The sequence below is a fragment of the Clinocottus analis genome, unplaced genomic scaffold (assembly GCF_023055335.1).
Source record: "Clinocottus analis isolate CAN_PGR_092001 unplaced genomic scaffold, fCliAna1.0.p SCAF_7, whole genome shotgun sequence".
Classification (NCBI taxonomy): Eukaryota; Metazoa; Chordata; class Actinopteri; order Perciformes; family Cottidae; genus Clinocottus; species Clinocottus analis.
In genome coordinates this window covers 3157464-3229552 of record NW_027176229.1, presented here as the reverse complement: position 1 = coordinate 3229552, position 72089 = coordinate 3157464, and the positions used below count along the sequence as shown (strand labels likewise).

The window sequence follows — 72089 nt, the reverse complement described above, 5'->3', positions numbered from 1 at the left end:
GTTGCATGCAAAGTGTCTTTTCAAAATAAGGAAAGTACCATGTGAGCAAAAGTACCGTGTTAACAGGAATGGTACAGATTCCCCTTGTTGCATCCAGTCAAAACAAACAGATTTTTTGGGTTTTACTGAACAACAAAAGGACTTGATTGGGTCAAGGAACACATTGCGGGTTGTGTTAGAATAAGCACGTTTGTTGTGTGAAAGCCACGAAGGAACTTTCATTGTGTGTTGTCTGGTTGGTCCAAAGGTACCGTCATCAATACACAATGAAAGTTCCTTCATGGTTGTGATTCCAAGCACCAGATTTCCTTTAGAAAACCTCTAAACCTCTTTCCGCAGCAGGCGCAGTCCTGGTCCTGGTTCTCCTGTTCCTTCCTTTCCCTCTTAAAAAACTGCTACTCATAAATCGCAATTTCATAAACCTTCTAAGCAATAAAGATACAATCTTCACAAGCCCTAAAAGAAGTGCAATGGTGTAGGAGTGAATTGTACTTGCAGCCTCACGACAGCTTACACATGTCCTAATTAGTTGGTTGGCAGTTATTACATTTGGAATTAAAGAGTGCTGCTATCAGATCTGCCAATACACACTTTGGGTCTTGGAATGTTGATCAGAAGAAAAAAAGTGGCATTTTTGCCGCCCTCGTGACTTACATTGAAATCACATACAAAAAGTAAATCCAATGAACTGAAAGTGACCATCTGTAGAACTCATTCCAGCCACTCGGCAGTCAGAAACTGTCCGCTCCATCAGAGTTATTTGGGTGAACTCCTTAAAGTAAGGCTTGTCCAGGAACTGACCGACATGCTGATGTCGAGCCGTTCAGCGGACCAGCCATTCAGCTAATGGCTCTCGGGCTCCTTGAGGACCCACGTTATTCATTTGTCTCCCTGGAAAGGACTGACCCTGAAAGTGCTGAGCGAGCTGAACGCCAAAGCGAACGTGACTGACTGAAGGCGTCCCGTAATGGAGATATATATATATATGTATATATAACAAGTGTAAGGGAGGGCAAAGATGGAGTCCGGCCAATCACGAAGGTTGTACCATGCAGACGACGAACCCACCTCCCCCAACCCCCAGCGGGCGGCAGTAGCTCAGGGGGATGAGTGGTCGTCCCGTAACCTCAAGGTAGCTGGTGAGATCCCTGGTCTCCCCGTAGGTCACATGTTGAAGTGCGCGCCTCACGGGGCAGCCCACTGCTCCTTAATCAAGGATGGGTCAAATGCAGGGACAATTTCCCCAAGGAGATTAATAAGACAGGATACATTATCATTATTACAAGAGCTTCATCAGTATTCTGGGAGCTCTCCTTCTGCTCTCAGTAGGTGTAAACGGGGTTGTACATTACGCTGCTTTTCAGTAACTGGAGTGCCGTGACTGAGGATTTACTGTCGCGCCAATAGCGGTGGGCTAAAGATGGATCGGGGCCGGCAGATTGTTGTTTGGCCTCGGTGACAGAGCCGTTTGTTATCCGCTGACCACTCGCCGAAGATGGCTCGATGCCGCCGCGAGGACCTCAGCAGCGGAAATGTGAGCTAGCAGTGATAAAGTGCGGAAGGGCGGATTATAAAGTGGCTGCAGGAGGAAGAAGATGGCCTGGAGAACGAGCGCGACAACGACAACTGAAAGGGTTTGTGGGCTTGTGGATGCTCACAAACACCATAAAATAACCCAAAATGCCGCTGACTTAAGGCGTAAATAAAGGTGGAGTCTGACTCTTCAGTAAAAGAGGGTGACTGTGGCTCAGTGGTGAACAGGATCATCTTTCAATCAGAGGATCGGCGGTTCGATCTCTAGCGCCGCTAGCCCATGTCGATGTGTCCTTGAGCAAGACACTTAACCCTTAATTGCTCCTGTAGCTGCGTCTACGGAGTATGAATGGTTAATAATCCTTCCACAAAATGATTCAATATATGAATCTATGAAATCATGAAGGAGGCGGCTGAAGGCGGCTGAAGCCCACACGGGGCGAGCGGGATGGGGAGGTCGCCCTGTTGATGGGTCACCAATCAAACACAGATGCTTCAGCCAGGAGACCGCAGTTTGTGTTGCTTTATTTTGTCACGTAACTTGTGTAGTTCAGTAACAGCTCTTCGGTGTTAATTTAACCCTAAAGTTGTTACCTTTTAAGAAAGAATGCATGTAAAAATAAAGAAAACACACCAGAGACCAATGGAGCTGAACCGTAGAAAGGAAATTATGGGACCACAGAGACACTGGAACAAAGGGGCATTGTCTGATTTCTTATAATTCAAGGTAATAAACTCAGTAGAACCTTATGTCATTGCCAGGCGGTCCTCTTCAAAAGGACAATTTGAAGTTGTCATCATCATCATCATTATCATCATTATCATTGAAAGGCCCTTCAAAAACTTCATACTTCAAATAAAGATAATCTTCTAAGTTGATTCAAAGCATCACCTCCGGCCAACACGTATACACACTGTTGGATGTGACATGTTTTCCCACCTCTGGACTGACCTACATTGTAATTAATAGTGGATGAAGCTAATCTTGGTTCCCGCGGCGGGAAGAGAAGAAATGTGGATTAATTACTGCTACAGATTTGAGAAAATGTGTCAAGTTGTCTCAAAGGAACGTGAGGGAGCGGACGTGAAAGACACTCAGTCCCCTGGGTGTTGTGTGTCAGCATTCAAGGGGGTCTATTAATGGTGGAAATATCTTCATGTATGCCTCATATCACACTTGCAGAAACACACACTGCCATATGGTTATCGTGGAGACATATCATGCTGCCATGTTTATGTTTCATAGTAAGGAACGCAAATAAAACTAATGGACTGTCAACCAATTTCTGCTGTCCTCAATATGCCATCATTCCCTGTATGAATTATAATAACCTTAATACAGGAAATAAGAAGTGGAAATTGTGAACATGAGGCAATATCATACTTCACAAGGAATCATTTACCAGTAAAGTGGCATCGGGGGAAACAAAACAAGCATCGTGGAACCTGCATTCTACCTTTACCTTTGCCTGTACTTATACCTGTACCTTTATTCTACCTTTACCTTTGCCTGTACTTATACCTGTACCTTTATTCTAGCTTTACCTTTGCCTGTACTTATACCTGTACCTTTATTCTACCTTTACCTTTGCCTGTACTTATACCTGTACCTTTATTCTACCTTTACCTTTGCCTGTACTTATACCTGTACCTTTATTCTACCTTTACCTTTGCCTGTACTTATACCTGTACCTTTATTCTACCTTTACCTTTGCCTGTACTTATACCTGTACCTTTATTCTAGCTTTACCTTTGCCTGTACTTATACCTGTACCTTTATTCTACCTTTACCTTTGCCTGTACTTATACCTGTACCTTTATTCTACCTTTACCTTTGCCTGTACTTATACCTGTACCTTTATTCTACCTTTACATTTACCTGCAGTTGAAATTTTACATGTATTCTACCTTTACCAGTCCCTGTACTTATGCTTGTAACTATACACCTGACCTCATACCTGTCCCTGTGTCACTTGTACCTGTACCCTTATTTATACCTGTACCTGTAAATGTATCTGCACCTAAAATTGTACCTGTACCGACTTTTAACTATTCAAGAAAGAGGGAGACTTGTGAAAATCTAACTTGAACTATTACAACCCGAAACGTTAATTGGATGAAGTTTTGTATATTCCATGATAAAAAACATTTTTTAATGCGATCCCCAGTGACCTAACCAGATGTGTTCTGATATGAACCCAGCATAATGACCTCATGAGGTGCAGAGGAGACTTCGTGGTGGATTGATTGTTGGTGTGGGTAAAAGGTCAAATGCTCTACACATGAAATGATGTTGTGTAACCTTCTTCTGAAATATCAATTGGGTCCTTGACCGAGCATCTGCCTGATGAATAGGATGCGGACGCTGAACAAGCAGAGACATGTTTTCTAATAGAGTGTCTTTACACGTGTTCTCTCCCTTATAAATATATATTTAAATGTTGTGTGTGTGTGTGTGTGTGTGTGTGTGTGTGTGAGCGGCAGCTACCCGCACTCAAAAAACGTGTATATATGAAAGGTATATGTGTGTATAACATACTGTGTGTGCACAGCAATAACATGTGCCTTGATAAGTCTGGCCTAGCTCGCACTAAAAGCCTGTAAATAAAAGGAGCGGGAGCTACGATATAAACCCCCTGTGGTAGCAGCTTGTGGCATTGAAGTCAACTCTCAGCAAGAAATAATACAAACCTGTCAAAAAAAAAAGCACCTCAATAGGCTGTTATGTAACCTTTCTGCCAAACTGCTCAGATACAGGTGAGTAATTTCTGTGACAAATCTGCTCACACCTGGTGGTGTGGCGGTGGGAGGAGTCAGGCAGGTCGGCGCAAATGATGACACGGTACTGGGAAATAAAAAGATCCAAAACAATACAATATTATGTATTTAAACAACACACTGGCTTTCTGCCTGAGAAAAGAAGAAGGCATTCTAAACTCTTACTGGCTATATATATATATATATATATATATATATATATATATATATATATATATATATATATATATATATATATATATATATATATATAGCTATAGGTAGTGATCCCACAGTGAGGACAGTGAGGATGACACATTTTGTAATTTTGCTTGTGCAGGTTTCAGTAGCGGGCCGTAATGGTTTGAAGAAAACATCACGGTTTGTTTTCAAATGATAATGTAAGAAGATAATGAAACAAAACATCGTCACGAGTGTGAATACATGTCAACTGGAGCACACTTTGCTCTGTAATGTTACATAACACGCCAAAAGAACTAACAAGCACAACAACCGTAATGTTCAGTTTTTTCGTTTTGTTTGGATCTGAGGTGAAAATGACGCCGTCTAACGTGTTCTGCGTTCTCACCAGGAAAGTCTCACGCACTTCGTGTGTTATTCTATATTGTAGCGACCCTCTACAGGTATCTGTTAGAGGGGAAGGTCAGGCAGGGGATTTGTTTTGTATTGTGTTCCTTAGGTTGTGGCATGTTGATGCATATTGGGGAAACTGGGATTAGTTGAAGGAATTGTATCTCTGTTCCAGCCTCAATATAATAATTATATATTTAAATGGCGTGGAAAGCTTTCAGTCCCCTCTCCAGGCACTGTGAAACTCCCTAACCTCTCTGCTGCAGGGCTGAACCGGGCCGGCCTGCCACCCACACACACACATACACTGTGCCTCCTCTCCCTTCCACTGTCACACACTGTCAGCCCCCCATCACCCGACCTGCCCCGCCGCATTAACAAGCAGCCTGATTAGACAAACCAGCAGTGCAATCAGGAGTGTGAATTAGCAACTGGACTCAGTTGGAGGGGACACTGGAGACGCTGCTTCTATTTACCCCCTCAGGAGGAAGCTCTGCAGTGACGAGGATGATTGGTGGCTCGTTGATATTTTGGGACCTGTTGTTTGAGAAATACAATCGTCTGACTTTATAAACATCATTGTGACTGTAAGAGGTGACATGGAGCTGCTTGGTCTCATGCAGACGTCCGAATGGAGCGAAGGCAGCCTTTTTATCATCACGACGCCTCACAATATCATCCACCTGTTTGACCAATGATCAGCCTGTTGAAGCAGTAGCGGAGTTAGCAGATTGAGAAACTTCTTTTTGATTGCACTTTTAAGTTTTACAGCCAATATAGCTGTTGGCAATAGCCAACAGCCAATACATTTTTTTAAAAAACTTAATTGTGATGTGATCACACCAGCCGCAAGGTCAAATCAGACCAGAGGGAAATGGCCCCGTCCCATAGACTGTATCGAGGACGTGGACGTGGTCTTTGGTTTTGGACTGCTGTGTTGAAGCCTTGAGTTCAGAGTTTGGACCGTGACTGTCCTGGATAATGGCCGTCGCCATCATTGATTTTTTAAAATGGACATAACTTACTCAATGAACATCATGCTGTATTGAAGAAGACTTGAAACTAGAGATTCAGACCATAAACTCATGTTTACAATGTTTACTGAGGGAAAACATCAAGAGAGAAGTAGAGTCATTTTCTCATAGACTTCTATACAATCTGACTTCTTTTTTCAACGAGAGGAATCACCCCCTGGTGGCCATTAGAGATAATGCAGGTTTAAGACGTCAGCTTCACTTTTCAGAAGCAAGTTGCCACGTGGCCTTCCCTCACTTTCTCTCCCCTTACTCCTGCCTCCCTCGCTCCGACCACACCCATCTTCGAAATCGGCCTTCATGTTGATCTCAACAACACACCTGGAAAACTTTGTGACTGCATCTCACAGGATTGTGACAATATAACAGAAACACATCTGTCTTACAAAAAATGCCCGTAAAAAAGTATTGAGAAAGAGCAGAGACAACAGGGTTGATACGTAGAACTCAGGAGAAACAAAAAGCCAGAAAATGGAGTTTGATCGCTTTCATCCCCTTGTTGAATAAATCATAAAACTGCACTCACAAAGAGCCACTGCAGCAACTAAGTATTCTTAATGTAAAGGGAAGTGTCAAAGAAAAAAGGGGAAAGCCTGAAAAGCCAGTGAGTCATTCATACTAAATGCAATAATCTAACGTACTTCGTAAACACATTTCCCACTGGAGCCATGTTCATTATTGATGTCTGCCCTGTACATGTTGTGCTATTCATGCATTGTGATTCATTTTGATGTATTTTAACCCGACCTGTGAAGCCCAAAGCAGTTGTACAATATATAAAGTATGACTTGCATTCGTGAGACGCTGAGGGGAATCTGAACGTTTAACTTATCTCAAGAAAACCAGACAATAAAAACAATGGACTCAGCAGAGGGGTAACAGACCAGCAGGTGTGCGAGTTCAGCTGATTCTTCTCTTCACACCATCTCCCTCTCTGCTCCCCCGGGTCAGATGCTCTGGTGCAGGTTTCACAGCAGGCAGGAGAAGCGCTGACGGTGCAGAGCAGCCGAGCAGCTGAGCAGCGCTGAGACGAGCAGTGCTGCTTTCAGCTGCAAGGCAGTTTTTCAAGACTTTTTTGGGGTTTTTTTTGCGCAAAACACAGTAACATCTAATGATCTGGATTAATAAATGGTTTATACATTGCAACTAATCTTTTTTTATGTAAAATCCTAAAAGGTTTAGTGACTTTCTTTTAGAGACCCAGATAGTGACTTTATTTTTTAAAATGTTATTCAACCCGAGAAACATATTAGATATTTTATTTTGTAATTAATGGTAATCACAGTTGTTCTCCTGCCGATAGCGTCCTCCTCGCGCTCTAAACGTTCTCTCGATTGGAACTTTTCAGCTTGACAAAGTGTTTCACATAATGCTCATCCTACTAAAATTGTATTATGAAGATTGCATTAAATTATATTATTCCACTTCTTTCTGAGTATAATAAAGAATAACTCACCAATCAATCATACTAGATTTTATTTGTATAGTGTTGTTTGTCACAGAACAGTTCACAGATTACAAAAGAGTTCTCGATGGAATCAACGTCATCGATTACGGAGATTTACTAAAAAGCCGTCGATTAGTATGCAGATACATGTAAATCAATCTCTCTTTGGCCCCTCCCCTTAAACCCTTCACTTCAAAACTGTGAAAGGTTACAGATATTTTAACTACAATATCAGAGTGACATGCGGGAAACAATCCCAAGATTATCATTGAAACACAAAAGAAAAAGAAAAAGTCGAATGCCTGTTATTCATTTTTCAGTGTAATTTGTTTCAGGGCCAAGACAGATTGTTGAGTGATTGTTGATTGATTGTTGTTGTTTCCTTTTTCAGTTTAGGCTTTGTATTCAATACCATATTTTATGTCTGGTGATAAATGTAATGCCACTGCTGTGGCTCCATACACAGAGAGTTCAATTTATGTATTTACTTAATGCTGAATTCTTTGTCAGTGTAATTCACAATTACTCAGAAAGATACATTTGAGGTTGCATGTTGGGCTGCTGTTGTGTTCCCTGACCGATGGTTTGATTGGTGGAAGGTTAGATCATCAGGTAACTGGAATAACTTGAACTCTTTCCATTTAATGCTGTTTCCATTTCATTGATCCATCAGTCCCATCAGTCCTGTGACCTTGTAGTTACATATCAATTCCTTTTCTAGGAAACTATTGGGAAACATTGGGACCCATAAAATAGAGCAATACCTTAAAATCTTAATATTAATGAGAAATTAGAAGAAGTATGAATTGGAGCTGCATACTTTACATTCCTGCCAGTACAGAAAGTTGAATACCAGCCGAGCGGGCTAGTCCGAAGCAGGAAGTGGATATAAAGGCTACACTGACTTCTATGGGGCTTTCATGACATCCTCATGGAGCACTCATGAAGACGCTCCAGAGATAACCATCACAGTGCAGCACCCACAGTGGGCCCTTCTGCTGCTGGACCTTATTTCTGTAGCATTTTGACCGAATGTTCTTTCTGGGCCGTCTACTGAAACGTACAGGCCTGATGTGGCATCATAATGGTCTTATTACCATCTTAATCCACCCGTCAACACCTCGCCTGGTCCTGGCTAATCAAGATGGATGCCTTCATCTGAATGCCGTGCCTCTAAATTTCCAGCGTGATGCAAGTGACCCTTACTTTTGGTTGCATTACCCTGTTAAGGTATATGTGTACCTCAATAAATATAGAGACGTGAGGTTTTCCATATCTCCAGTGTATTTTTCACATAGTCAGCCTGCTGCTTGCCACATCCCCAATCAGAAAAACTGTAATACCGCCACACAAATCATGAACACGTTTCACTCTCACAGCATGAGATCCTTTTGAAATTGGTTCCCAAAGATGTTTATTTGAAACAAAAATATGTTTTTACCAAACCAACAAAGCCGAGGCTCATAAATAAACTTTGGATTACATCAATGTGGTCTTTGTGTCTTGACCATGGACTGCACATAAGAAATAGACTGTAAAAAGTCACCCATTGGTTTGCAGACTCGTTTTGAAGCCTAGTGTTTGACGATTTGTCCGTCGCCATCTTGGATTACAGCCGTCGCTGTTTGTTGCAACCAATAAACAGAAGTTAACATTTGGAAAGCGGAGGAGTGATCTAGTGACGTTGTTTACAGCTCTGGTGAGAAGTTGGGTCATTTTCTCATTGGCTTCTATACAACAAAAAACATATTTTTGCCACCGGGGGAGTCGCCCCCTGATGGTCAGTTGAGAGACTGCACAGTGCTAGCTTGGCTTCACTCAGCAGAACCGAAGGTTGCCGCCTGTTCTTGACTAATTGATGAGTTTACATTGAAGTGTGTGGTTTAAAGCTGGGGTCATGCTGAGGAGGTCACGCTGTGGTCAGCGATGAAATAGAGGTTTGCGCTGATGTGTCAGTGACGCCGTGACGCCACCGATGATGAAACTGCTGCAGCAGGGTTGATGATGACGATGTAGGGAAGCGCCACAGTGAGCAGAGAGCAGCCGTGAGGAGCCGTGAGGAGCAGGAGTATGAAGTTGCATTTGAACCTGTAAAAGCCCTCTGATTAATCTTAACTGTGTGGTCGATGCCCGGGGCTCAACCCAATTAACCTTCAAACAAAGTCAAAGGTGCAGCTGAATGAAAGCTGCAGAGAGATAGATGGCTGACACAGAAAAGACTGAACAGCAGAAGATAACACACGAGACAAAGGTTAATCACGCCGACAGTATTGCTGGTTCTTCTCATTTCTTACAGTCAGACCTGCTGGGACGTAGAGCTCAGTCTGTAAATGGAACAAAGAGGTTCAGTCACACAAATCATTTACTAAGATACTAAGGTATCTGGCTCAATCTATCTCTGATTTGTTTATCTCATCTGAAACAAATCTAACGATATAAAGCAAGGAATCTCCGTCCGTCCACCTGTTTGTGCGTTTGTCTCACACTTGGCGGCTGTATGGATCGGATGCCGCAGGGCCCGTTATAGAATTTGGTGCAATTTGAACCCACAACATATTCAATGACAGTAAATTGTTATTAAAGAAGCACAACTTAAAAAAGCACTGAGTGTGGGGCTGGAAAACAAAAATAATGCCCTTCTAACGTTTAGCGTGGGATTTTTTACCCACTCATTAAATCTATGCTCTATAACCACAGCTGTTATGTCAAAGCGAGCTACTAGTATGCATATATGGAAAAAATAATACATGCTTTCCCCTGATGCTACAGACAGTATTTGGGTGTGTTCTTACCCCCCATAATGAAACGTGAAATATTGTTAGTATAATAACTGTTGAAAACTATTGCTCGTTAGAACAAAAATGTGAGGATTTCTATTTAACTCTGCTTCATAGTCTAGTAAAAACATAAAATACATATCGACACTACTTTATATATGTAGAAAATACACTATGGCGATGAGCCACACCCTCATGCTGCCATACTGTACCTTAAAATAACTTGATGTAGTTCATCATTGAGCATTGGTCCTCAGTCGCAGAGCAGAACATTCGACCGTTCATATTTATGAAGGTAAATGCTGAATGGACTTGGGTAGCACTTTTCAAAGTGCTCTAGCATGTCACTTATTCGTTCATACTCTAATAGCATGAGCTATCATGCGAGGTCCAGCCTGCCCATCAGGACTCTGATTAACATTTATACCCATACCTGCACCGCCAACACAGCCTGCAATTTGGGGTGACTTGCCCGAGGACACGTGGACAAGCTGAGCCGAGGATCAAACTTTTGAAAGGACTAGGCAGCAAATTAGGAGCTATACAGCATTTCAAATGTCAGTAAATGTCACGCTGATTAATAAGTGAACCACTACTATTAGTGTATGCTACCTGTGGTTTGATAGAAGGCTTATTTGAGAGCGAGCGCTGAAGGAACTCGACTGATGCAGCAGCTCAGTGAGAACATACCATATTATTAGGATTACTCTGGTTCTCTGCATCCCCCACTGAATACATAGGTTCCCATGGTGATGCATAGTTTGCCTGACTGTACGCGCACGGCATTGTTCGGTGGCATTATAACACACGGCTCAACAAGTTTGCATGTATGATGTTTTTACCTCAGCTGAGAATCGGTAATGCTCATAGAACATATTGTTCTCTAAGCACTCACACTCTCTTGTCTATGGCTCATTGGGATAAGAGTTGTGCGTCAAACTCAATAAAACATATCCATGGTCAGATTTGGGGTATTATTCAGCGTTTGTCTGCATAAGGAAAGGTTTGGAGGGTCTGACACTTTGGTGCTGCACACTGAGATAAAAGATGGTCAGACTATCCTCACAAGTTTCCTCCGTTCTTGATTCTCCTCTCCTGCTCTCTTTCAAACCGACTCCACTCCCAACCCTCCTCTCTCGCTTTGTTCCTCATCAAACGGTCCTCGATCGCCCCTATGCATCCCTCGGCCCTGCTGGGTGGAGGACAAACTTGGTTTCTGCGCTATTGTGGTCCAGTGTGTGTCTGAACCTCGCTTCAATTATTCAGCACATGCTTCTGTGGTCTACTGTGGCCCAGAATTTCTGTGTGTCTGTGTGTGTGTTTGTGCTGTGATAATGTATATAATCATGCAGTGAATTCCCAATCAGCTTACACAGTCGAGTGGTTTCATTTGGTCTGTACCTGTTCCCAGTCGGAGCAGCCAGTCCTGGGTCCCTGCATGACTCTAATGAATCCTCCACCTGGACGTTCTCCCTGCTGAGTGCTAACAACGCACTTGTAGCCTCTGCACATATGTTACCGCCATCTGTTTGCCTAACAATGACACTTGTTTCTCGCAGTGGGGCTAGAACGTGCAATAATATACATTGACATTATGCTGGACCAAAATCTCGACGTTCTCTATGTTTCCGTCATTTCTGTGTGTCGTCGGTTCATTCTTGATTTGTGTTTGACGTGGAGTCTGGCCCACTACCTGTTTGCTAACATTGGGGTTCATGACCGATATCGCAGCACGCAATCAGGAAGCAATCAATATGTTTTGCCTTCACTTTTGGCGGGCTGTAGTGTCGTCTATCTTTATGTACAGTCTATGGTAAGTAGCTGTCCGTTCAATTGATGAGTTTTCTATGTATTCATATTTGAACTCGAGACTAATCTCTTTGTTGTAAGGATCTAAATACTACATCAACTAATGAAGTATAATTGAATGTAATCCACTAAATGAATGGTCAGGGAAAAATTCATGTAACTTGCACACAAAATGAACATTAATAAGTTGGATAATATATTGGCTCTCACCCAAAGCGCATTGCAGCTTCATGTGCCCGCACATATTTAGAAGTGTTACTGTGGTGTTTTTGCCCGCTATATTGAGAATAGAACCCGAAGCCTTTTCATGTCATAACTCAATCAACAACACAATGAAACATGCTGTGGAGAGCTCAAGTTTAATAGGGGGGGAAAAACCCGCTTTAAAAACATATATTTTTCTCACCGGTTATTACCAACATTGTGCAATGCAACAACATTTCTTTGTTAGTAGGTTAGACACAATTAGTTTGGATTAAAGTTCCATCTATAATGTCTATTCTAAGGAAGAACCCAAAAGCTCAGGAAAGCTACCCAAATATATACTCTTAACTTTTTTTCTAGTATCAAAATCACCAGTTACACAGTAATGTTAATTGCTATTATACCTTCTATAATAAACAAGACACATGGACGATCAAATGTGCGTTGGTGTAACATCTATCACTCCTACAGGCACTGCTGCGCGCTAGTCTAAGGAAGCTAGTCCACAATGAAGCACTCAGTTAAATGGCCTGGGAGTTGATCCAAAGTGAAACAGACGTTACATAAACACATTATTTTCCACTCTTCTCAAAATACAATCTCAGCCCGACTGGAGGTGTCAGGGCAATCAAAAGCGGCATCAATCCATCATCCTCATCAAACTCAATCAAGCTCCCAACTGAGCCCCGGCAATCTTCACGGGAACCGGCAAGAGCAGCAGGGAGGGCACAAAGAGTCTTATTAACAATTTGAACTGGAGGGGGAGGTGTCTTCTTTTCTCAACCGTGACACACAGCTTCAGTTTGAAAATAACAGGGGGAGAGTTGGCGTTCAAAGATCAATCTCTTGATTTGTGTAATTATGTTCTCAGAAAATGTAAATGTGGGCCTCAGTGAGCCAGCATGACAAGCCAAACTGTGTGGGTTGCTCGCTCGCTCACCTTCAGTGTAATCAACAAGTTCTTGACTGGTTTAGGTTTGTCTCAAAGTTGCCGGTACCCCGAAAAAAGGTTGCCATGGCTATCCTTGTATCACTCTCTGCTCAACTCCTTTAATTTGACAAAAAAACAACATTACGTTAGGTCTCCTGCTTTCTCCTAAGGTTCAATACTGTATGTACACTAAATATAAAGTTGCAACTGTCAATATTTTTCCAGTGAAAGCAATGACTGTGTTTGGTCTTTTATAGTGACAAACCCCAAAAGAATTGTCACCCAACTTTGTGGTTCCTCTCAGACCAAAACAGCTCAAAGGAATGTGAATATTGGACTTAGATTGCCAAAACCTTCAAGCTACTCTGATGTTGCTCTCTAGTATGTCAGCACAGATACTAGTTTGCTTGCAGGCTGAGCCATTAAAATGAGATTTTACCAGATGAAGGAGAAATCTCAACTTATTATTAATTTGTGTTCAAGGTATTCACATCTAAGTGTTAATGCTGACTAATGAAGTTATTTTATCTTATGCAACACGCAGTTGACAGAAAAGATGTCAACATTCTCCATTTCAGCAACAGAGCTAGCACAAAAGTCTCAGGTTTGTTCAAATTAACAGCAGCGCGTAAAAAAACAACATGGATTTAGTTTTCAGTGCATTTTATAATTTTGAGGACCTAATGAGCTAAAAAAAAAGTTAACATAGACGTTGTAATTCCATATTTTTAAACCCAGCGGTCTTTTTAATGGCTTAGCTGTAGTACTTTAGCTTAGTCAGCTAGCGAGAGCTAATTATACAACCTGTTAGTTGCGGTCAAACATGTTAAACTGTCTGAGCTCTTGCTTCATGTTACTGGTGATGCTTTGAGTTTCAGCAGCAGAGGTAATGTCCCATGCCTAGCTGGGCAGCAGACAGTGGATCTGCAGTATTGTAAAAAAAAAAGGTCTATGTTTCCATTGTAAGCAGAGAATCATTAGGAATCCATTAAGCTTGTGCACATTTTTTTTTTAACACAACTTGCAATTTAACCCAACACAGCAGTAGGATTAATGCCATTGACTTGAAAAGCAGTTACAAGCATCGAGTGGGCATGTATTCAAGGTTTAAGATCAGATGAGAAAGCAGAGGAGTCCTGTGTGAGTGGCGTGAGCGCTGGACGGCAGCACAAAGTACACAAAGGAGTAGAGCAGTGAGCGGCTTCCACGCACTTTGTTGCTGTCCATCATCCACAGTAATAAAAAATAATAGTCATTCAAATCCATAGGTATTACAGACAATGCCTTGATATATATCCCCTATCTAGTAAGCATACAGCATACTCATTCATACTCAGTATATTGCTACAGAAGAAAGGTTTTCAGAATAGGTGATGTGTGAACAATTACACATCAGCATAAAGCAACACATGACTGTACAACAATAACAAAGGTGAGATCACACTGCACCTCTTATTCAGCAAAAGACATCATTTGAGCTCACAAGACAGCAAAAGCCGTGAGGTTCTCGATCACATGAAACCAGCAGTTGGGATACAATGTTTGAGAAATGTCAGCTCCAGCAAAAAGAAAACGTTATGTGATTTAACACGAATAGACCATTACATACATTTTGAGGTTGGTGAAAATAACTCAAACAAGCAAGATTATCAATAAGAGAGGCAGCATCTACTGGCTAATAATCTAAAATGAGGAAAAACAAGACAGTATTCCAGTATTTGCCTGGCCTGCACAAACAAAAAGAGTGTGTGAGTTACCTGTACTGTTCACATGATACATTGAGTATTATGTTCATTTCCCCAGCATTAATTCCATCAGTACAAAATTGTAATTGCTTCTACCTTGCCCCCTTTTTTAGTTTTTTGGGTGCGCTGTTAATTATAGTTTAATTTAGTTCAACTCTGCGCTTCCTGCAGATGTTGAAAATTAAAAAAAAAGCCTATTGTATCATGAATATGATGGATTATGTATGTTGAGCTGCTGGGAGGCTTTTGATGTGACATGTCAGTGCAAGAAGTGTGGAGTTTCACTGATGGCAGCTTAACCACCATAATAAAAGAAACCAACTAGCTAAAATAACTAAGCGGAAGCCACCGGAAATCAAAGAAAAAGGAGAGTTCAATAAAACCTATTTTGCTATTTGCGTCTGTTGGCCTATTGTGAAAAAAGGCAGTTTTTTTATACCCCTATTGTCTTAAATTATACAAAATTAGCGCAATTCATTCGTGAGGGATGTAGTGAAGTACATTGTGTTGTACAGCTACTTTGTGTTGCGGTGAGGAGACTGCAGGGCGAAGGTTGAAGCCTTTTTATGTGAGAAACAGACCTAAATCAAAACTTACAGTGCTACAATAATGTATAGAAGAAAAACTACCTGCTCTTAACACAGGAAATAGATAATAAAAAGTTAAAGGGCTTTTGTTTCACCCTCTTCCTCAGCAGTGATTATTTCTCTTTGCATGAAGCAGTTAAACTCTAAAACAGCGTTCTTAAGACGGTGACTAGCAAAGCATCGACAACGGGCCGGCCCGGACGCAAATAGCAGGAGTGCAAATTATAACACAACCAACTTCCTCAAGCACAATCCTAATCTAGATAATCAAACATTAGTGTTGGACCTCTAAGGGCCGGATAGGGAGACCGAAAAAATTGGATCGGTTCATCCCTAACAGTGACTATAACTTCCATCATATTTAACAGCATGGTTTACTGACATTCTCACTGGCAATAAGGAGATGTTACAAATGCTTAACATGTCCCACTCTGGACCCAGAGATCTCCCTGTAGAGCCCCGATGTCCTCGTGGATGCATTAAGATGAATAGTGTTGGCCCCTGAGTCTCGATTCCTCAAGCACTCCACCGCAATGAACACTTCCTCCAGCTTGGTTGACTTGCACGGTTCAGGAAGCAACAACAACAACAACTACAACAGCAACAACACAAGACATAAATGAAGACAGAAGCAGTGAAAGCGCTCGTCCAGCCGTGGTCATGACGCACACATTCACAGCGTGCAGGGAAGCTTAGATATAAAGTTATTGTATATAAACTATGCTAGAAACTCCTCCCCGGAACCGCTCTTGAACGCTACTTTAAGGACACACACACACACACACACACACACACGTACAGTGTGGTTTACCATGTATGTACAAGCTCCAGATGGAGCAATGCAAAGGTCACTCATCCCATCTGAAAATGAACTCCAATCTGTGCCGATACCAGCGAGTATACCATTCCAAATATGATGTGAGCTTTAAAAACAGCCCCAAAACATGTTTAATGTTAGTTTTTGTATATATCGTTAGTACAGCTCTACAGTACAATGGGGTAAGCCCTTGCTTTGAAAAAATATAACTACTTTTTTATTAAACAAGGGTTAGTCCAGTAATGCAGCGTCAAGCTATCACTGGCCTTTGTTGTAAAACGGGTTACACGTTTTAAAAGGGCCCTCTACCAATTAGTTTTCAAAGATTAGTTCACTTTAAAAAATTGCGAAAAACACCTCTGATGATGTCATCGTGTCCGATGATGTCATTTGGGATTCTCAGCTCAGGCTTCAGGCATGTTCTACAAAAAGCCTGCGCAATAAACGACGGGGTTCAAAGTGTGAAAGACAGACTGCCAGGCTAATAAAATGATGCGTCCAGTTGCATCGCGGGAAATGTAGATGACGTTTTTGAAATTTTACCCATAGATATTAACACACTGGCAGGGCAATACTAAACTTTTCAAGGTTAAAAAAAAGCTAAAATACACAAAATACATGTCATTTCAACTCTAGCAAAAGTATCCGGATGTTTGAAAATGGATATTAGAGATGAATGTGTCACTGAAATGCCACAGCACTGGTTTCCTAAGAGCATAGTCAAACTGAAACAACAATTAGTTGGTGGAGAAGACACAAAAAATAGCTCTAAGGAAATTACCACCTCTACCACTCCGTTGCTACTTTGAGTGATTCAAGTCTTACGTAATACATTATCATTTACTGCGAAAAAAGTGAGTAAATCAAGTGTTAAATAAATGTAATATACAGGATGTATGTATCTACTAATGAGACACTACGACCTGTAGTACGCCGTGGACACACACATGCATTACAAACACGCTAACCAGGATGGGTTCAGCCGGCGGCTTCAGAAAGGACATCTTGTGTCGGCTCCAGCAGTGTCAAAGTGTAACGCTGAAAATGGCATGAAACATGCGTGGACACGTCTCTCAGTTCGGCTACAGTTGACTCGAAAGACTATATGAAAATATCGGAAAAAAAGAACCTCCGCTCATCACGCACACGTTAAAATAAGACATCCCTGAAAGTCCGCTGAGGATGACTGTGTGTGGCTGTGAAGGCCTTGGATTCTGCTCTACAGTATGTTGCCAACAGCAAGCACAATTCTTAGTATCAAACAAGGGATTTCACCTGAGTTAATACAACAGTCTGTACGAAATACTAGTACATTTATTTGTAAAAAAACAAACAAAAAAAACCTGTGTTAAATAGACAACTCTAAATTTGAATAAGTCTAGATTTTCACATGACAGCGTGGAGAGAGATGCTGTAAATCTATTCTCTAAGGCTCCAGTAAGCACTTGTTTATTTACATATGAGCTCTAATCCTCTTGTGAATAATTTCCAGACCTGACAAAGACAATACTTTCATCCTCGTATAAGCCTCCATCTTAAAAGAGCAGATAGGTCGGCTAAAGGCAAAAAAAGGAAAGGAAGAGTCTCTTCTGACACTCTTTCATCTAACATCCTCCCTGAACTCAGGGATCTAACTCTAGTTAGCATCTTCTGACACATTTAGGCTAGGATGATGAGTCCCTCAATTCCTGTCCTTTTTCGCGTCCACTTCTCTTCCTCTTTTCTCCCAGAGATTGGCAGAAAGTGAAAATGGATAAGGGAGAAAAGGTTGAATCTACGGGGGGGTCGCCCTGTCACCTCGGAGTGAGGGCGAAATAAAAGTCCCAACTGCGCTGCAAACTGCTCCACCTCTGCTGCAGATCCCCGTCCAGGAGCCTTTCGCAGTGTTGCGTTAGGAGGCCCCCTTCAACCAAAGGCCCTGTCACCGTACAGTGGGCTCAGACGAGAGATAACCGCTCCAAAAGCCGACAGAATGCGGGTCAGGTCACAGGAGGTCGTCGTAGTCCAGCAGCTTGGAGTGCTGGCGGCTCTTCCACAGGCGGAACAAACGGAAGTCAAAGTACATCTCGATCATCTCTTTGCCTGAGAAAAGATCAAGATTACACAGCGTTACCCCGCCCATTAGACCATATCATCAGGACACGACAGTTTTCATTAGTTTGAATAAGCGCAGCGACTTGCACCAAATAACTGAAACCTAAATATTTCAATATGACTAACTTATACATTTTTGTACTAGTGGAGGTGGCAAGGTACTCAGTGTTGCCAGATTGGAAATGGCGTAGTATCGTACCAAAGGCTTAATATGGTTGTAATTGGAGGATCATTATTGTGCATCTGGCAACACTGAGATCAGTCGACCAATATCAGTTCTCTCTACAGTCAGAGCTGGCGCAAGAAGATGAACGTAAGATACCGTTTACAAAACTTGTGAGGGCGTAATAACTAGTTTGTGAAAGACCCAGAGAAACACAAATAACCAACGAGGCAAAATCCCGGAAATTTTTGGGAAACCCTGCCGGACGTATTTTTTAGGTCTCGAAAAGAGGACGTGTCCGGGAAAAAGAGGACGTCTGGTCACCCTAGTTAAGCAGGTAACGTTAGCCAGTTACGCTAACATTGTTAACGCCAAGGTTTACATTAACATGGCCTAAAAATTAGACTCCAGATTTAAGTTTTTTAAATGCAGGCTACAAAATGTTCTTTATAAATGCATAATGTTTATGAATTCAGTGGACAATGCTATTGAATAATCATGATCTCAATATTGACCATCACAATCGTGACCCAGATTTTTTGCGATGGTCAAGCAGCCCAAACTGAACTGAACACAGCAAGGACTAAACTGTCCTTGCTGTGAAGCTAATGTTGCTGTTGGCTCGCTAGCGGAATTAGCACAGCAATAATGCATAGCAATAATGATTTGCTGCTTATGGTACATGAACACCAAGCCTTTTTAGGGTGAGTTTACTCGCTCAACTTTATGTGGTTATTGTTGCTTTATTCGCGGTGTAGATGGGGCGTGGCTTATCTCTGTGGAACTTTGTAAAAACAGTTACTATTTCTGCCTTCCACCATTGAAATAACCACTAGTTCTGCTTTATACTTGTTGTGGCAGTCCCACAAACATCAGGGCATCAAACGCCCATGAGTGGGTTCATAATATTATCCGTAGGCACACACAGCTCCGACTCCTCCAGGAAGAGCGTCTAATTAACGGCCGGACCAGCAGCAGTTTAATTCAGCAACGTGCCATTCGCATCATTCAGGTAACCGTTCCAGTAAACAATGTCTGCTTTGTGTGTTGTTAAAGTTGGACCTGTTTTCTATCGAGGTTATGATGCTATGTGAGATCAATACAAAGGTGGACTCGGTGACCGTGAGATTATTGATGTGAATGTACGTGTCATCAATTTTGCTGTCAATAGTGTGATCGTGGCAGAAGCAGGATCTGGTCATTGGGCTTGGGTTGATTTTCTGTCATGGCGTCATCAGTCATTGCATTGGTCATTTTCTAAATAAAGGACATGCTTGCTGATTTTAGGAGGTCATCCGTTCAATAGTCTTTGTCCAACATGAAACGATACTGCTGCTGTAACTATATGGGTATCTCTATACTATGCATACACCGTTGAATTTTTCCTCTTTAGAAGTTGCTACTTTCTTGGGAAAGTGAATCCGTTTATTATTTGTGGTGATTATTTTTTTTAATTACGAGCGGCATGACACAGTAATGTCATGTTGGTATAGACTGAAATAGTATTTCTACATTCATGGTTCCCAGATGATAAATCCTACTGACTTTCGTGATCCCTCACTTCTCCTCAGGCGCCATCAGCAGGTCAAAGTTTTCTCTCATCTTGTGAAATATCTCTTGAAAGAATTGTACGAAATGTGACCTTTTATCTCGAATCATAACAAGGACAAAATCATAATTTGCCAGATTCTTCGGTAACCTGCAAAAATAATCCGTCATCAGCCTCAGCTGCATGCTAGTAATTTCTAAAGTAATGCCCTCTGACCTACACAACAAATACTTCATAGACATTGTGTCAACCAACACGCTTCATATCATCACTCCTATTTCACGATTCCTCTGCTAAATGCATTGCAAAGATCCACACTCTACTTTCATCAGACACTGAGGTTGAAAGGCTGATCTCTGTTCTGTAGAATTATATCATTTTCTTGTATTTCTAATATTATTTGTTAGACCCCTTGCCTTCCTGTCTTTGTGAAGTGAGGTTGAAGTTGTCGGAGTAGACCGGCTATAAAGAACACACCTTGGGTTTCTCCCATCCCCCCGACCCGGCTCCTTGCAGAGTAACCAGCTCCGGGCTTCCACTAATTTGGCCTAATGGTAAGTTGTGTTTAAGCACTTTATTATTGTCTTTATGCCGCTCGTATAATTTTATTACGTCATATTTATCGGTCCGTAAAAATATTGTGTGACAGGAAACTGGTCCGTGGCGCAAAAAAGCTTGGGGACCACTGTGTTAGACAATATAACCCCTGTTGCTATTGGCTCCATGTACTATTATGCAGTAAATTTCATATTTTACTCTTACCAAGCCAATCTTCTCTGGAATCATCTGTCTGCACAAATTCCAAAGACTTCTTCAGTCGACCCATTCAAAATTAAACTTCACTACTTGTGTTTCAGCCTTCGACCTCACTTAGTCTGCCTTGACATGCTGAACTATGGTTAACAGACATATACACAGTTTGAATATGTTTTTTTGTTATTGCTGCTGGTGTTTTTAATGTATTGTGTGTCTAACGTTTGTTTACGTGCAGTTTCTTTCACTTCTATATGCAGCTCGTTGCTGTTTTCATTTTAGGTACAGCCCTTTAAGGTTGTGTGATATTGATATTGAGCTCTAATAAACTTCGACCTGACCACATCTAGCACACTGATGAATATAAAATACATGGTGCCGATTGCTTCTTCACAGCTTGCATGTGTGGAGAGAATCCGTAAGAACGTTGGCTCGATGGAAGATGGGGAAACACGTAGGGGGATAACGACATTTTCATGGGAAAATAATTAGCATTGCATCGATGGGTGTCGGGAAGATGAGTGATGAGGGATGCCGAGATCACACCTGTGTATTTACTCATGTTCCCTAATGTGCATTCTCCACGGCCCGCCGCCATTGATTAATGGCCGCTATTAAGATTCAGTGCATGAATGTTTTTTGCATGTGAGATAAACAGACGTAAGGAATCTAACGCGCTTGAGCTTGAAACTATGTTGCAGGTGCGCGAGTCCTGCTCTCACCCTCTGCAGACAGCTCCAGTGGGGACTTGAAGTCGACCGAGGACGGTCTCAGCAGCCTTTTCAGAGTCTGGATCAGCTGTGTGGAGGGAGAGAGAGAGGGAGAGAGAGAGTTACTGCGAGGAACTGCTTCATTCCAAAATGCCATCGGGCGTTTTGAAAAAGGAAAAACCAAAACCAACCAGTGCAGAAAGCCGCCTGTACGCGGAGGGCAAGCCCTGCAGCACTTTGATTCCATGCGGTGCTGCAGCTCGAGTGTGCAGGCAAAGGTCAACATGCCACTCACACTGCAATATGAGTGAAAGGCACTCATGGAAATTTGCTCCGTTCACATAGAGGCATCCATGAGCGGGGCCCCTGTCGTGGTTTCCATACGGGGAGGTCAACTCACTGGAGCCGCTTTCGAGAGCTGAGACAGACACTTATGTTTTACATTAATGAGGACGTTTCTTTCTCCTCAAACTATTAGTAGAGAAGATCTGTACAGCTCTTTTTCCCCTTTCTCTTAATAAAGAATTTCCATATACAATTCCCTGTAGGAATGGTTGGTAAATTAACGCAGAGTCACTTTAAATCCTTTTACTGAGTAACAGAAAAAATAAATGAAACTCCTCTTCAACGGAAAATGCAGTCTCAAAATGTGTTTCTTAATGCGCTTAAAAATAGCTTCCCTTTCACTCTCTAACCAAAACATACACCTGGCTGTACTCAGGTGATGTCTACATATAACGTTGACGCCCCCTGACATCATCATAGCGTCATCATAATCGAATCAAACAAACCAGTGAAACACAAATCATATAGTGGCTTCTACAGTCTCTCCATTGCAAAATGTATTTTTAAGAAATTCCCACCTCATAGTTGTATTCTTCTACCAACCGGTCAAATAGTTGATTACACACACATTCGTGAGACATTACAAATAGGGGCGGACGTGAGGTCACGGTGACCTTCACCTTTGACCTCTCACATAGAAATTGTTCGTCCTGGAGTTGATGGCTCACGTCTCCTTCCAAGGAAACCATACGGGAGGAGAGGAAGCGAGGACATACGCTTTTGGGGAAAGGAGACAGTGTTTCCTCGCTCCCCAGACCAGAAACAAAAGCTTTGAGACGGCCTTCTTCAAGATGGCCGACCAGGACAATAATTCCTGTGGCTGACATGAAGACATATAAATGAAAATATATGCTGCGTGTGCTGGTCTGATTATTATTGAGTTTGTGGACATGTGGACTGAAATGACTTTGAAAGCCTTAAAAATGTGTCTCTATTTTTGTCCTTCATGTTGTTAACCTTTTATTTTGAGGATTTGGAGTTTTAAAGTCGTATGATTCAGAGAACAGTCGTGCGTCTCCTTGCCCGAGTGTCAAAACATCGAAGCAAGAGCTTCAGTAGTCTTTCAAGGATTGTGCCCACGAACCAGGTCGTGGGCTGAACCCGCGCCACCTGACTCAACCAAAGACGGGTGATTCACCGCTGCATCATCATCAGTAGCTCTCGCTGGGTTTTGGGACACCGACCGAGCTTCTGCGGGCTGCATTTCAGTGTGACCTGAATAACTCCATAATTTGCACTGCCCCTGTTGAATGAAGCAGTGAAAGACACCAGAGATGGGGGGACATGATCCCGAATCCGTGTGTACGCTTTTATTTTCTCATTTGTTCTTTGAGAGTTTTACACAGCAAACACATCGACTGTATCCCTCCATGATGTGTTTATCTGGAGGCCCAAAATCACAAATACAAAACTTGCCTCGGAGGGCTTAACAATCTGTACACATGACATTTCTGTTCCAGGACCTCACATCAGATCAAGACAAACTCCCTTAAATAAAGATATTAAAAACCCTTTCACAGGAAAAAAGGGAAGAAACCTTTAGGAGAGCAACAGAGGAGGATCCCTCTCCCCGGATGGACAGAAGAAACAGATGTCATGTGACCAGAATGAGCAACGTAACAGAGTTACAGCACATTACATGACTATGACAGAAATTATTCATATAATGAGTAGTAGGCATGGACCACGAGGCACAATGCTTAGCTTAGCTTAGCACAACACACTGGAAACAGTGAGCGACGCTCTGACTAAAAAGGTATCCGAATGTGCTTTCCAGCTTTGATACGTCATGTTGGTCTCATGGGGGTTTGCATCCCTGACTATTTATTCTCTTATCGTCACTGTGCGGTTGCCAGGCAACCAGCCACTCTGTATAATCTTGTATTCCTTAACATATGGAGGATGACATATGTTTAAGCCATAAAAGGTTGGAAGACAACAAAATCAATTTGTGAGAGACCAAGTGTGCATCATCCGTTACAGCTCTGAAGGTGGGCTGATGCCATGGTCTCTGGATAATGAAGAGGGATCTGAACACAGAGGGGGGTGGAGTTTAGTTTAGTTTCTCACACGTCAGCAGGTGAGCTGCATAGAAACCGTTTGAGGTGTACAGGAATGTCCTCATATACCTTAATACCATATTTACTTTAAATTTTTATGGCTGCCTGTGCAGCTGTGCTGCAATGTCTTGTCTGTGCAGGGTGTCAGTGCCGTGGTTTTATTGGATTGATTTGGATAACATCTATTGTTGTTGACCTGACGAGGTGGGGCTCTCCCCTTGCTGCATTGGCCCTCGCCAGGCGCGTTTCCTCCGCTGCGGCGCGACCGGCTCTAGGTCGGCTTGGAAAGGCTTTGGCGAAGGTGGCACGCCGGCTCTGGGCATGTGCTGGGGAGGGACGGGGGCCCCAGCGTAACTGAGCGTTGCTTGGCGTCGGAGTCCGCTCCGATGGTTAAAGTGGCCTCGGTCCACATCAGTCAACACGGGCGTCTTCTTTTTTTTTTTCATCTCGTGACCTGCCTCCGTGCTCGCGGTGGTGCCATGCGGCTCCGCGGGTTGGGTGTGTGCTGTCCACACATGAATGAACGCACCGTGTATTGAGTGTGTCGGTCTGACAGTAACTCCAGGGACACTTTTCCCCCCCAGTGCGCCCGTGATGTGGAATATACAGCACTCATTGAAGGCCTATGTCTGAAACCCACGACCCACAAAGTCAGAGAAGTTCTTTCACATGCAGTCTCTAAAAAGAGAAAATTAGAACCTTTAACCAAGAATGGACAGATTTTAACTAGCAGTACAGTCTGCCTACGGGCAGTTCAAAACCAGTGTGCCTCATGTGTTCAGAGACCGTGGCGATTATAAAACGTGTCAATGTGAAGTTCCACTATGAGGCTAAGCACAGATCTTTTGAGAAAACGTACCTATTCACATCTGACATGAAGGCACAGCAAATAAACATAAGAGCCCAAAATGATCAGAATCCTCACACAATAATTAACTGTCCAGCTATGATGTTGACGGAGAAGGAAATGAGCTGGAACAAGTGGTTTCCATAACCAGAGGTAAAGTCCCTGCACGCAAATTTCTCTTTTTAGAAGATGAGAAGAAAATAACACCCGGGCTCTTTTGGTTGACATCCCTTCACACCTGAATGAACTGAGTTTAAAGCTGCAGGGCAAGTCAGTTGAGTTCATTTTTCTAAACTTTCCGTTATGTGTGGTATTTGTAAATGCAGCAGTTACTTTTCTTGAAATGAAAGAACATTTATTTTGTATTATTTATCATTTATCTAGATGAATTTGAAAACTATTTGTTGTCTATATACAGACATTACAGACAAAGTCTAGGCAAACTGCTGTGGGATTAAACCCAAACGGCATCATGCTACGAGACCTTAACAAAAGGAAACTCTAACTGGGTCATGTTTGATTAATTGGATACCAATTTGCTTTTAAAATGGGAGTACTAGACTCTGTATTAACGTCAGACAAGAATAGAGTAAAACTAAATATAATTGGGGGGTTTTTTCCCCATGAAGAGAAGCTGGTTCGTTTCAAACAGAGGCTAAAGGGTAAGTCGCCATCAGACACTGGCCAAGCGGCGGTATTTGAATTTTTAATGGGAAAAGGTTGCCAATACAAGCTCGCCTCACACAACTACAATCTGTTGTGGATTTTCTTTTCGTTTTTTTAAGAAAGCACATTCCTACATGTACGTTGCTGACGTAGCTGTGAGGACTGATGCTGGGTGGAGCCTAGTGAGAGTCATCTGAAGGTAGCTCAGCCAGCCATTCCTTCTATTAATAGTGGCTCTCCAGCTGCGCTTGCAGCAGCGCAAACAGGCAGCAGCCTCCCTGCTCATCCCTGAGAGACCTGTACGAAATTACTGTGGGGAAGATGCCAAATGTCACCGTCAGCTGCTGGCTGACGTCATAACGCCGAGAAGACACATGCCCAGGCCACAAGGAAATATGGGCCACTGTGGCTCAGTGGTGAGCAGGCCCTTCAATCACAGGATCGATCCCCGGCTCCGCTCGCCCATGTCCATGTGTCCTTGAGCAAGACACTTAACTCTACATTGTATCAATGGTTGATAATACTGATGTGTCACCTTGCATGGTCGCTCCTCTCATCAGTGTGTGAATGATGTCATGTAGTGTTAAAGCGCTTTGAGTGGTCAGAAGACGAGAAAAGCCCTTTACAAGTACGGGACCATTTACCTTGTTTTAGGAACACAATTTTTAGAGGGTATCAGCCGCAGTTGAAACGTGCAATTAACGATGTTAACTAAAAAAAATACATAATTTGTGTCTTCAGGCAACAAAAGTACTTGATTATGTTGAGTAAAACATCATGTTTTGGCTTGAAATAAGTCTGTTTGTTACATCATTTAAGATACAAGTGTACATTTAAAAAACAAGACATGAATCACGGTCTCCTGCGTGAAAGTCCTGTGTTTGCTTGACCCACTTCTCCTTCGTGAAGACTTCCTATGATTAAAAACGTTTTTGGGATACGTCCAAAAAACCAACTTAATCCTGGATGAAATGGTTCCTTTGAAACGTAATTGGTAGTCAGGGATAATTTTGAGGAGGCCATTTAATACCGCCATTGTGGCTTTTGTTGAGCTCAACTGAGAAGGAGCCTGAAAGAGGCTCGTATTAGAGACACCTCTCGGTCTCCTTGTTTTCGGATCAACTCTCAATAGCCCCATTCATATTTTGTTACAACATTATGCTATTAACACAAACTCGATACTTCAAATTTAAAACCCAGTAGTGGTAAATATATCACATTAGGAATGATCTAATTCTCTATTACTAACATACAACATGTAGCAGCTTCATCAGGCTTTTAAAGTCAACGTAATGGCGTTTCCCCCTCTGGACGTGTCTTCACCACCTTGACAGCTTCACACTGCATTAACCACTTTCTTTCTAAGCATCGAGGTTGAGCGGTACACGAGCATACAATATGCATGACGTGGCCTTTACCCCGCACCGTTCTCTGATGTCTCGCGGCTATTTTCACATTCAGGCGCTTTTGTAAGGCGGTCAAAAGGAGCACTCCATTCAGACCGCCCGTGCACAACTAGTGCTGGTACAGTGGTAAGCAATCACAAGAAAGCAGCGGAACAAGCGGCTCGAGACCGGGCCGCATGAGAAAGTATGAATATTTCAGTGTGTGGGCACGTTCCTATGAGAGTGTGGCCGCATATAGCATGGCATATATATATATATATATGTGTGTGTGTGTGTGTGTGGTGCGAGGGGGGGGACGGGGGGTCGTGGCAAGGCCAGCGAAGGAGCACGAGTGTGTTAGTTAATGTGTGAGTGTGTAATTGCAGCGAGGGGCGAGTGGGTTTAGCTTAATTGAGTGAGTGTCAAAGACTACCTGTCATTCCAAAATGCTGCGTGTCTGTGTATGTGTGTGTGTGTGTGTGTGTGTGTGTGTGTGTGTGTGTGTCGTCAGCCAGGCAGCACAAGGTCGTGGCTCAGGTACTCTACACCTCTTCCAATGAATCATTGGGGCAAAAAGACTTTCTTGCACATTATTTTATCTTTCACATGCCAAAAAAAACTGCTCCCGCTTTCGTTATTTTCCCGTGCATCTGCAGAACGCGCACCAGCTTCAGACACGAAGCCAACCGATTGTCTAAATGATTTATTTGCATGGTGCTGTACACAGCATATGTGTGTGTATTTGAGATTTTGTGCTGAATGGAGACATCCAAGTGAACTTTTGCACCAACCGGAGGAGTGTGGGAGTCTGTGTTTGTTCTCCCGGCTTGCCACGACAACAAAAAGTCCTGTAAGGCACATTTGTGATTGGTAATTTTGGGCTACACAAACTAAATGGAATTGAGAAAAGAAAGGGCGCAGTACCTTTTCTCCATTAGCGCTCCCCAGCACATAGCAGCCCATGATGTGGATGAGGTTGGGCTTCGGGTTCAGCTTGCTCATCAGCCTGCCGAGCCGCCGCCAGAACCTTTGGCGCACGAGAAAGAACGAGAAGTCACGATACACGATGAGAAAATGGGCGAGACGCATTATGGTTAAAGATTTCCATCAAATGCTTTTTTAGCACCTGCAATCATTCAAATGTGAAGTCCATGTGAAAGTGTAAAAGGTAAAGCTGGATATTTGAATCATGTGAATGCTACGAGTGTCTGTATCATAATAATAGAGTTATGAAAGAAAAGTCCCCCCAGTTTTGTGGTTCCATCCACAAAGTGTAGTCTTACTGGATCATGTCGTCTTCCTTCTCCACCTTAGCGAAGGTGGCCACTTTGTTCTTCAGCAGGTAAAGATGGCCCGGACCGCCCTGGGGAAAGGTTCTGGTGTTACTGTGCATTTAGTTATGACGGTCGCCTCATTTCTTGAGAATTTATATAGCATGAAAAGCAGAGAGTTGTTGTTAGAATTGAAACACCAGACATGAGTTTGTTGCACTTGTACTGAAGATCTAAATGAGTATAAAAATGTACTTTATATATATATATATATATATATATATATATATATATATATATATATATATATATATATATATATATATATATATATATAGTGTAAAGCTATCATGAACCCAAAGTGTATGAGTAACATGTCAGTTCATCACTGAGATGCGTCAGCAGTTTCTCTTCCATAACAATGAGGCGGTGCTGATACCCCAGATTTCAGATGACCTGGATGATGCAACACCCTCACACAGGAACACAGAGCCACCAACTCTCACGCTTTCGCCGTGTGACACACACTTTTTCACGTTTTCACACGCTCACACGCCATACAACCAATATCTCACGCCAAAAAAAAAGTCGGAGGCGCGCTCGTTCCTTTTCAAACTCCCTGACGATAGATGGCGCTCAGGAGCACATCTGTAAACTTATTCGCTGCATAGACATCCTGTTTACCCCAAACTGGGGGATCAGAGGGGAGCAGAGAGACTTGAGGTATCAGGGCTCTTAAGTCTCACGCATTGAACGTGACTGTCACTCATTACGGTCTTAAGTCACGCCCACCCGACACACAGCTGTTCGCGCCGCCCGCCCTCGTCGACAAAATCTCACGCCAAGGTTTTTTGAAAAGTTGGCAGTTCTGGAAATATTTACTTGGGGAAACAAATCTCTTGAGAATATGCATCAGAAAAAAAATAATAAATGAAAAATGCATCTTCTATTATAATAAAAATGCCTATGAACAGAAAATAAAGCAAAAAACCCAGCAATCAATCCATTCACAGCTCCACAAGAAGTGAAGTCATCTCTCTCGCCCCGTGGTAGCTCACTGTACTGAAGGTAATAGCCTTTAAAAAGCCATTTGAAAATAGACAGCAATGTGTGGAAGGTAATGACATGCAGACAGCACTTAGGAAGGCCACCTGCGGAGTACCACAGGGTTCAGTCCAACAAGAATTGTTTCTAAAGCTATTCATGTGCGAATAAAAATATTTTTGCTTTTCTTTTTGGTATATTTTTTTTTCTTGAGTAGAGCTAAATTGATAAGAATGTATAGACAATACAATGCCTTTGTCTTTTTAGTCATATGGCATACTGTATATACGTTTATATTGTGTTTGATGGCTGAATAAAACACTGCTACTACTACTATTGCTAACATAGCAGCTAGCCCTCACGCCAACAAGCTGCTGTGGTGCTCCGCCCATGATTGGCTCGCCCCACAATTGGCCCCGCCCACATTTGGCTTCGGCAGATGTGTGGACCGGCACTTCAAAAACCCACAAGGACAAGCACTGAAACAGTGAGTTTGTCATAATAAACCTTTGAGTCAAGAAGGATCAGAAAGGTCAGCAACGTAGTCCCAAAGGAGACTGAGGACCACCGTGTCAGGATGGATCTGCGAGAGCAGGATCTACATCACACAGAGCAAGGATCACATCGACCTCGGTGCACACTCCACCAGCTCTCCTAAGCCTCAAAGAAAAGCAAAGTCACTCCCTGATTGGCCTCGAGGGGAAACGCACCAAGCTGCTGTCAATTCTTAATTAGCACCCAGTCCCCTCCTGCACACAGACGGGATCTGAGTGATCCTCCAATCAACTCGGAGGGATTGTGACATTCAGCGAAATTGAATTGAGAAAATAGGAAAGGACAGCACCAACGATTTGATATTGATTATGCCTAATATATTTCATCAAGGCAGCGGGGATGTGTTACTTTATTCAACCTGACTGTGAATGAGAGGAGCATGCAGGTGGGATCACCATCAACTAAATCATTTTTTTTTAAAAACAGCTCATCATGGTGAAATGTTATTTCCTATTTTTATAACTGTTGTATAATTTATTTTGATTAGAAAATCATCTGCGAGACAAGGGCCGTGTCTCCTACCGAACACCTGCGCACTTCGAGCACTGACTTTCAGTGCTTACGGCGCCACACTGACAAAACCAGCAGAATTCAGTGCAGTAAAAGTACCAGGATGTCGCACTGCAAACAGTCAAAAAAATGCAGTTCACTGTATTGCAGTGTACTTTGTAAAGCGTTCGGTAGCTGCTAGCTTATTCTTCTACTTCCACTATTTAATTCAGATTTATCCAACAAAAGGTGCATTACTGCCACCTACTGGCGTGCCCCATTGACCAATCACAGCGGCTCTCTCAATTCCTGGAAAAAAAATATTTATATTATAAAATAGCTATAACTTGTAATTATAAAAATAAATAAATAAATATGTGATTCTGTTTAGGCCAGCAGAGAAGGCTTAGCAGGCCCTGACGGCCTGCCACTGCCACCCTCTCAACTACGACATCAGCGAATCACAAACAGTTCACCACTGTACCGCTTATTGAAGCCAAGTGCAAATAATTGTGATAATTGAGTCCATCCCTCAATCCGTTAGGACTAGTTGGACGGAAGTAATCTGACCTATTGCAAGCCAACTCTAATTTATAGGACAACGTGTCAATGATGTCACGATGTTGCCCGGTTTCTCCTGTCACTCACCTGACAGAAAATCAGCATGTTCCAGATTTTACAGCCTTTTCTGTAGGCAGTCAGCTTCTTCTCGATCTCCTCTGGGCGAGGGACACGCAGAGAGAGAGAGAGAGAGAGAGAGAGAGAGAGAGAGAGAGAGAGAGAGAGAGAGAGAGAGAGAGAGGTGTCACTTTTCCCACTCCCATAATGGTGAGACACATAAATTGGCTGTCTCTTGAGACACACACCAAATATATACACACACACACACACACACACACACACACACACACACACACACACACACACACACACACACGAGGACAAACACAATGAGTCATGTCTGCCCTCCAGCGAGCTGAAACTTATTCCGCCCTCATCTTTTCCACTTTTCCACTGGGAGAGTCATTTTCACTTGAGAGCTCAATGATGGAAAGAAAAAAACCCACAGCTGTCACACTCACCGAGGATGTCATCAAACGTAGCGTGTTCATGGTCCTTTAAATGGAAGATTAACACAGAATTATTATTTCATACGACACCGCTGAGCAGAAATTGAATCAAGTTGAATGAAACCGCTGGTTTTCTGCACAGAAGGTTGGATCGTTTCCAATAATCAGATTTGAGCTCGACATTATTCTAAGAGTTCTTATTTTACGGTCCATCGGCTTTTTGAAGAGTGAGTTACAACAACAGCAGAATGAACTTATTTCCCTCTATCATCAACAATACGAGCCCTATTTCCGAGGACAGCGGTTACCAACCTCGGGGGCAGGGCCCCTCCAAGGGGTCGCGAGGTAAATACGTGGGTGCATAAGCTGATTAATGAGGTAGGAAAGTAAAAAAATAACTGTCCTCATCCTCTGGGGACGTGACCATCTCGACCAAATTTGATGGCAATTCAATTTCAGTGCGGCCCAATGTGGTGGACAGATCAACTGGCAATCCAAGAGACAAACCATCCAGACCTTCCATCTTTAGCACAGCTGGAAAGGTTAGGAACCACTGCCACTAAATTACTAATTACCTCATCATTTTATTATGAGTTTGGCAACGCTCCAGAGGATTTTGCATCTCACTTAAAACGCAGGGCTGCGTTCACTTTCCCGGAGAAAGATACCAGCAACAGATTGTCTTCTTTTTTCCATCTGAACAGACAAGAAACAGGGTGCCACTTCACAGACCATCAAAGCCGGTGACTGCACTTGTTCCCTCAGATGGAAATGAATCTTGCCCACTTGATTAAACCAACGCATCCCTCACTGGGCTGAAAGTGGTCGTCGTTTATGATCGGCAAACTGGAAAAAAAATTAAATAAATGCTTTCTGTCACCTCAGCTAATCTGTGAAATCTGAGATCAATCCACGTCAGTCAAACAGTCATAGTTTGATGATTGCGATGGATGACAAGCGGATGTTTGCCGCAGTGAAGCCTGCGCGGTGCCCCACAAAATGACGTGATCACAGCCTGCAAGTCATTGTGCGCCTCGGAATTTTTGCAGAGCTTTTCAGACGTGACTGTCACAAATAGTTCACTGCAAAAATTTAAATCTAAGTAAGATGAAATATCTTAAATCAAGGCATTATACGCTTGTTTTTTGATTGACAAGATATTTCTTCTTATCAGGCAGTTTTTATTTTAGAGCATTTCACTTCTTTCAAGAAGTCTTGGCAAGTCAAATTTTCCTGTTCTGTTGGCAGATAATTTGTCTTATTTCAAGTAATATTTCCCTCATTTTATTACTTTTTTTTCTTGTTTTTGGAAGCTGAATTTTTGCAGTGTTCCCTGACGACATCACTACTTACATGTTTGGGGTTTATACAAACAATTCCTTTTTGGATACTTTAGAAAACCAGAGGTCTTAAAAATCCACATTTGAGTTTCTATTTTGTTGCCAAATGAAATTGTTTGCAGGATATTCAACATGTGTTTCTTTAAAATACATTTTAACACTTGACTTGTTTCTTGACAGGGCTTGTACAAAGGGAACAAAGTAGGCCATGCATGTTGGATACGAGTTTACAGGCAGTTTCAGTTCCTCCTCTGCATCGTGGAGGTCCGTCTATATTGCATTGTGGGTAACACTCATTGTCTTATTGATTCCTCAAAGTACATTTTCTACTCACATAAAGGATGGGGATGATGGATGGGTCGTCCCTACGAATGATGTTCGGCACATATTCAGCCTTTGGGACCTTGGAGGATACCAGCTGTGCAAAGTAGGACACATGCAGAAGAACCGTCATACCTATGGCTGCGTGACTTACAGGTTTTGGTTGACTTCAAAATCAAATTTGTGAATTGAATGCCGAGCTCCGCACCATGATTTTCGGTGGGATGAAGTCCTCTCCCTCACAGGCCGCCCTCTCCATCTCCCTCTCCTCCTCCCAGTCGGCGTCCTCGTCTGGCCCTTCATCCAGAGTCCCCGAGGAGCTCTGAAGCTCGCCACCTGGCCCACACACACACACACACACACACACACACACACACACACACAGGAACAAAGGGCAAGATAAAAGGATAACATGCAAACCACATTAGAGGGGAGCGTGCTCCTTTTGAAAAGCGCAGCACCTGTTATTTTATTTTTGCTGCACGGAAGGCGAGTGACAGAGGAGAGTTCTAATCAGACGGCAGACGAGACCAAGAGACACAATAACACCTCCGCAGACGGCTACGACACACAGCAACAGGCAGATGGACAACCGGGTTGAAGGATGGGGGTGGCTGAGTGGATGGGTGGCAAAAAGATACGAGTGGAGACATTCAGATAAACTGGAGACACACGATGACAAAACATACAGCAACAAAGTGCGCAGCTGCGGTCGAACCACAGGTTGTTTAGAGGGTTCCTAACTGACTGAAATGATGTCATAAGTGTCAACCATTCTAAATGCTGAGGCCACTCTTAATTGCTTCGTTTCCTATCTCCTTCAGCCTTTAGCATTGGGATCGAGTTCATCCTTTACCAAAGGAAAGGAGACAATGCCGGCCCACAATTCCTCGGTGCAATAATGTTTAAGGCAAAGCCCCATTGGGTCCTCAACAACGTCCTCCATCGAAGTTTAATGTGATAAATGAACTGAGAACATCCTTCTAAGGAGGTGAGATTTTAGTTTGGACAGGAATCCCAACAAACTCCACAGTATTGAGCATTCCTTGTTTTCTTTCGGTAAAAACAAGTTGGATTTCTGATTTTCTTTTACGTCCGCTATTGCCTAGTGTAAGTGAAGACGGATTCTCTTAGCACTGAGGTTGTCTTTTTCCTAAGTCCTTAGGAACTCTCCTTCTTCTCTGTATATTCTGTGATACGTTTGCATTTTTGAGTTAATACATTTTCAAAAACGCATCCAAATTTGTGTGCTTATGCATTCACACGTAAATTGTGTATGTTCATGTTATGCAGAGTATTGTATTTTACATCGTATGGCATTTTCTTTGGGATTAAGAGAGCGTCCACTCACTGTCTCTGGAGTCATGCAGTGAGTCGGGCTTGACGGGTGTCGGGTCACTCCACGAGCGGCTGAAGCTCTTGGCTCGGCGGTCGGCAAAGGCTGATGGAATTGGGGGGGAGGGAGGAGGAGAGACAGTGTCACACACACACACACACACACACACTCACACACACCCTCTAGATGATCATCAACCCCAGTGTTACAGCCCCTGTTAACTGGCCTTAGTGCTTCATGTTTAAGTGGTAATCCATTTTCATTGAAATGTGTCGTGTTGAAATGACAATACTGCTTTGGTTACAGGTGCAACCGAGCACACTTCTGATTAACGCCTAATTAAAATTTGGCAAGAAAATATCAAATAAAATATGCCCATGTTTAATATGACCATTTGTATGCTTGTTTAACAATCAGCCATTTTGTGTGCAACCATTTAAGACCCCGACATGTTGTATTTACAATAGAACTAAGAAAAGTAACAAAATTAAATATTGAAAAACGTTGAATGTTTGGCAAAATCCCTTTGTGACTGAGCCACGGACAGAACATTTTGGATATTTTATTTATTATTGTGTGATCAAGCCAATCCCGACCGTGACCTATCAGACAAACGTTATTTGGAAAGCACTTATATGCTTCATAAAGTTTACTCAAAGTTAACTCAGGTTGAAGTCTCACATTAGAAAATGTGATGCAAGAACATACAGTTTGTACATATATTTTCACTTTGTCAAAAAAAGAGTTAATGCGCTCAAACCTCTGACAAAACCAGCACGTTTGGTTTTACTGTAAACACGCCTATTTTACATGAATATTTTGCAACTTTTCAAAAGTTTGATGGAAATTCACTTGACAAATGAAGAGAGACACGGCTAGAGAGAGAAGACCCACAGATGTGCAGACATTTTGTGGCACTATCATTATATAAAATGGCCTCTGAACGTTCCAGCACACAATCAATATCGTAAAAATGACACAATCCTTTTCCTAACGCAAATGTGGCCGACACACGGACACTCGCACACCACTCTAAAACATTTCAGTGAAGACCGACCAAATCACCATCAACGTGGAGTTTAAAGAATAAGGTGCGATGTCTCATTCATGAACATACTCCAACACAATATACCCAGCACTGCTGCTCCATGCATGAAGCACAAATACATTCCGGCGTGTGGGTGCACACTGTTTGAGCATGAACGCATGAAAATGCACTGACATCAGTGTACTGTACACACATGCATGCTGACAGACTGGAGGACTTACTCTGGACTTTGATCCTGCGGCTGCCCACCATCCTGAGGTGCTTGCGGAAGTTTCTACCATTTTAGGGAAGAGAAGAAGAAGACAGCGAAATCAAGAATGAGGAACAAAACAGGGTCAGAGAATTAAAGAATGTTTCCAACGTACAGAGCCAGATGTGTGGAAAGCACCGGGTAAAGTCTAGCCGGAGCAGTGACGAGAAGATTGGAACCAAAATCTCCAATAGTATATGCTACATGTTAGCATATATTATGCTAAAGAGAACCTCAAAGTACCTTATGTTTCGTTCTCAAATAAAAAATACTTTGCAATACCGTGACAGAAAAATATATTTCATCTGCTGCACAATTCTTTTTTTTTTAAATTTACCCTTTAACCTTTTTTAATTGAAACAATGATGTTAGCTGAATGTGAGGTGGTTTACTTTTGTCTCACAAAACGAGCAATAACATTTCCAGCCACCTGGATAGCAAACAAGAAAAAAATAATAATTTGTATTGGCCAGGAGTTGGAATCAAACGTTTTATCCAGATGGGATTGAATTTCCCTTTTTTTCCCTTGAACACAAGGAGAATAAATAGTGAGACATAATTTGCTAATGTCTTGACCTTGTCTTTTCTCCTCACAATTGGAGAGTAGTTCTTAGACCACCAGCAGACCACAAGAGGACCTTTGTGATCTGATTGGTCAAACCGTTTCTGGAAGAGGTTGCATTGTGACTACATTGAGCACTTTAAGTTGGACAGGGCCGTCTGGTCTCAATGTCAAACCAATGACACATATGAATTGGTTGGTTAGATCATATCTAGATCCTGTCTGGTCTCTTTAAGTGATGAAGCTGTGTGCTAACATGTTAGCACTCAAAGAGGACCTAACTGATAGTGAGGTGGTTCTGGTGCCAATCCTTTGATTAAACATCTCCAGAAGCCAGTGTAGTGCTTTACAAAGTGTTTGAAGTTACTCAGAAGTGTCATATTAAACTTCTTTAAAACTCAGACAAGAGACGAGCAGTTTAGGACTCATTCATAAGGTGATTGTATGAATTGTCTTTTAGTCCTTTAGTTGTCTCTTTTACGTCTTCATATTGTCTTTCTCTCCCCGCCTGGATTTCTTTTCCAAAAAATGGTTCATTCGTACCGCTGGAGAAAGTTAAGTGGGACAGCGAGAGAATAAGAAAGAGAAGCAGGGGAGGAAGCGGAATAGAGAAGCAGCTCTAAGTGGGAGCAAGTGGAACAATGTGCGGCCTAAAAGACAGCCTTTCATTATTCATCAAGGCTTGTCTGACTGGGACGGTTCAGTCGGGCACAAGTGGGGAATTTATCCCTGAATTAATATTTTACTTTGCATATTTTGACAATCTGTTTCCTTGATATTTCTGATTTTCACGCTTTTCTTTGTAATGTCACTGCTGCACAAGAGTAAATGAAGTTATATCTTATGTTATGTTTAATTTGTCACTTTAAGTGAAGCTACAGTATGAAATAAAGAGCTTCTTGTAGCAAAAAGCACAACTTTGTTGCACAATTTGTTATTTTAATCATAAATAACTCAAAGTTAGTAAAGTGGTATTTTAGTATATTATTAGAATGAAGGCATTCTCATCCACAGACTGAGGCATACAGCTTATTAAATAAACACTGGTATTGAAGCGGTATTTGCCAATAACCAGAGCCCATGAACCTACATGATCTGATCTGCAGGGCTCTTCATATTATGTGAAAACAGGAAGAAAAAATACAGGAAATATCACCCCAAAATCAAGAATACATATATAGTTTTACATGTAGTGATATTTCTTCATTTATATTGATAAATAAATAAATAGCACTGTTTAGTTGACTAGTTTTGGAGAGATTTGGGACAATTTGCTGTGTAAGGTAAAGGAAACCGCAGCAGTCCAACTGGGATGATATATAAGCTTGATACGAGAAACACTTCAATTTTACGTGCATAGCAAATCACATAGGACCCATGACAGGACCCTGAGGCACACCGCAGGAAAGAACAGCAGTTTTATACATTGAGGGAAAAGCTTCCTATCCCAGAGGCGTTCTCCCACCACCTCAGCCTTTCAGTCAGGATCCTGTGATCTACAGTATCTCCGGCTGCGATGAGGTCCACAAAGCATTGACCCACATCAGAAAAAAGAAATATCATTATGTCTTTGGAGAAGAGCCGTTTCAGTGGAAATCTTCCCTGCAGTCAAGGACAGTAAAGAGCTTTACGGCAACAATGATGCTATAGGTTATGGAAAGAAATTAGCAAGGTTTGTTTTTTATTTTGTTTATGTTTTCAAAAGAGGCTGAGCAACTGTGCATTTTAAGAATTTAGCAAAATCTTTCTGAAATATTAGGTGAAAGTCAGGCACAAACAGCAATAAGTGATATTAAACTATTAAACTGAAAGACATTTCAATTCACTTTATCCTTTAGTCCAGGTGGACATCCGGCCTCCTGAGGTAAATTTGTGATTTTTGACTTTGGGCTTTACAAAATGAATTGAATCGAATTACTTCACGAGAACGGACGAGCAGACAGAAGGACAACCAGAACACATGATGCCAGGTTGTTACTGGACAGAAAAAGAACAAATGACCTATTTGACTAATTAAAAAAAAAGAGCATCAGGACATTTGAACTGCTTCTCTGATGCTGTCGGAGACATTTTCCTTGTTATGAAGATCGGACCCAATTAAACAGGAGTTGTTGAGTTTACAGGCGACAGGAGCTCTGACGTGAACTAAAAAGATGTGAAACAAAGCTGTGAGAAACTGTGATGAGGTCTGTGATGACTGATACGGCTGGTTCACAAACCCCACAGCTCATTATTTTTAATAGGACCCACCTGTAGTCAGTTATTACTAGCTTTCCCCATGCAGTCCCTACTGTTTGTACCACTGTAAAGGACCACATCACTAAGTCTCATCACCAAAAGAGTCGACATCAACCTGATGGTATTGGTGAGAATCCCAACCACACAGCAGCACGGCCCCATCAGAGTGTCATAGTAGAAACGCAAAGCGCACGCCCTCCCACGCGCACTTGTCTCCAGCTATTTTGTGTCCAGAGTTCAATTTGGATGCATTTCGCAAAGAACAACGTTGACATGAGCGTTGATAGCAGGCGTCGTGAGGGCAGAGCCTGAAATAGCGGGATGACTCAGAGGAGGTTGGGGGGGGCATCAGCCAGCCAGCGTCGTGACAACCGCTTTTAAAATACCTAACATCAAGACTACCGAGTCAAATTCATGCCAGTGTGTGTGTGCGCTTTATACATATGTGTGTGTGTGTGTGTGTGTGTGTCTGCAACTACCTCATCCAACCCTCTCAAGCTGGCTTTGACCTTTCCAGTAAAAACTTAACGTCTCGCTTATTTGAACATGAATAATTCAATTTGGGTAAACTAACTGAGATGTATACCCATCCATTTCAATAGAAAGGTACATTGCATTCTGAGTGTGTGTGAGTGACGCACGCACACACACACACACACACACACACACACACACACACACACACACACACACGCGCGCACACACACACACAATTATATAAAGAAATCCAATTCACACATAGGCACACACTCGAACATCGCATGGCATGTCTCAACCTTGCTGGATGTGAGATTGTTTGCCAAATATTGATTGATTCGCTCACTTGAAGTGCTCAAGGAGCAGCGATAGACCCCACTTTGACACTTCAGTGTTCAGTGAAGAACACCGGTAAAACCTGCAACCAACACACACACACACACACACACACACACACACACACACACACACACACACACACACACACACACACACACACACACACACACACACCACACACAATACTGTTATTTGTGACAGAGGACAAGAGAGCAAGGAATGTTTTTGGTCCCTGTGTAAAAGCATAGAACTGTTTTTTACAGACCTGCCTTTAACTTGACATTTCACTTTTTTCCACAACTAAATCAAGTCAAGCTGCAGTGGTGTTTGTTATAATGTGTTTGTGTATCCCATTGCTGGCGTTACACACCAAATTACCAACAGCGTGTGATGCTTGTAACAGTGGATTGTGCTGTAGGAGGCACCTTTCATCCAGCATCACACCTGCAGCAACCACTGTCACTCCTGCTGGCTTCAGGTGCAAGCAAGTTAGTTAACAAAAACTAAAATCCTGCTTTATCCAGGTTCATCAGCTTCACACGCAGGGTGGTTCTATTTAATCTTTCATCTTTCATCCATGTCTTTCATAAAAGGACTTTTAATGGTATTTACTTATTTACCGAGCTTAGTCGTAGAAGCACAAATATCCGGTTAAAATGACCAAATCATCAAAATCTGCAAGTTGAGCAGACGGAAGGCTCCTCTTCTGAAACACTCCCAATGTGCTATAAGGAAGGAGCTGCACCCTGTGAAATCCCAGCGTCATCAATATTAGAAGCTTAGAAACGGGCCGTTATTATTCACATGGTTGATCACCAACGGATAAAGAAGCCGGTTGATGCTATTTTGTGGATTTAATGAGGTATCGTGTCACAAACACAGGACTTTAACCCAGGAGAACACTGTTCTTGTGCTGTGTGGAACCAAAAGTCAATGGTGACTTGCTTGACTACAGCTTTGTTATGTCATTTACGTACTTAGCAGACGTCAAGGTACATAACAAGTGTACTTATTTTAATCCAATTCTAAACCCTCACCACTAAATGTCAATTCCTAACCTTGACCTCTGGTCTCTGACTCAACCAGCTACACAGAAGAGCAGTGAGATTCATAACTACTGTCTGAAGCATTAGGACGGCAGCGATATCCACTGATAACGGCCATTCAACCGGCTGATAACATTCACAGTGGGTGCAATGAACGTCAACGGATTAATCATTTTTAATTCTCCAGCTTGCATCAGTTGAATCTATATGATTACATTATTGTTATATACTGCTGGGAAGAACAAAAGAAAATGTACAATGATAATAATAAGTAAATGTGGTCCATCTCCCATCATACTCTCACACATAGGAATGCAGGTTCGACCATCACACAGGTATTACATTTCATCCTATGTGGAATAAAAAAGGTCTTAAAGTCTTCTAGGTTTTGCTCAGTTGTCATGGTGATGGCTCAGTAAGACATAATAGAGATTATTTGGTCAAAGTTAAGAAATACCTAAACTGTATTGACTATTGAGGAAAAAAAATAGATCTTCAGATCGGATGTGAGACTTGTCGAGAGGGACGGTTTCTTTTGACTGTGTCACAGGGGGGACTGTCACAGGACCACACAGGACAGGACAGGACAGCGAGGACACGGTACCTCTCCATCACGGTGGCTTCCTCCTGCTCTCTTTTCCGCCTCTTTTTCTCAGCAATGCCTCGGAAAGCCCTGCCAGGACGTCAAAGCGTTAAGTGGATTCTGTGGGGATGTTTTGGTATTATTTTGTAGCTGCGCCAAAGAACCCAAACTGACCCAAGGGGTAAACACTCTCTTTATGGGACTGATTTAGTTTAGAAATCATTTATCCTGTAGTCCAAACACTTTCAGTTCCAAGCAACAGTGTTTTTTAATTTAAATGCCACCCAGTTGAGAGAAATCGAGCAGATTCAAGGCCTTTGGGTCCAGTTGGGTTCGGGCATGAATATAAGGCTGGGCGACAATAGAGGGGCTTAAGCCCATTGGGGTTAGTAGGAGGGAGGGTTTGGAGAGTTAGCAGCACAGGGATGTTGTATCTACCAGAGGCAGAAGACACACACACACACACACACACACACACACACACACACACACACACACACACGGACCACAATGCAAGATAGGGTTCCACAGGAAGAGACACTGAGGAGAAACCAAGAAACCCGCCCTGCCTCTCCAACGCAAGTTTTACCTAAATTATTAAGTGAGTAGCCGACCCATTCCTATACGATACCCAAACCCTGATCTCACATACGTGCCGTCCTGGTGTCCCGTTACTTCTCATTCTGTCGGTGTGTGTAAGTCGGTCGGCCTTGGTGTGCCTTTCCCAGAGGGGCTGGCGACGGCTCTTGACAGGACGTCAGACATAATGAGAGTCATCCGTGACAACGTATGTCGGAAAGGAAGTCCCGTCGTGTGACTGACATCGGACAGACAGCTGATGAGCGCTTACAGCGAGAAACAAAGGGCCCAAGTCACCGGATTCCGTGCAGCGCTTATTATCCGATAGCTCCAGCCTCTGCACTGCTATTACAGTAGAGAGGGTGGGGGGGGGGGAGTTCTCCCCTCCATGTGCGCCATCAATTTCTCGTCCTCTCCTCTCTGCCTGAAGAAGTGACTCTTCCTTCAGCCTGTTGCTACTTCCACCACCTGCCATCATCCAAAACCAAAAGTGTAAAAAGCTGAGAGCCCTCCGAATTACACCGACAGGTGAGACGGGAGAGAGAAGGGGGGCCGGGTGGGTGGGGGGGGGGGTCCTTATGTGTTTTTTTATGGGGGTGGGTTTGTGACAGTGGCGGGCCGTCAGGGCCTTCTAAGCCTTCTCTGGTGGCCTAAACAGCATCACAAAGTTATAGCTGTTTTATAATGGCATTGTTTTTCACAAATACACTACATGTATTATACTTTTTGCCTATTAGCTTATGACCATTAACATGCGCTGTGATTGGTCAGTGTCGCTAGCATCGAACCTAGAATCTAGAATCTCAGGACTTACTGATGACCCACAGAGGGTTATGTGCATCTGATGCTAATTATGTTACTGTTTTTTTACATTTGCAGTCATGAACAAGCCGCAGTGCTGTTGTTGTTTCTGCACTGCGGTTGCTGGTCCCTCTTCCCCCGGGGAGAGTCCCGCGGCCTCTAAGGTGCATTCTTCTCTCCCTACTGGGGAGGGACGGGGGCCCCTGCTCCAGGGCGGGGATCGGCACACGTCAAGAGGGTCAGGACTCTGCAGCAATGTCGGCAACCCACCCGACCCGTCTTGAAACATGGACTAAGGAGTCTAACGCACGTGCGAGTCAGAGGGTCTCTGAAACCCCGTGGCACAATGGAAGTGAGGCCCGGTGGCGTCGGGCGCTGCGTCATTGACTATTGCTCGGCAGGGGAGTCCGCTCTGGTGGTTGAAGTGGCTTTGTGGGTCGGTCCATGTCGGTCAACAGGAGCGTCTCCTCTATGCTGGTAGTGGTGCTGTGTGGCTCCGCAGGGCGGGTGTCTGTCCACACACGTATGAACATGCCCTCTCTGTAAAAACATATCCTTCAAACTAGACTTGTTGAAGTGGTTTCTTGCCTACAAGCACAGTACATTTGAACACACCATGCTGTTCTTTATATTTACTGAAGAGCACGCGATCCCACCCTGATGTAACTCAACGCAACCTCATCTGAGGCTGTGTGAGAGGCATCTCCAACCGCGGAAATGGGATGGGAACAACTCCAGACCGACCACTGCTGTTCTCCACCTTCCACCTTTCCGAGAGTGCTGCTTCTTTTTTTTTAATGTATTTTGAAGAAACCATCTTTGGCTTATCATAATTACTACAGACGTCAACATGCAGAGAACTCATTGACTTGAAAACAACGAGCAGTTTTTAACGCAGAGAGTTTGTTCAACTTTGTCCATGTGCTCACTAAACACTCACAGCAGCCGTGCATTGTGCTGCAGAGATATCAACTGAGATGCTAACTAGCTAGCCTTGGCCCGTTGTGAGATGGGCCGAGGAGACGCTGGAGCGACCGCTGGAGCGTCCGAAGCTGTAGTCTGTGTGCTTCTTGTAGTTTATTTACTGGATTAAATCCAAAGTGGCAGAACCAAGCAAAAGAAAATGACTCGCACCCTTGCCTCCTGATCTCCTGACCTCCTTATCTCCTTACTCACTTACCCCTTTACCTCCTCACCCTCTTACCTACAATGAGCTGGAGACGGAGGCTGCTTGTCCCTCCATCATGTCTGCCACTTTAAATTTAGTCTAATGAACAAACTATCAAAGAGTAAAACACTCAGATGGCTAGGAGAACTATTGGCTGACTCCACATGTGAAGGTGCTAACAAGTTACACAGCCGCGTGATTTTTAAACATATATATTTAAATATATATATATAGATATATAACTGATGGCTGTACATGTAGATTCTATGGACACATCACACCTCCACACTTTAACTTGCTGATTGGACCGCTCCTGGGTTGACTGTTGCCTGACTCTAGAACTTCAAACCCGGTCCAGCAGGCCCTGAGGCCAGGGGGGTTGAGGACACAACAGACTGAAGAGCACAACGCCACACAAAGAGAAGGGCTGAAGATATCTAACCCAACCGACAGAGTGAGGGATTAAAAAAAAAAGAAAAAAAGAAAGAAGAGCGACGAGGAAGGAACAGTGGGTGGAGGTTGAAAGAGTTACTCACGATATTCTACGGTCGTGGTTTGGAAAGCCGCCACGTAGAGAGTGAGAGGAAGAAGAAGAAGAAGAAGAAGAAGAGAGGACAAAATGAAAGGGAAGTCAGTAATAGGGCACGTCAGATGTCACACACACACACACACACACACACACACACACACACACACACACACACACACACACTCACACTTTCAAAGGATCCAATGAGCACAAATAAATAAAACAACTCTTAACTATCAACTCAAGGCAATATCAGTGAGCCAGGAGGGAGTGATGAACAGTACAAGACGGATGATGAGAATGCACACAGCCGACAGACAAATAGTTTGATCAGTTCTTCACTAAATGTGTAGTTAATCACACTGCAGCACACCCATCACATAGAGACACTGACTGGTCTGTGGCTTTAATCAAAGGCCAGTGTCAGGGCTCATGTATCAGGCTGACCCCGATAGGGACGGGAGGAAACAGATGGAAAAAGGGAGGTGAGAGGCGGGGAGAGAGAGGAGGGAGAAGGGGAGAGAGAGGAGAGAGGAGGGGAGAGAGAGGAGAGAGGAGGGGGAGAGAGAGGAGAGAGGAGGGGGAGAGAGCGTGGGAGAGACCAGGGAGAAAGATCACAAGGGCTAAGGAGCTTTGTCTGTTTGAGGGCCATAATTATGAGATCTGGGTGATAGGTGATAATTATCTAGTCACAAGGAGCGGAGGGTGTGTGTGTGTGTGTGTGTGTGTGTGTGTGTGTGTGGGAAAGGTTGGTGGAGGGGGCGGGGGGCATATGTGCATGACCAACACACATTTCTATACTTTCTAAATCTGTGCATTCTAACATTTTGGGCGTAAGTTGGCGCGTCCATTGTTTTGTTTGGATGTCTAAATGGTCCGCAGTAAAGAACTGGTCACAGCAGCGTTAATACAGAATAAAGAGAGAAGTCGCTTCTCCTCTCAATTTAACATGTTGGTGTTCTATAAGTCTGAGGAACATAACAACACGTGTGTCTTTTTGCCAGCTTCGCAATACTATTTGACTGTCAGGGTGCGACTTAAAATGGAAAGTGAAGCGATGCGGTCGCTTGTAGAAAAAAATTGATGATTTTAACCCAAGAGAATATCGACCACTTTAATCTCAGAGAATATTTGTTTTAAAATATATATATATTTACAATTTAAAGGAAAACACTCTGTTAGCTCTGTCAGCGCTGTTAGCGGCTTTTGTGCTGTTAGCTCTGTTAGCATCGATAGCTGCAGCAGCAGGTTCAATTGAGAGGCAATTCAAGGGCTTTTTAAGTTTCCAGTTTAGCTCCCCTGATTTTAGAAATGTAGAGTTTTGTTTCCTCGTAGTATGAACTCCCTCCCCCGGCTTTGTATTTACTTTTTTTTTTTTTTAACTAATACGCCATCGTAACAGATCCACAAAAGATCAATAGTTTGCAGCTTCTATAACCAGATATTGCCCTAAGAGGTGAGTATGAATTGATGAATTGTTCTGATGTGACCAGGCCTTTTAGGTGAGAGGAGCCATTGAAATATGTCATCATCTGAAAATCTTCTGTAGACTCCACAGAATAAGATACATTTTAGGTGGCTGAGTGAATCACCTCTCCGCTCTGCCTGGTGTGTCAGATGATGCTGTATGTGTGTTCGATGTTTCAGGATCCTGACGAATCTCACAGCGTGATCTAACGTGGTAATGTGGTGTAAGAGTGTGGGGGTGTTCAGGATCAGATACACTGGTTGACCAATGTGATCAGTGTGGAGGTCTGTGGCTACTAATAAATAATAATAATCACACAAATGATGACAACAAAAAATGTAAAATGGACAAATCATTTTTCAGTGTTCTACACGCACTTCATCACCATAATACAAACTGAATTAAAAATGTGGATTCATTTTCAAATTGGCACTTTGCAAGCTCAAGCTTAAAGTGCACTTTATTTTGTCTTGATTTTTGTTCATTTCAAATAAAAAATGAAAGGGGATTTCTCCCAAACTTCTTTTGAAGTCTTTCAAAGTCTACCTTCATAAAAATGAGCATGAAAAAAGCCATTTACTTACAACTTCAACTAGAATGCTCTAAAATCATTCAAATCCAGTTTGATATTGGGATTTTAAGCTTAAATTATCAGCCAATTTAAAATTTAAGTGAAATGTATGTTTTACTTAATGTTTAAGAATACACAGAAACGAGTTATACATTTTTTTTCAAACATGAAAATCAACTAACTTGAATTCCCATTTGGTTAAAACAGTAATTGCATCAGCAGCAGCCAATAACTTCCATAGCTCAGAGATGAACATAACAGGAGTGGAATGAACTTGTAAAGGATTCATATACTGGTGAAACCAACAAGTGAGAAATGTGTGAATGCTCATTAAAATGTTTTGTAGTAGAAACACTCCATTTGAGCTTTGAAAGGAACAGGCCGAGCCGCATCCTGCCAACCCGGCGCTCGGTGATGTACGAGTGGGAGGGGAGGCGTGATCCATGCCATACTCACGCCTGCATGGTGGTGGTGGCTGTCTGAAAGCTGAACATATTCTCTTTGGGGAACCAGCTATTAGGATTGTCCTCTGCAAACACAGAACACAAGAGCAAGGCGTGATATCAGCATTACAATTACAAGGGAGGCTCGAGTGAAGTGGAACATCTGAGAGGTGAATGGGCCCCAAACAAAGACCTCATCTGACTGGTACTGTTTTCCATACCTCTTATTTTACATATCTACATACATAACATATCTACTGTACGTATTGTTTCCCTTCACCCCTGTCATCAGTCGACGCTCTGTCCTCGCTGTACATCCTCTCCAGTTTCTTGCGGGGCTTCCCTCCATCCTGCGGTGAGGGGTCCAGGTCCAGGGAGCGCTGGCTTTGACACGGAGCCCGGATGCAGGTCACGCAGTCCGGGGTGTAGTCCTCCCGCGACCCCCCTCTCCTCATCCCCCAGTCCCGGATGTTGCTGGCGCTCCCCGAGCTCTGCAGTGGCTGTGGCGCCGGCGGCGGGCCCCCGTGATGTTGGTGGGCGTGGTGATGGCTGCTGCGGTGATGGCTGCTACGGTGGTGGCTACCGCGGGCGGCCGCGGCGGACGGCTGGCTGGTGCAGGACGCGTCGTGGTTGGCCGGGGCCGGGGCCGGGCCATGGGGAGGAGGAGGCTGCTCCCTGGAGCCCTTCAGCACCTCCAGTTCCAAGCTCTCCTCGCTGCCTCGGCCCCCCAGAGTCATCCCCCCTTCCCTGGTGATGGTGTACACCCTGGCCGGCTTCACCACTGCGTTCTCCTCAGGTCCCCGGGTCCTGGGCGGGTCCTCCGTGGAGAGACTGCGCTCAGCAGAGAGCCGGCGCTTGGAGGGGCACAAAGAGGCCTGGGGGGCTTTCCCCTGAGGCTGAGGCTGCGGATGAGCGCTGGGATTGGACTGGCTGGACTGGTTGGGTTTAGCGGTGGGTAAGCAGTGGATCTGTGGTGTCAGATGGCTGTTATGCAGGCGGCTCACGCATGGAGAGTCGCTGTCCTGGCTGGGAAAAGTGTCGGACAAAAGGTGATCTGGAGACAGAAAGAAGAAAGATGAAGAAGATGGAGATAAATGTTCACGTCTGTAATTTATACGGATAAATACCTGAAGTATAAACAAACAGAGGGATCGTTTGTTTGGGATTCATAGCTCTGGCAGGAGAGAGGTAAACATTAGCGAGCCAACAAAGCTTCTGGGAGAATGAGAAGGGAGACAGGAGAGGTGGCTGAGAGATAATAAAAAGCAGGTGAGGACTGATAAAAGATTTGGAAACGGATGAGCCGAGAAATAAAACACCCTTCGGCCCCGCCGGCTCACGGAGGATAGCGTCCCTCACAGACTGAGCAGCTGCAATGCTGCAGGCGGTGCTTTTTATTTTCCTATGCTATCTGTGCTGTGGATAAACAAGTTTGGGACCAAAGTGGCTCAGCAAAGTGCATCCCTGCGCTCGAGGCTCTGTGACATGGTGACAACTGGCGAGGCGACTGCAGCTGGAGAGCTCATCTCCACACACGCCGCCTGAAATAACTACGACTTTGAACCCATCGCGCGCCGCCACCACATAATGGGTTTGACAGAAATACATTTCAATCAAATTTCATGGAGAGGGGCGGAGGTTGTTGTGGATGGACGGGTCGAGCACCCATCCACAAGTTAATGTTACGTGTTAATGTTGACTTCTTCTAAAATCACGTATCGTTACGCTATGAACCCGACATTCAACCCAAACTATGACTTTGTCTTTTGACGTCACGATATATATATATATATATATATATATATATATATATATATATATATATATATATATATACACATGCATTGTATACATTACTTCTCATTACGCATATACATTTACCACAATGATTTTTACATTACTGTACAGCTGTCTCTCACAAATATCTTATTACTTTATATTCTTTATATGCTGTATTTTATCTCTACATTTTAACGTCTGCACTATTTTATGTCGTGGATTCTCATTTTTATATAATCGGAGGGAGCCTGAAAACTATGATGAACGGCTGCTATTAATGAGGATGTTTTGCATATTTAAGTTTTTCCCTCCAGCCGAGTTGGATGTTGTTGGATGATATTTACCTAACGAAGAGCAATAAGCAAACGTTTGCTGTGTACAGTGTGGCGTCTGTGCTCAGAGCCGGGTGGGAAGGCGATGATTTGAGCGCATCCCCTACCTGCTCCGTTGCGGTTCTCTGGATTGGCGCTGGACAGGTATTCCCCAAAAGCTCTGGCTGCTCTGTGGAGACAAAACACATGCAGCGGTTAACCCTCGAACCCCACAAACACAGAGACGCTCACAAAGTGTCAAGATTCCCGCCCCACAAACAGTCCGTCCCGGGTTGGTCGTCATCACATGCTGCCAGTCGCGTAGATCACACCACCGCTCTGTGAGAGTGTCCTGAATCCATACTCTGGAAGCACGAGGGAGACAGCTTGGAAGCCACAGCTTGCCGCCCCTGCACAGCTGATGGGCCCCAAAGGGGACTGCGACTCTTGCTTACATATACCGATACATATACATGTGATGAAAAGCACACATATTTGGCAGGAACGGTGAGGAACTGGCGTGCGGCAGACTGTCTGTAATTTAATAAACATGATGCCACACAGGTCATTCTTTCTCCACACTGCTGCTGTCAGGCGGCAGTAAAATGACTCAAACTCACAAGAGGTTTGATGAATTCTTTTTGCATTTTCAGCATTGGCAGCAACACAATGGCAACATCTGCATGGCTAGAGGACCACACCTGTGTCCCGTAGAGATGAAGCCACGGCACAGAGAGGGGACAGAGGTCGTGCCACCAGAGGACAAGCGGCCTCAGACGACTGTGATCCGCCTTCGAAAGCCACAAGGAAAACTATATATTGTGATATATAAAACTGCGATATTATTGTCATTTAAAGACCATTTAATGCCACTAAACCCTTTTAAAGAACAATGGATATGTCATTCGTCAGTTCTGAATGCTCCTGTTTCATGTCTTCTGCCTCTACGGTGAAAACTTCTCCACAAGGAAACAGAAGCAGCGAGAACATGGTGACAGGAAATGTCTTCTCATGTGAAAGAAAGCCCTGCAGTGCATCCTGGCATCACGCGGCCCGAAATCATTCATGATATGCACCTTTTTATGCTGAGATGCATGTGAACACAACAGGCTGCATGGAGGGATGCAAATATGATCAGGGTTGTGTTCAAATATCGTATTAAAAGTCAATCATTTAACAAGGTCATATTCATACATTGCACGATAAGTTGATAGTGTAATTATCCCCCTTGAGACCTTGCTCCATTCGAAAAAATAATAATTAAAAAAACATGTATACCTCAGCACATAATGGGCCAATCAACCTTTATACATATTGTTGAGCAAATCTGAATTTATTTGAACCATATTGTGAGCGGAGACTAATTAGCTGGGGATCGCATCCTCCACTCTCTTAATGGAGTACAAACACCACGATGGGTCCTTCCATTTGGAGGGATGTGGGGTCTCTTATGAGCGTTTGTAGGCTTTACCAGGTAAAACAGGTTGACCCTCCTATGAAAAGTGGAAAATGCATGACATAGCTGCAGTATTAGTAAACTTTAGTAAATTATAGCCGTTAAATGTCAGTCCAACTCATCATATGATATGTGATATCATGTGATATCCAGACTCTTTAGTAACTGGCAGGAGATCATGGTCCAATCAGCTGGCGGACTGTAGTGTGTACTATGTTGGTTCATAGCGAGATACAGATTTCTCTTGTTGAAACACCCACACACTTATAGTACACGCCATAAAAGAAGTAGGCCACACACACACACACACACACACACACACACACACACACACACACACACACACACACACACACTCACATACACCTATGTAGAGTCAGGCCTGCAATCCCTTTTCCTCCCACTCTCTCCGACCTGGCCTCCCTGCCATCTGCACACGCCGTTACACAGACAGACTCCCACTATGTCAGAGTGTGCATAAAAAAAAAAAAAGGCAGAAAAGGAAATAAGAAATGGGCCGCACACACTGGCACACTACGCTCTGCTACATGCACACAGGGCTGACTCTCAGGGGGGCTGTGTTGGAGCTGTGGCCTACATGCCCGCCTGCTACGACACTCTAAGTAATTAAATGTTAGGAGGCTCCCCGTGAAACATTCAGCTCCCAGCCTCGGTGATGGAGGAGAGGAAGAGGAGGAGGAGGAGGAGGAGGGGGGGAGGGGGGGGAGGGCACATGGGAGAAAACATGCATTCATCTCCGATCTATCGGCTTCAATAAATATTCCATACGCTAAGCTGCGGGTAAAAGCTATGTCAAGGCAAGTTCAAAATAAAAAGATCGAATTACAACATTTTATGAGAGGCATTTTCACAGCATATGATGAAATAGTTGTAAAATGTTCATCTCAACTGAAGCAATGAAATCATTAATTCATTAATAAGAAGTATTGTAGGATAGGTCCAGGGGGAGACCATCGGCCCTGAAAAGGGAAGCCAAGAGACGAGATTGGGAACAGTTTGATTGCCTCTACACGGCTCTCAACATGTCAAAGGCAAGCCGGCCAATTAATGACGGCTTCGTTCTACTTGGAGCGACGACAAGGAACTTTTAATGTAAGTAGTGTTTCCAGGCACCAGGGTCCCTTTGGAAAACCTCTCATTTTACTCCACCGGGCCTTAAGCATGACAGCAGAGTTCAACGTTGCCGTAAAATGAAACGGCCTCAAACTTTCCACATTTATATGTCGTTAATTTGTGAATTTAATCTTTTCCTGCCTTTCAAAATGTATGACTTTTCAATCTCAGAGAATGTTACTATTTTTTTTTCTTTTTTCTAGTATATTTGACACTTGAATCTCAGAAAATATCCAAGTTTTTTGTTTGCAGGTGTAGTACTTAAATCTTGGAATTCATAAGTAATAAATAAATTGTTTTTTTGTTTTTTTTTTATCAGAAGATTACCCTGCTCTCTTGTCCCCATTATCATGTGTTTACCTACACTGGCCCTAATATTGTCTATTCTCATGCTAATGTTCGAAGCGTCCGTATTAATACACAGAGGAGTGTGCAAAGGGTCAAAGGTTAATGAAAGTCACTTCATCCTGTTTTTAATGTCTCTGTTTTGGAAGTGAATCTGAGGGAACATGAGTTTTCTTTTATGCCCTGTCCCTGAAGCACTTAGTGATGGCTCCAACCTCCTCCACGGCAGTTTCTGACAAGCAAAGAACACAAACCCATGATAGGAAAGATTACAAACACTTAAGAGCTACCGTTGCATTTTATGATTCAGGACCGTTTGAGTCACTTTAGAAAGGAACAGTTTCCGGGAATTAATAGATTCCCCTTCGGTGAAAATGGGATTTCATGGCCTCCCTCCCACAAGACTGTTTGACCAGCAGCGCCCCATCACTGCACAGATTAGCTCCAGCCACAGTCCAGTGTGGCTGTTGGCTATAAAACATCTGCCCCCCTCCCGCTCTAGAACGTAAACCTGTCACACTCACAATAATTGAAAACCATAACTGGGACTGAAATAGATATTTGGGGCCCGTAATGATGTTATGGCATGCTGGCTTTATTACGGCACTTCTTTATTATTTGATGCAGTGAAGAGAAACCTTAAAAATAAATGAACGGGAGAGAGAGGGAGGCCTAAGTTCTGACAGTGAACTCATGGGTGCAGAAGGAAGGGTATAGAAATGAAGTCGGGTTTACATTCACTGCAGGTCAACCGTTTCCCCCACTTGCTGGGACATGGTTCCTATCGGGACGGCTTGCAGGCCGTCCCGACGTGGTCGCCCGCCACAATCCGTCAAGTGCAGCTCGGTCGGCGTCCCTCTTTCTTCAAACTACTAACAGCAGCTACATTTGGCCATGATGAGGCCAGCTGAGCATATTCATATATTTACACAGAAACTAAAGATCTCACTGGCTGATTCCACATGGTGTCTTATGTGTTATTATCTATGGTTTTAGTATTTCTACATGTTTAATCTCTTGATTTGACTCTTTTACAGTTGTATCATTATCAACATATTGAGTGTTGTATTTTGAATTTCTTCTTTTTTTTACTTTTTGGAGTTCATTTATCTCTTCACTTCTCCATTTTCATCTTGTTTGCTCATTGTCAATCACTTGTAAGGCCCTTTGAATTGCATTTGATTGGTGCTTGATGGATTGAAACTATGTTTGGCGTCACTTCTGGGCGTAGCAGGACGGTGTTCTCGTGGGTCATGCTCGTCCCTCGCTTAGTGTCTTTTCAAAATAAACCTTCAACAAAGGTTTACATGGTTTTCATGCCAACATACTACTTTGCTAGTTTTATGCAACAAAAAGACTTAGTATTGAAGAACAGATTGTGTTTTGGGTAAAGTAGTGTCACATTAACTGGTGTTATTTAATTACGTAACAAAACTATTGAACAGCCGACGCTTTCTTGTTCCCCTACAGAGCTCTGGGGTTATCTTCCTCCTTCTTCATCTGTCCACTTTCTGCAATGCGCCATCGCCAAACAGCCTCAGAGCACGATGCTCCACCAGCTTTCTTGGCAGTCGGTACGCAGTGTTCTCAGGGTTGAATGCCTCATTTATTTATTTTCACTGGTGTGCTTAATGTCGTGCAATGTTCAAGTCACACAACTATTTGTTAATGGTCGATTCATTCCTTCATACAATAGCCGACAGGAAATGAGGTGAGAGAAGACCAGTTGCTGCTACATCGTCCGTAATATCAACACTTCTATCAGGCAACAGGGGAAATATTTCTGTTTTCATCAAGATAGACACGTCTCTCAGACTACAAAAGATTAACAGCTGTTTGAGGTCGGGCATTTAGGTTTTCTCCAGACTGACCATTAAAATGTTGCTGAACAAACATCTGATATTGATTATCATTACAACCTGTGCAATCAATCTGCTGACCTTCGGTGACAACCCCCCCGCCCATTAATGGATCCTTACCTGCTATTGGCGTTTGCAATTATGGTCCCATTCTCACGAGAGCGCATCCATCTGGTTAAATAGAGCAGAGGTCAAACTAAAATGTCCAGTGAGAAGGTGATTCGGGTTTCTTCGATTCCCATCAACACAAAGAGAGTGCGTGTGCTCAGTTGAGGGATTTTAGGAGCATCTTGAAACTCATAACCTGCCCAGCCTCCGGAGAAATATATTATGATCATCTCCTGACAAAGGGCCAAAAAGCTTGTGCCCCTTGAATAAAAACCAACTTCTTTCCGCCAATGGGTCTCGCCCTATCTAAACCTCTCGCTCGCATGAGATACTACATATGTTTCTCTCCTTCCAGCACCTCGTGATGAACCCACTAACGGCCCCTTGGGCGATATGAGTAATTGCCTGACTCGTGGCCTTTGTTGTCGGTGGAGTGTAGCGTAGCAAGTGTCCCTTAATGAAGTCATCAGCCTTTCACTAGACAACCCACAGTGTGCAGAGGGAGAGGCAGCGATGGTGGACTGTGACACAGACCGATAACAGCGGTGCTGTATACATTCCAGTAGTATGGATTCACAATATATATCCATCCGGTAAAATGATTTATTATTCAAATAATGCAATTATGGCAAAGCACACGAGGCAGGAATATTCGTAAAAGAGACAAAACATTAGTCGCATGCCCTCTAGTTGGATAAAGAATGTAAATTGACATGAAACCACTGAAAGCAGTTCAAGTGTCAGTTGAGGAGATTCAATATAGTTGAATTGTTAGTTGACGTTGAGCAGTTGAAATGCCAGTTGAAGAAAAGGAAATGGACGCAGTAATAGATGCAGGTTAAATTTCCCTTAAGTGCACTGTACATAGTGGTGGTATGAAAAGCAGTCTAAGTGATTCAAATGGCATTAGGTGTCCTGTGCCTTGTAAGTTAGCAAACTTAAATGCATTCAAACGAAGCAAACCTTTTATCCGTATCTAAGGTTTTTGTTGGGCCAGTCAATCCATCTCTTAAAGGGACAGTGCGTAGGATTTGGTGATATCTTGTTGAGTGGTTGCAACCCAACAGCGGTGCAATCCATTACCTTCTCATGTAGATATGAGGGGATCATTCTAAGCTCATAAAAACACAATTCTTTTAGGGGACACTAAAGAAAACATAGTTGTCAATGTTCTACTCCCAATACATCCCTGAGATGCTGCACGCTGGCCCTGCACGCTGGAATACAAAAGAAAATGAGACTCACTTTCCACTTTCACGCAGCTCTGTTTATTTTCCTCACATATATTGTATTCTGACAACCTCAATGGCCATGGGAATGATATTGTTTTTCAATAATGGAACTTAAGATATATAGCTTCAAGATAAGCGAGACGTAACAAATGATTCAGTGTCATGTTTCCTTCAGAGGGCAACGTCGGTTTTCTTTGAATAACTAACTATGTAGGCAATAATGATTCCCTGTTAATGAAGCAGGGAGGTGAGCGGTAAGATGGCCGTGCAGTGCCCTCACTGATCTGACCAATTATAGTCTGTACCACTGATCAGCACCCGGTGAGCGGATGGAGCATGGAGGGCACAGCGGGGTCACCGTGAGGCAGTCCACCCACACTTCCACATGATGACACAGCATCACTGCAAAGAAAAACAGCTGCCGCATCAGTTACAGCATATTGCTTTCACGATACATTTGGGCTGATGTTGTTTTTTTTAAATTCAATATCAGATCATCAGTGTCTGAAGTGTCAGGTATGATTGATGTGCCTGAGCGCAGCTACTAAAATAAAAACCCTATATACATTTTGGTAACATTTTACACATTAAAGGTAACATAGTTATCAATGTTATATTTCTTACCCAAAAAAAAAAATCCCTAGAAATGCTGCCCTCTCAATAATGTGTTGTTCATTCTCGTAAGTCATTGTTTATTTGAGGGTTTCAAGAGAATGGACCCCAGTACATCTCACGTAGCGCGCTGATATGATTGCTGATTGACAGATATTGGTTATGTTACAGCAGCTGGGAGGCAGATGAACTTTCTTTCCCAACGTAGATATTGAACGTGTAAATCATTAAAAAATTCAAAAATATATACCTTAGAATTAATTATGTCTTAATTATGTATGATGAGCTGCTTGTAGTCAAAGTTAAACAGGTCTCCAATATCTATTTTGTATTGCTGTGATAGCACATCCATCCAATCACTGCATTTATTTCAAATGTCTTGCCAAAAAACCTAATTTCACAAGATACATTCAAACACATCATGACAACATTATAATCTTCCTTTGGCCATTGCGTAACTCAACGCAATCTCTAATTATGTCAGCTGCCGTTGGGCGGCTAGCAGCTAACGCTGACGAGCTTTGGTCCTGCCACTGAACCGCCATCGACGTGTTTTTCTGTTGTTTTGGTGGGGCGTCGTGCACCTGAGCAACAACAGGTGGCGCAGATCCACCAAGTGCAATGACATGAATGAAATACGCCTTTGTGACCAAGACTTAAACCAAAATGCGCAGTTCACCTTGTATAGGCTGTGTACATACTGACTGCGTCTTACATTCAAGGTGACGCGGGGTGAATAGCTCTGCAAAGAATCATTTTGCTGAGCTATTCCTTGAAATATATTTCTTGTAGGACTCTGAATCCGTAACATACATAAGATGTCTCTGGAGGGCTTGAACTGCCAAGGTCCTTGCAGTGTAGATGTTGCACAACTACTTATTTACTCGCTTTACAGTCTCCAAAATGCCAACCGAAGTACACGGATGCTCGAGGCAACGTGTCTTCGCGGCGTACTTGGCATGCATTGTGAGCCTACACGCAGGAAAACACACGGGACGCGCGGGCAAAGGCAAAAGAACACTCAGTCAAACTCGCGGAGGACGGCTGTATTCTTGCATCCGTGCCGCTGAGGCTCTTGTGCTGGCCTCCTCCAGCCCCACCAGCGTGCCATCAGACATGGACGTGTCCCCAGGCGTCTTGTATCGTCCCTATGAGCCTCGCACATACAGTCATCCCACTCCTTCACACAGAGAAGGAAGGAGTTGAAGCCTGGCACCATGACATCATCTCGGTTCTAGACCATATGTGTTCTCGCCCCACCCCCCACTCCTTATTGAATATTCTTTCCTTTACTTATTGTGCCTCTATTCTTCATCCCACTTACAGGGCCTTTGTACTTTCTATTTTGGTCTCATGAGCACGTCTCCCTCATGTCACTGTGTTCCTCCCCCCTACCTCAAGTCACATGTCTTTAACAATACGACTGCATCGGGGGCCGTACGGACCTCAGCCGAGGCCAACTGTGATGTATAATTCACGTGGAAAAAACTCTCCGAGACGCAAGTGTGACGTGCTGTGGAAGTCTTCAAAATGAACGTGTTTGAAAACAGAGGCGACTGGCGCGATACGGCTTATCTGATAGCCACGGCGGCCTGAGGAGCACGTCCAGCCGTCGCCGTGTGTGAGGGTGTATTAGTGTAGATCCCGATTGGCATCCATTCATCTACTCATCCAGCCATCCACTCATCCATTTACTCATCCTCTCATCCATCCAATTCAATTCAGTTTATTTTGTATAGCCCAAAATCACAAATACAAGATTTGCCTCGGAGGGCTTTACGATGTGTATACATAACATCTGTCCCGGGACCTCACATCGGATCAGGAAAAAGGAATTAATCCATCCATCCACTCATCCATCCACGCATCCATCCACGCATCCATCCATCCAGCTATCCCTCCACTGAGCTGAGCTGAAATACGAGACGTTGTGTAGTCACAGACAGAAGTACTTTGTTTCCTGCTTTTCTGTAACGCGGGACACAAAGAGAACATGAAAGAACAAGCGTATGAATGTTTCAGGTCCTCTGGCTCACTCAGAGGACCTCCTCACCGTGCTAACACCCCGTTAGGAGTCGTGACACTCAGACAGGATGGCTGCTTTCACACACAACAGCTGGGAAATAGCTGGATGGCCTGACTACACTAAAACCCAATAATTTCCTTGTTTAAGTTCAGTTTAATGACAATATTCAACCAGAGAGTTAATACAGCACCACAAGCTGTCAACAGCCGGGGGTAAGTCTTTGAAACAAATCCAAACCTGATTATCTTGATTATCTCCCTTGGAATCCGGCAATGTGTTTGCCAGTGAGCGCCTCACAGCGCGCTCGCGTTTGCCAACTCTGCTGCTGTTGCATTGAATGCGGGCGGCGTGAGAGACAATGGCTTCCTCCGGACTGCTGAGAAGGAGACTGTTTGAGTTACACTTGTGACTTCTCGTTCTTTGCCGGTGGTCACAAGCTTTCCTCTGGAACGACAGGTTTAGAAAGCAGCAATTAGGTGGGATTTAGTTTCACGATCCTCGGGCCCCCGTCTCAGGAAAAAACGGCTTGTTTTAGGTTTGGGGGACCGGTTCTCTTCCCCCCCTGTTTTAGCTCTCACTGCTGGCTGTGAAGTCTCCTCGTTCTTATCTGTTCCTAGTCCCAGGAGGCTCAGAGGGCTTATTGTATATAAATATAATAATTATTTTTAAACCCAGTTTCTAGATAATTTCTCCGTACAGTGATTCACTTTGGATGCAAACCTTAAACCTGCTTTTCTGAGGTGATTTTTAAAAAAAGCATTGGTCAGATGTCTCTCAAACCTGCATCCGACCGACCTATCTTGACATGTTAATTCTTCGTGGAGCGACTCTCAGAGGTGTGAAGGCCGTCCTGGCAGGCTTCAGGTCAAAAGGAGAAGATGTTGTTTATCACGCTTACTCCCAGTATCTTCCCTTCACTGCCGTTCTGTTCAGACATTCAAATACAAAGACGATTACCGAGGGAGGTGAGGCAAATCACTTCCTGCCCGCCAGATGAACTCGGATCATCCGGCAGGTTCAGGACATCGGCGGTCCCAGCTCTGCTCGGTTCAGAGGAGGGGCTTTTGTTCGCCGTTAAACTCCTTTGCCGGGAGCGCGCAGGTCGCCCCGCGGCCCCTCGAGCGGCGTGGGGCGAGGGGAGACGAAAGCGACGAGGCAAAGAGGGAAAGCGACCGACAGATAAACAGCACAAGAGAAGACAGAGACAAATAGAGCTGTGTGTGCGTAAGGGGAGCGCGGCGGCTGTGTGAGCAGCCGAGAAAAGGTCACGCGGCATATGCCGGAGCGCATTGCACTGCAGAGTAGCTGTGCTGGGGATCAGGAAGTACAGGGGCGCACGTGCGCACATGACTGACAGCGGACAGGTTTCAGTCGTCTGCCCTGTGGCCTCTGAGGTCAGCCAGGGTGGGCGACGCAGACCAGAGAGCGTTATTTACCGCGCGGCCTTCAGATGGACGACACGCTGATCCTACACCCGGGACACGGAGACCTTTTGTGGCATGACTCACACGGTCGGAGTTAAATGTCATTACAATTAGTCAAAGTCCGGTGAGTCTTGATGAAAGTCTGCCGAGTAGATGGGTGAAGTAAAAGGGATTATAAACTCTCCAGACATACGGCACTCGACAACAGGACAGCGCTGTTTCTCAGGTCATCATTATGGACGGAGCAGTGGACATCTTCAAATGTATAGTCTTTGTGTTGAGGGACATGTGCAGGAACGGAGCTATCGGGGAGCTAAAATGGTCACATTCACACCCGTGGACAATTTAGTGTCTTCTACTAACCTCGGCTGCATGTTTTCGTAGAAAGAAGAAGGAAAAAAAGACGCTAACACGGGGAGAACATGCAAACTCCACACAGAAGGGCGGTGCAGCCCGGGAATGAAAACCCCGTTCTTTTAGCGGTGCTGATCTACTTCCAGCCCAGATCAATTCAAATTGATATCAGAAAATCCAATATTTTACACGGACGTGTGGAGCATTACTTTTTACTGACTACACGTGATGATTTCACTCTGGAATCATATGCAGATAATAAAGAAAATAGGTTTAATAAAATGTCAAAAAAAATAATCGGCTAATGTGATCAAAAGTGTTGTTTTGTCACATAATAAACCAGACCATGGTTTAATCTCAAATTAATATATGTTCCTTATAATATATAACCAATACAACACAAAGGCATATTAATAGCTTCAGGAAAGGTTTTCTTTAAAACAAATGACTTGTGTGTGAAACCAGCTTCAAAGTCAGGACGATGCCGTCTGTACTTTCTGGAAGATTCATGAATTCTATTTACCTCAAAGAACAAGCAAAGTGAACCTGTGCCGCCAAGACTCTACACTAATGGAGGAGTTTATGGTGGGAACAATATCACACTGAACATTTTATAAAGAAAAAGCTGTTTTTGTATCTGCCTCCTTCAGGCGCAGTTTGTCTAAAATCGTCTTAAAGTAGTTTGGAGGAAGCGGACTCCTCTCTGAACTGGAGCGCGGAGCTGCCACCACACACACACACACACACACACACACACACACACACACACACACACACACACACACACACACACACACACACACACACACACACACACATACCCATACACACTCACCTGACTTTTGCGGCCACAGAAGATATCGCATCACTCCTCAGATTCTTCCTTTTGGACACCGCAGTACCCATGCTGAAGTGGAGACGACCCGGGGAGAGAAACGCGGACCATTCCACAGACTGATCGGCGAGAACACAAACAAGAGTGGAAAAATAAAGAAAACACCAGTGGGGGGTTGGGGGGGAGGGTGGGGGACCGGATAATAACCATCCGTATGCAGCGAGAGAGGCAACCCTTGCTTATTTCACATTGATCCCCATCGTCTGCGCCGAGGAAGCAGCGAGCCGGCTGAGCTGAGCGTGTGCAGCGCCGCGCTGCTGGAGGAGGATGATGCGCTGCGCTGCGCGCTCCTCACCCAACTGAGGCTTCCAGGAAGGAAACGGAGACCATAAAAGGGATGGCCAGCGCGCACGTCCCCTGCACGGTGCCCGGGCTTATTATATGAGTGTGTGTGTGTTGTGTGTGTGTGTGTGTGTGTGTGTGTGTGTGTGTGTGTGTGTGTGTGTGTGTGTGTGTGTGTGTGTGTGTGTGTGTGTGTCTGTAGTGGATGCGAGGAGGTGTGGACACTTGAGTCCACAAGTAATTTTGCAGTTTATCATCATCTATCGAGCTGTAAACAACAGCGTGTCCTTCACGTGCGCTCTGGGACGGCCTAAAAACAAGAAGTCATGTTGGATTTTAAAGATAATAATGTGTTTTTTTTTATTGTGAAAGAAACATGTGGTTCAAATCAATCAAGTGGAGCTCAATGACGTAACTTATTAGGACCAGGCATCACTGGGGACCACGCATCTCTCTTTATAAAAGTCTAAATCCATCAATCCATCAAGCAGAAGTAGGTCTGTCCTTAGCAAAGATGTCCATGGTGACGGCACCCACTGATTGGTTAGTGGACTGCCGTTATGAGGGCCATTTTGGCGTCGCCATCTTGGATTAAGGCCATCTTGGTTTTTTTGGAAGGGACATAGAGATGGCGAATACAGTACGTTGTATACCTTACGTCTCTGATAACGACCAATCACAAGGCAGCACGGCCCCAAAGGAAACTTTATGGTCTGTTTGACTCTAAATGAATATAATTTATTAAATTAACATAATGCTGTATTGAAGACGACTTGAAACTAGTGATTGAGACCATATGAAATAATAATAATATTAATGATATACAGTAAATAAAGAGAGAAATAGAGTCATTTTCTTAGAAACTTCCATAAAATCGGACTTCCAATCAACTTCTTTGACTTTGGGAATGTCGTGAGGAGAAACCCACGCGGAGTATAAAACGTTGCATGGTCACGGTTCCTCTTCAGCTCACAATGTGCAACGTTACACTTTGGAAAAACAGCTGCACTCCATTTTGTCACTTCTTATATTCACAGTGGACAAGGGGCGGGACAAATAGCTTCAGTCCCACCAATGTGTTTTATCATGAGCACGTCGCGCTCTTAGCTTTGATTGTTTTTCCTGGAGGTTTATGTTCCCTCCTGTCCGGAGCGCTGGACCAAACACATTGATGAGTGGGATAATTCAGTCTGAATCCAAACAAAGCGATGGTACCCGCCGGGCTCTCCGCCGCACAGACCTCTCTGCTTTATCCAGAGCAGCCGTGCTCTACTTCGTGCCAACATGTTAACCTCTGCGAACATACCGTATCATAGCAACCAGACACAACCAAAGCTCAGCTGCTTCTCCATCGCGCTCCCAGCTGGCCGTGTTCAGACGAAAGCCTGCTGTTTTCAGCTGGGATAAAAAATGAAAAACACTTTTGCGGACACGGCTCTTTCAGCTAGGGATGTTGTTTGTCTGTTTGTTTGTTTGTTTGTTTGCTTTATCCTGGCAGGTGCTGGTACAGATGTGCAGATGATTTTTATTTGCAGTGAAATGGGAAACAATCTCCAGAAAAGAGTCAACGAAAACATTGCCTGGAAGGCTAAAAGGCGTTAAACATTTGTTTGAAAGGGAACTTTCGTTGCATCTTTACACCTTGCTGAGAGGCAGTTGCTCCCGTAACCAATCAGATAGCTCTGTGCCGTCAGAGGGGGGACTGACTCCACCAGCAATATGTATTAACATATTTGAATCAGCAATAATTCATAATGTGCGTTGTTACAAAGGCCCAGTGTCATGTTGATTTGGATTTCTTTTCATAGAAAATCAAATATCATGTTGCCTGTCTGTATTTCCTGGCCTGAGAAAGCAGCACCGAGTAGAGATCCTTCACCATCTGTGAATGAACACAAGTGGGATTAACTGAGATATCCATGCAGTGGCAACAGAGACATTTTTAGTCTCTTTTCACCATGAAGCACCAGACATATCTACTTTAATATGTCAGTAACTGCACCTACGAGTATTAATCCTCTAAAAGCAGATGGAATAAGCACCTCATACTTTGGCAAAAATGAGTATGTAGTGGTTTTCATTTGAATAAAGAAATAATCCACTGTCCAATACAATGCATTGCAGATGAACAAATGTAGAGTGTGACCATCATTTCCTCTCCCAAGGTATTGACCTGAGAATCATACAGGATAGTTTTTAATCACAAAGGGAAACAAAATTCCTTCAAAATCAATATTAAATCGAAGGGGAGTACAGAAGCACTTCCAGTGGTGTATAAAGTACCCAAAAGCCATATTTAAGTAAACGTGAAGATACCTTATTGAAAAATGACTCCAGTAAAAGTAAAAGCCCAATACTACTTGAGTAGAAGTATTAAAGTATCTGATATTTATTGTACTCAAGTATCAAAAATATATTAAAGAAGACCTGAAACTACAGATTGAGACATAAACACATGTTTACAATGTTTACTGGGGGAATAGTTATTTTCTCACAGTCGCCCCTTGGAGGTCAGTAGAGAGAATGCAAGTTTTAAGACACTTAAAAGTGCCACCACACTATGCTGGAGACATCGTGGTCATTTAACATATATTTTAGGAGATCCGCAGGGTTAGATTTAGGCACGGAAAACTACGTGGTTCAGGTTTAAAAAAGCTATTTTGTTCAAATTTGGGAACGGTGAGAGAAAAAAATGACTATTAAGGTAATTCATTCATTAGGGTCCCAATTTCCTTACCCCATTCAGTGGGTTTTCACTGTTTTTTCACCTTAATTTCATCTTCTCTTTTGAGTCACAAAAGTCACAATTAACACAGCAACAGGATGCCCTTGTCAGATAGTTTAGAAGAAAAAAGACCAATGCCCTTGTCTCCATAAGAGGATGGTCTCATGAGGAGACACACGTTTTCTAAAACACTGGACTACAGCGAATAAAAGCTTTCATTTTAATTAAAGCTGTGCACGAACAGAGAAAACATTCTATTTTATTCGTGTCAAGCATTTGGACCACCTTCACAGGCTGCTGCATACAAATGTAACTGCTATGTTTTATTTGAGTAATAAATCACTGAAGTGCAGGGCCGGGGATTTGAGCTTTCTTCATCTTATTCACCAACGCCGCTGTCAGAAAGCGAAACAAGTATAGTTTCCAGACCCCAGAGTCACAGAGTCAGATGGAGGGGGAGAGGTTATGACCCACCTGTGAAGGTATCACTGTTTTCATTGTAAGTGAGCCCACAGGAGCAAACAGAAGCGGCCCAGGAGGACCAAAGTGTCACCTCAACTCCTCGCATCCTGGATGTATGCATGCACCCAGTCCCCATCCACCCCTCGCACTTCCTTTGTTATCTCTCCGTCTTCCTCCTCTCTGCTCTTCCTCCTCTTCCTCAGACCCGCGAGTGAGGCCGGTCGTACAGCGGTGAGCGGAGCACTTCAGCAAATCGACCGCATGAATATTTGAGCAGCCATCTGTTATTTTTTTCTCTTTTTCAGTACTGTTGGGATCCCACGCTCGTCCACGGTGACAGATCTACACCACCCGGTGCGAACACCGTCACACGCGGGGATTTGTAAACACACATGCACAATCCACTCTGCCGCTAAAAGGTGTTGGCGTCGCGCAGAAGAAACTCCGCAGAGACGGTGGAGGATGCCGCTTGTGTGTCTGCGATGCTGCACGCTCTGCAGAAACGCTATCAGCACATTTCTATATTTTTCTCTTTATTAAAAGGTGGGGACGGTTGATTGTTTTTTTGTCTGTGAGAATGTAATGAGTACACTTTTTCAAATGTTGATGGGCGGTAGTGTGATACTGCTGATCAGCTGTTACTTGAGTAGCCCAGACCTCCCACTCAGGTAGAGTAATGAGGACAGGTAGTTATAGCAGAGACACTGGGCACAGCAGGCAACTCAACACAGGGCAACGCAGGTGTCCAAGAATGGAGAGGAGAGGAAAGGGCAACGAGATGCACTCCTTTCGCAGGAAAGCTGCATGCTTTCATTCTCGACTGGCAGACGCTCATTCAAACCCTAACCCGTCGTACAACCAAGAGCATCTGATTGGGAGACGTTGCTGTGGGCAGTAAACCGCCCAGACTGAGTCCTCAGTGGGCTGCAGAGTAGCCTGAAGCCAGGTTTCCTCAAAGTCTTTGAACCCTGAGTCCACAGGGGGAGCGCCGTGCTGTGATGCTAATTTGACATGTGGAATTACAGCATCCGAGGTCACATGAGGTCGTTGAGCTCCGGAAAGAGAAGCCTGTAAAAGTGATCGTTATGTTGAAGGGAAACAAACTCATCATCCTCAGGTCCTAAAAGTGTATGTCAGTGATTGTTGTTCAGCGGTTGAAGAAAACATGGAGGGTCCAGGTAGTTTCATCAGAATATTTTCGGTCAATCATTAATTTTTTTGCTTCAGCAGCTTTCAACCAGCCGCCTTCAGCTTCATGCAGTTCTCTTTATAAATCCATCATGAACCTGGAGTTTCTCATGCTGAAATAAATGCATGTCTTCTTGTGGAATCTGTCCGTTGGCCGTTAGTCAATAAATCTGAAATGAATTATCATGCATAGGAAAAATCTATACTCTGAATGTAGATACTCGCTGTCTGCTTAGCTGGTTTACTCCAAGTGACTCCAAGCATTGAACAAACAATTAGATTGCATTTCTAATCGGTGCTATAGTTAATAAAAGAAACTCTATTTCACAAAGTGAATGTTTGTTTATTTGGAAAACATGCTTTAGTTACCTCAGACGTTCAGTATTAATCATCATGTATAAATGTAAAGTGTAATTATGCCATGCTATGTTCAAGTATATGACAACGGTAAAGTCAATGCGTGCATAGACAGTAGAGGTTTATGATCAATCACAGGGCCAAACCCTGCAGTACTTTATTATCCTTGAGAATAATTATAATGTCTTAGTAATGATTCTCAAGTTTTCAGCTGACCAGGAAGAAGCCTGAGAGCAGTTTCTTACATTAGAATACAAACATGTTTACTTGGAGAAACAAATTGACTTACGCTGATGTTTCATTTTGAATGTATCAAAGTAAAACTTTATTGTTTTTCAATCCCAATGCATTACAGTCTGATCTATTCCACTTCAGCCTATTCCAGTTGCTATGTATTGAACATGATTACTGTGATAATGTCAAATATGTATGGACTGATGACTAAAACACTGCTTTACTGTTTATATAACGATAAAATTATGCAGCATTATTTCCTGACATTACTCATGTTGTCAGGTGGTGCGATCGGCTAAAACATAAATTGAAATAAAGAAATAAATATCAGGTGAACAAGTGGTTGAAAACTGACACTGTGTGAACGCTCTCCGGTTTATCAGGAGGTTTTCCGGTTCTTTCCATTCTGCCCACGTTGTATGAACACATTACAACACCAGCGTTGGAAACTGCTCCATCAAAAATCCCGAACAGGCAATAACAACATGGATTAACCTGGGAAAAGTAATGATATACATGGAAATGTGTGTGTGCGTGTGTGTGTGTGTGTGTGTGTGTGTGTGTGTGTGTGTGTGCGTGTAGCGCAGGGGGGTACGCAATGGCATGTTTGTGCTCTGTGGCCATGAACAACTCTCCCATGATAAAACCGGTTTATGGCTGTAATATACCATGCTGCTATGGAAGGTACAGGGCTGTAAAATGCAACTCTCACAGGGGAGAGGACAGGAATGAAAAGCCTGTGAATGTATGGCCGTGTGGACATCGGAAATCAGGACGCAGCATAGTGGAATAAGACTGGAAGCAATCCATTCTGCGAAAATACGCCATGTTGTCATTTTAACAGTGATTGGAGTCATTCTTAAAGTGAATCCATTCATTTATGATGGACACTAACTAGTTTTAAGGGCAATGTAAACATATGTTATTCAGTCCAGCAATTGACCTTCCCTTCTCTATTAGACTTTTTTTTCTGTTAAATCATTTTAAAATATATTTTATTTAACATAATTGGTTTTTTTCAATATGCAAAATACACAAGCCAAGAAAAAATAACAAAAACCTGAAGCCCCGCCACTCTAAGTCCTAATTTATGAAGTACTTCACAATAAAGTAATGCATGAGGAAACAGAATAATAACGCCAGCTAAATGAATTATGGTAACTATACACACAATATTACTTTGATAAAACACCCTACCCAAATAGCTTGATATGAATACTAATATACGACACTACAGAAAAAAACATCAACAAAATATATATATATATATACAAACACAAACAAATACGGTAGAATACAAATAACTGTACAGCTGCGGAATATTAATTTAGCAATTTAGATTGTGCAAAATGAAAAGTGCAAAACACAAAGTATGTATGTGTCGTGTATATGAAGTGTGTGAAGTGTAAATAAACACAAACGTAATAATTAATCCACAGAGGATTTAGTAAGAATAAAACAGCTCTCTTTTCCAGGTTTAAAGGGACGGAACATTTTACTCTTCAGCTGTTTGGTTCCCTTCTTTTTAAAGAGAGAGGTGAGGTTAAACAAGTGTCTCATTAAAACTTTTTATGTTTGTTTTAATTTACTTGTCCTATATATTCTAACTGGATGGTTGCTGGTCTTGCTTATTCAAAAGTGTACTTCTCTGGCTCAATAGTATTCACGTGTATCACTTCTCTGCTTGGATGTGTTCTTACTTATGTCACATGTTTCTTCTTAACACTATCGATAGTGTGTGTGTGTGTGTGTGTGTGTGTGTGTGTGTGTGTGTGTGTGTGTGTGTGTGTGTGTCTGCTTCCTCGGTGGCTCCTCACCTGTTGTACAGCACGTTGTGCTTTCGCCTGGTATGAAATGTGCCATATCCATAAAGTTTGCTGTGCTCTGGTTTATCCATTGCCACTTCTAAATACAAAACACTATTGAGACTCATTTTTATTTGTATCACGCTGTAAATAAAGACGATGAACACAAATACAATGAACTTTTTTCCCAAAACTCATAACAGTGTCAGACACACAACAGCTGACCTGTTAAAATATGATTTCAGGGTGTTCAATGCAAAGTGTCCCGCCTTGAAAAGAACTCGCCGGCCTTTTCCTGGATCAGCTCGATTCAGCCTCCGGCATTATTTCATCCTCCGTTTGACAAGCTCACATTCGGCACGTCTCTCTCGGGGTCGTCACCACAGTCACTCTATTCAAAGCTAAAAGCCGGTGCGTGCTGTAAATACATTGAAACACCACACTCATCGAACAATCTCCTGCACCCAGAACAACCAGAACCACGCACATCTGGATCAGAGTGTGATCACGATACGGGACTCAGGTTAGCACTTTGCTGTGGATTTCTGCTTCTATTCTTCATCCCTGCAGTAAAACTGAGGAGTAGCCGCTAACAAAGGTTCCAGTAATTCGGTAATAAACAACTTTCATTTAAATTATTCCCAGTAAAAGTCCTCTGTCCTTTTGTTATTTTTCAGTAAAAGCGTTCCTTGTGAAGCAGCTAAACCAGGAGGTATTGGATTTTTATCAGTAGTAACTTACCCTGACGCCTCTACAGCTAAAGGACTAACCGTAAAATACAAAGTGCCAACCGGGTCGCAGCAGAGAAACTTAACTTCACACCACAAGAGATCCGGTCAGAAGCTCCAAAACTACTGAAGACCTTCTGTCTTTCTGTCTGTTCTCCCGCTCAGACGTGAGTCTCTCGGCTCATGCTCCAATGGGGGTCGTCACAGGTCGGCCACGGCCGTCAAGACGTCGCCGCAAACCCTCTCGGGGGCGGGGCGGCGAGCGTTTGGCCCGACAGAGTCGGACCGCTGACACTGGTACTATAAACGCAAACCAGGACTTTCGAGATTTGACACGGCGCCTTCAAAAGCACCAACGCTCTTAATGTTTCAGATTTGTGATTGCCTGGCGACCCGCGCCCGCCAGCATGGCCCCCCCCCGTGACCCTGGAACAGAAAAGCAGTTACGGATAATGGATTACAGATGGATCATTTTACTTTTATCTATTTATTTTATTTGTGCGTTTGAATGTGTATTATCCATTCTTACTGTCAGATAAGAATATCAATGTGAGAAATGATGTTATAATTATTTAAGAAGCTCTGTTAAGTGAACTGTCTTGTACTACATTTCTCTCTCCAGAGGTTGGACTCAAAGTTGAAACCTCCACCCCCAAACGATCACTCATTAGTCACAACCCCCGGTGTTTTCTCAGGCCACACCATTTATCTGTCTCCACATCACGCGGACGGATCCACGTTTCCACCACCGTGCTGTCATTTCATCCGCACATTAAAGCTGCTTTTATATTCCTGCTCATTAGGATTCCGACCTTCCTCAAGGACGACACTGTCCAATCCAATCTCCATAACTCAGCTGCTTGGGAGTGACCACCACAGGCAGCCGTTTAAATACAACTCTCCTCCCCATCCTCTCCCTTGTCGTGCCCCTCCCCCTTCTTATCCACCGCGAGCTTACACCTCTCACTGATGGATTGGGCCCTACTGACGATCCCGACGCTCCCAACGCCCACAGCGTGTTGCCATTTAACAGTCGCGGCGAGCGATGTGATTGGAGGGCGTGGGCGGCGAGATGGGGAGTGGACCGAGGAGAACGGTTCGGGTGGGGGTCGGGGTCGGGGTGGGAGAGGAATCATGAGTGGAGTGGGCTGAACACGACTGTGAACAACACGTGCACAGTCGGATAGGAACTGAGACGCAGGATGCCAGCAGTGTGTGCTGATGGTGTTCAGTGTAGTCGGGATAATTGGGAAAGCCTTCTGGCGGGCCTGGAAGTCAGTGAGCCGTCAATGTCAACACACCAATCTCTCTCTCTCTCTCTCTCTCTCTCTCTCTCTCTCTCTCTCTCACTCTAGAGAGTTGTACATGCAAAGCTCCTCACTCAGCAGCTCAGATAGCTTTTCTGTGTATTTTGTTGTTTTTTAATCTCCTTTTATGTGTGTTTACCTAATTACGTTAACTTTATTGCCGAAAAGGGATAATGTGTGCTTTAAACATGTATTTATTTAACTTTCACTATTTATCTTTATTTAATGGTCCACAACAACCCAATTCCCCCTCTGGGGATCACGACAGGTTGATCTTACATAGTGATCATTTCGGGTCTCCATGAGGTAACATAACTGAAGCTACAGTTATATTTAAACTTGGGCTGGGTAAAGTTGAACAAATCTAACTGATTAATTGCATGATTTTTCTGTGATTAACTGTGATAAATTGCATTATGCACCAATTTAAAAAAAAATCTATATCTACTTGTGAGCAATGCTGCTGTAATCCTGTAATTTCCCCACTGAGAGACTAATACAGAATTATCTTATTTTATCTTATCTTAAATTCAATAATGATTTAAAAACTAGTGTATTGCACGCTGTTATTTTAAAGTAATGTTATCAGAATAATATCACAGGCACTCTCAGAAACAGCAAGTTGACATACACACATACATCTGTTTTCTTTTTTTTCTGAACAGTTACCAGAAGAAACATTTGTCTTTTATCAGGGAACAGCATAAACAGTCTGTGCAGTAGTAAGGGTGCCTGTTAGGGACAAGCCACTCCTTCTTTTGTCCATGTTCAAACAGTATTGTTAAAAGAAAAATCAGTCAAAGCAGCAGCACCCAGTTCATCAATATAATGATCTGTGTAAGTTACTCAATATGTATTCTAAAGTTAGAAACAATTTTGTTGGTTTTGTTGCATGGTTTTTGTCTGCAGTAAGCGAAATGTATCTGGTTTCCTGTTTTGAGATAAGGTGCTTTCAAAAGGCGAGAAACGAAGTTGAAACGGAAACATTTTTTCAGCCGGGCGGCGCAAACGACACGTTTAAGGCGGCGTGAATAGCGCATGTGACGCAGGGCGAACAAAGCGTTTGAGGCGTCCCGAATTCGCTGAGTTGCGTCAGCCAATCAGCGTTGAGAAGCTCCGCCCTTCATCAGACACGATGGCGTTTGATGTTCCGACGTTTGTGGGACTTCCCCAACAAGTGTAAAGCAGAACTCGTGGTTATTTCAATGGTGGATGGCGGAAATGGCAACTGTTTTCACGGAGAAAAAGCCGCGGAAAAGTCACACCACTTTCCTACTTCTACAACCCAGGAGGCTACTAAAAAGCTGAATACACATGATTTACCAGGCATTGACCTGTCAGTCACAGTAGCCCCGCCCTAAAGCACACCCTGCTTTATAGTCTATTTGACTCATTTACTAAATGAACATCATGCTGTATTGAAGAAGACTTGAAATTAGAGATTGAGACATAAACTCATGTTTACAATGTTTAATGAGAGAATAAATCATGAGAGAAGTCGAGTCATTTTCTCCTAGACTTCTATACAACCGTAGGCGTTTCCTTCCCCCTGATGGCCAGTATAGAGAATGCAACTTTAAAGCACACTCCCACATCAGATTCACTTTTCAGAAATGCATTACACATATTGTGGTGGTTGTGGTGAACAAATGCTCATGTTTGCTCTAAAACAGTATTTACATTTAACAGTGTGCACTTCTCTATAAATAAACCTGGGCACTTGCTGTGAGTCACGACGTCTAAAACTGCTAAATTGAAGTACTCGACCACCACGTTTATGAAAGTATCCACAGACAGAACACAAGCACACACCGACTACTCTGGATTGGAAATAATGACAATCCACTAAAAGGAATTAATTTACCAAACTGATATGATTTAATGAAGTCTGTTAGAGATTCATCTGTTTGATGAATGTTTAGTTAATTGGCCGTCCTACTTCTAAGTCTTCAATAATGCTATCTTTCTCTAATTTTAGTGTAATATGACTCTAATACCTCTATAACTCTACAGTGAACTTTCCAACGTGTTGTGGCTATTTCTTGCCGTGTCCCTGCCGTCTCTGTCAATCTCCCCGTATGACGGATGTTTGCCAAGAGAATTAGGCAGGCCTCCCATTAGCAAGTGTCGAGTCTCCTCCTGCCTGTCTCTCAAGAGACACTCACTAGATCATGCTGACCTAAATATCCAGGCATACTGTATAGCTGCCAGCAAACACAGCCAGAAAAACAGATGTGTGTCTGGCCTGGGTTATATCAAGAAACGTGAGATGAGATTTGCACCTAAATTAATGCTCAGAATCCAATCTTGGGGCTTCGACAGGTGAAAACAGGGTCAGAGGGAGTAGTGAAGAACTCATTATGTCATTGATAATCATATAGGATTTTGTAGTGCTCTCTAAGGCTGCACATAAAGGACCTATTCTCCCTCCCAACCTGTCAAATAATGACACTTTGCCAGACCCCTAAACTTCTGATACTGACGCACCAAATCCCCCTTTAGCATCTGTTTGAGACACTGAAGAGGGCTTTCAACTCGCTCCAATGTAAAGACACCCAACATAGTGTAACGAGCGAGAAAGTCCTCTTTGAAGTGGTGAACGTATTCCTCTCAACCACAGAGCGTATATGAGACGTGGACATTGTCATCGTGACGTATGTTGGAAGTGCTCCAGCATCAGGAGGAAGTCCTAAACAGACTTAATATGTAATATACAAGACTTCTTGACATTGCGCGAGCCAACGGGGCTGTACACACTGTACACACACATCTCTGAGGTCTATACTGTTAACCATAAGGCCACTCAAACACGACATCTTGATCTCTCATTGCCATCCTGGTACCCAGGTTCTCACTAAAATCTCCTTCTAGGTCCACAAACACACAGTAAAACTGGTTTGCTTTTAACAGCCTGCTGCGGTTCTGGCTGGCTGCGTCATTTAAAGAGGTTTTGAAAGACATTTTAAACACAGATTACAGATATCAGCGCCTCAACTACCAACAGTCAGTTACTGTAAACCTATTGCTTACATCCAAGTCCAGCAGTTGTGTTGAAAATGTAATGTACTAAATAATTCAGCGCGTATGCAGCTGTACTGGAGCGGTGCGCGCTCAGGGTAATTACATTTAGCTGA

At 43.3% G+C, this 72089-nt stretch overlaps 1 protein-coding gene across 1 annotated transcript; it reads right to left on the bottom strand.

The window, feature by feature from the left end:
- Nucleotides 1-15207: 15207 nt before the first annotated feature.
- On the bottom strand, nucleotides 15208-59914 carry nsmfb (NMDA receptor synaptonuclear signaling and neuronal migration factor b). The gene is made up of 16 exons (XM_068566687.1): nucleotides 59808-59914; nucleotides 48551-48612; nucleotides 46613-47386; nucleotides 46346-46418; nucleotides 43858-43863; nucleotides 40795-40863; nucleotides 35500-35552; nucleotides 34246-34335; nucleotides 33103-33230; nucleotides 32908-32991; nucleotides 31246-31279; nucleotides 30812-30882; nucleotides 28088-28167; nucleotides 27729-27831; nucleotides 21514-21589; nucleotides 15208-18314 (listed from the first exon to the last, which is right to left on the bottom strand). Exons 1-16 carry the CDS (start codon nucleotides 59876-59878, stop codon nucleotides 18217-18219), a joined length of 1872 nt encoding a protein of 623 aa, XP_068422788.1. The 5' UTR covers nucleotides 59879-59914; the 3' UTR covers nucleotides 15208-18216.
- Nucleotides 59915-72089: the final 12175 nt, after the last annotated feature.

What these genes read in the sequence shown, in the direction of transcription:
- nsmfb (XM_068566687.1), bottom strand. Translation starts at nt 59,878, where the DNA reads ATGGGTACTGCGGTGTCCAAAAGGAAGAATCTGAGGAGTGATGCGATA. An exon ending in AGAGAACCGCAACGGAGCAG is followed by an intron (nt 47,387 to 48,550) that starts GTAGGGGATGCG and finishes TTCTGTCTCCAG; the next exon opens with ATCACCTTTTGTCCGACACT. An exon ending in CCGCAGGATCAAAGTCCAGA is followed by an intron (nt 34,336 to 35,499) that starts GTAAGTCCTCCA and finishes CAATTCCATCAG; the next exon opens with CCTTTGCCGACCGCCGAGCC.